Source organism: Ranitomeya imitator, chromosome 2, assembly GCF_032444005.1.
Source record: "Ranitomeya imitator isolate aRanImi1 chromosome 2, aRanImi1.pri, whole genome shotgun sequence".
In the NCBI taxonomy this organism is placed as follows: domain Eukaryota; kingdom Metazoa; phylum Chordata; class Amphibia; order Anura; family Dendrobatidae; genus Ranitomeya; species Ranitomeya imitator.
In genome coordinates this window covers 297,772,818-297,844,906 of record NC_091283.1, presented here as the reverse complement: position 1 = coordinate 297,844,906, position 72,089 = coordinate 297,772,818, and the positions used below count along the sequence as shown (strand labels likewise).

At 43.8% G+C, this 72,089-nt stretch overlaps 1 protein-coding gene and 2 long non-coding RNA genes across 3 annotated transcripts; 2 read left to right on the top strand and 1 right to left on the bottom strand.

The window, feature by feature from the left end:
* The first annotated feature begins 1,971 nt into the window (after positions 1-1,971).
* On the top strand, positions 1,972-2,715 carry LOC138663332 (uncharacterized). Its single transcript, XR_011318162.1, has 3 exons — positions 1,972-2,112; positions 2,304-2,423; positions 2,605-2,715. It is a non-coding gene; the product is annotated as an uncharacterized lncRNA (long non-coding RNA).
* A 23,657-nt stretch (positions 2,716-26,372) lies between these two features.
* On the bottom strand, positions 26,373-59,518 carry LOC138663326 (oocyte zinc finger protein XlCOF6-like). Its single transcript, XM_069749505.1, has 7 exons — positions 59,393-59,518; positions 57,686-57,835; positions 57,377-57,556; positions 57,171-57,294; positions 56,990-57,087; positions 56,700-56,790; positions 26,373-28,256 (listed from the first exon to the last, which is right to left on the bottom strand). Exons 2-7 carry the CDS (start codon positions 57,761-57,763, stop codon positions 26,809-26,811), a joined length of 2,019 nt encoding a protein of 672 aa, XP_069605606.1. The 5' UTR covers positions 57,764-57,835; positions 59,393-59,518; the 3' UTR covers positions 26,373-26,808.
* A 792-nt stretch (positions 59,519-60,310) lies between these two features.
* LOC138663334 (uncharacterized) lies at positions 60,311-62,010 on the top strand. Its single transcript, XR_011318164.1, has 3 exons — positions 60,311-60,426; positions 61,775-61,844; positions 61,916-62,010. It is a non-coding gene; the product is annotated as an uncharacterized lncRNA (long non-coding RNA).
* Positions 62,011-72,089: the final 10,079 nt, after the last annotated feature.

Sequence of the window (72,089 nt, the reverse complement as noted above, 5' to 3'; positions counted from 1 at the left end):
TTATTTTCCACCATAATATGCAAATAAAATGTTAAAAAAACAGACAATGTGATTTTCTGGATTTTTTTTTCTCAGTTTGCCTCGCATAGTTGAGGTCTACCTATGATGTAAATTACAGACGCCTCTCATCTTTTTAAGTGGTGGAACTTGCACTATTGCTGACTGACTAAATACTTTTTTGCCCCACTGTGTATATATATATATATATATATATATATATATATATATATATATATATTTAGCTTTCTTACATGTGATACATGAAAGATAAATATCTTTGTACCGTGTTACAATGACATTTTTCCCTATCTAAAAGCAAAAAGGTGCTCCTAATTACCCATGATGAGGTGAAGAGCAGGCCCATTATCGGCTAGCGGCTCCACGGCTTCAATGCGCTCATAATTCTGCGTTATGAAATTATTGCGCCAATCGGGCGACATACACGGCTCTTAAATAAGAAAGAATGCATGAATATATAATTAATATAATTTACTTATAATATAATGACACAATCAGAATGAGTCAATACTCTGTACATTATACGCGTATAATACCGAGTTAATACATGCATTAATTGCATGTATGACTGTGTTCTGGGTGTTAACAGAAGGCGTGTGATGTGGCGTAACTGGGTGTGTTTCTGGGTGTTAACAGCTGAGTTGCTTTCTGACACTCGGGATAAATACAGCTGACTGTCCCACTACAGTACAACAGACATCCACCAGAAGCGAGACTAGGCTAAAAGAAGGACTATTCTAAATGTAACTATATAAGACACTTGTCTTATTATTCGCAAATGCTTAATTATATTTAACTATGCATCTCTAAACCATAATTAAGGATGTTATTTGTTTAATAAGTTAGTGTTATACTGGAAGCTAACTGCATATTTAGTAGCGATGTATAATATAGTTTTTACTGTATAAGCCATATTTGTGGGACATAATTAATATAGAAAGGCTTATGGCTGGGGCATAACCACCATTGTTATCTGACATGTGCTAGCAATTAGTCACGGGTGCCGTATAATGCGGTTTTCCTGTAGGTGTGTTCACGGTGGGTGGTAATTTCTCTCTGAACAGTTGCGCTACTCTCTGAAAAGTAAGTGTTTACTGTATTATTTGCGGTCTAATATTATCAATGCCTGTAACGCATATTTTTGTAACGTAGTTTTAAACTGTATTTATTGGCGGAGCAGTTATAGATAAAACTTATCCCCTATTTATTTAAGATGGAAGCCCAATACCCTCGCGAGCAATGCAGCCCCCTTCTTGCAAGCACACAATTAGGTATTATACGCGTATAATGTACAGAGTATTGACTCATTCTGATTGTGTCATTATATTATAAGTAAATTATATTAATTATATATTCATGCATTCTTTCTTATTTAAGAGCCGTGTATGTCGCCCGATTGGCGCAATAATTTCATAACGCAGAATTATGAGCGCATTGAAGCCGTGGAGCCGCTAGCCGATAATGGGCCTGCTCTTCACCTCATCATGGGTAATTAGGAGCACCTTTTTGCTTTTAGATAGGGAAAAATGTCATTGTAACACGGTACAAAGATATTTATCTTTCATGTATCACATGTAAGAAAGCTAAATATATATATATATATATATATATATATATATATATATATATATATATATATTATCTATGTTAATATATACTGTTTATGGCGTAAAACTATAGCATCTATTAACTATTGTATTACACAAATTATGTCATAATAAATATATGATTAAATTAATAAAACAAATAATAGCGGTAGCCACCAATATAATACTGAATTATTAATATATAGCGGCATAAGTCTTGCTATATTAATTTACACCGCAAATATGTTTATACCGTAAAACTATATTATACTATATCAGTTGCTTTAATCCTTTGTATGTAAACACGAACTACGCGCAATTTCTCATACAGATACTGACACGGAGACATCTGACGCTATGCCTGAAAACTGGTGTGTTCCCGAACCACGCGATACGCTGGGTTCAGACGTGGAGATCATAGATGTCAAGAACCCTGCAACTTCAGCGAAACCCGATGCGCCTAAAAGACGCGGCAGCTCGTTACGCCGGTGTTTCAAGAATAGAAAAGGTATCTGTTCACTTGAAATACAGTCGATTCTCACTTTTGTGTAATACTCATATTTACTTACAGCTGCTAGCTAACTGTCAGAAAATTCATTTTTGAATATAATATATATATATATATCCGTCTCAACGCTGCAGTTTTGTGTAGAAAATCAATTCTGTGTTCGCTAATCGTTATATTTTTACTTACACCAGCTAATCTAGTTGCCCGGAAAATACAGCTTGAAAAAGAGAATATTCCCGCCTCTGCGAGTTTGAGCATTGCGCCGCCCGTTAAACCAGGAGCTGTTGTGGGACAATTCCCGCTTCATACTTGTAAGTATATATCTGGACTGCTCTATACAGGTTTATGTAAATATTGTTACAATGATTTCATGGGTACCTGTCCCCATTAACTTTCCAAATATTACGCATGATCATAGCTATGCGTCGCCGTTTAGCTTTTCCAATTTTGCGCCGTTTCGCGGCTAACCGCCACTTGTATCTTTTCTTTTAGATACGTCGCCTCTTCAGCAACGAGTTTTGCACCGGCGTAATTACGGCGCTGAAGAGAATCAACCACAAAGAGCTAATACGGCGGTGCGAACAACATCTTTCGCCCATCTGTGTTGTGGATCGTGATGAATGCTACGCGGCACCAAAACAACCCGGGAATCCAAGCCCCAAGATTTCACATCAGAAATATACGAACGTTTCAAGAGAGAAACGTGCAGCGCAGAACGCTAGGCCCCGCATAACTCGGCCCGCCAATAGCACAGACGCCATACCACAAGTTACTCCTGAAAACAGAGAAATTGAACAGCTCTCCGAGGGTATGTGGTCACCCATAGAGCCCTCAATATACCTGTGTGCCAGACTGTGCAATCTGCAGATACTGCTCTTGCAGGCTCTTCTAGCATTTTTGCCCCTGTATTACCTCTAAAGAAACGCGCCGTATCCCGGCGCCGTGTAGGTAGAAAGCAGAAAGTTGCTGTACATACACCTTACACAGGTCGTCCTTCGTGGGATGCTGACCATGTCAAAATGTTTACTGACATGTCTGCGCAGTACGCTCAAAGCAAACTCGCACAGATGGAACTAAAATCTTTCTGCGATACATATGAAAGACTGTTAAATGCATGTCCAACACCAGACATTACCGAGGAGCTGCGTGCTTTCAAACTAAATCACCCCTGATAAATCTAACTAAAGTCTTTTAAATCACATACAATGATTGTCATTTTTCATAATATGTGCGTGTTGTGTGTATTTGTGTGTGTGTGAGTTCTGTATGTGTTGCGTATTCTTTACAGAACCATAAACTTATAATAGCAAAATGTTGATGCCGACAGCCGCACACAGATGTATTTTTGCATTATTTCACAGTGCCTGATGAGTACCGGATGCATGGTTGGCTGAGAAGCGCCCGTGGGTGCAGAAGTGTTTGTGGCCCGCATATTAATAAAGTACAAAAAATCCCTGACCTATGTGGTCAGCATATTAATAAAGTGCAAAAACATGATAACATAAGTCCTAAATGACTAATAATCGCATATTAATCATAAATAAGTCCTAAATGTCTATTTCTTGTGTGTGTTGTATGTATTGTGTGTGTGGGTTCTGTGTGTTTGTTGTGTGTGGGTTCTGTGTTGTGTGTGGGTTGTGTGTGTGTGTGTGTGTTCGTGCCTGTCTGCCCGCGATTTTACACAAAAACATTAAAAGTCTGTATATGTTAGATGTCTTTGAATAAAAAGGAGTCAAATTATAGACAGCACAGGCCCCTGTAAAATTAATATGTGCTAAAATAATGTAGAATTAAAGAAAGCTGGAATAATATATGGGAATGTGTCACACCCTTTTGAGATATCAAAAATACTATATGTGTACAGCATATTAATAAAGTGCAAAAATCACTGACCTATGTGGCCCGCATATTAATAAAGTGCAAAAATCCCTGACCTATGTGGTCAGCATATTAATAAAGTGCAAAAACATGATAACATAAGTCCTAAATGACTAATAACCGCATATTAATAAAGTTTGAACAAAATTCCTGACCTATGAAGTGCAAAAATCACTGACCTATGTGGCCCGCATATTAATAAAGTGCAATAAAATCATGTGTATTTGTTGTGTGTGTGTTTGTGTGTGTGTGTCGCATGTGTTGTATGTGTTCTGTATGTTGTGTGTGTGTATGTTTGTCGTGTGTGTTTTGTATGTTATGTGTGTTGTGTGTGTGGGTTCTGTGTGTGGGTTCTGTGTTGTGTGTGTGTGTGTGTTCGTGCCTGTCTGCCCGCGATTTTACACAAAAACATTAAAAGTCTGTATATGTTAGATGTCTTTGAATAAAAAGGAGTCAAATTATAGACAGCACAGGCCCCTGTAAAATTAATATGTGCTAAAATAATGTAGAATTAAAGAAAGCTGGAATAATATATGGGAATGTGTCACACCCTTTTGAGATATCAAAAATACTATATGTGGTCAGCATATTAATAAAGTGCAAAAAACATGATAACATAAGTCCTAAATGACTAATAACCGCATATTAATAAAGTTCAAAAAATCCCTGACCTATGACAAAAAGCTAATATAATATAAACCAAAGATATAAAAAGAATGCTGAATTTTTACTAAACAGGTTGCTGCAGAATAAAAATGTCACAGCATGGAATAATAATGCTGAATTTATTTTCAAAGGATATTAGTAAGGTCGCGAACCAATAAATGATTTTACAATATTGTGTTATAAATCCCTTATAAATGAGAATGTGTTATAAATATCATATAAAAGTTGTGAAATTAATGTGTGATAAAATAATGTAGAATTAAAGAACGCTGGAATAATATGCTGCAGCGCTAAAAGTTGTACATTTGTTTCTTACGTGTTTTGGTGCAGCCAAGAAGATTTTTTTATGCAGATTTTATATAAAATGCGGGCGAAAATAGTTAATATTGGTGTATTTTCATACACTTATCAAAACTTTGGGTTTCTACATAATGGTCTATTTATATGGACTAATTAGCACTACTATTCAGCTGCATTCTGAGATATATATATTAATGTACACTCTGCACGCCATCATGCCTGAACAAAACAGAAATGTAGATTTTTTTTGCGAATTTATTAAAAAGAAAAACTGAAATATCACACGGACATAAGTATTCAGACCCTTTGCACAGTATTGAGTGCAATATTACACTCAGTCATGCCGGCGATCTGCAGTAATTCAATATAAAATTGCGAATTTATTAAAAAGAAAAACTGAAATATCACACGGACATAAGTTGTCGTTATCAGATACCGCAAAGATGCATTTGTCAGCATCATGCTGTTAGCTAACTTAAAATGTGCTTCCTGGAATTTTATAGTATTGAAATGTCTTTGAGCTGTTGTTTTATTGTGAGAAATAAAATTTATATTCGTATAAAACATACCGCTTCTTACTTGCTTGTGTTGTAACATTGATGCATAGTATATATATATATATATATATATATATATATATATATATATATATATAAAATAAGTTGTCCAGTAACTTTTCTGTTTGTGTATATAAGGCAGCCACAAGGAGAAAATCTGCTACACTGTGAATAAACACAGCTTACAATTTACTGTTAATGATCCGTCGAAACACAAATAAGTTTTCTAAGGAAGCGAATACAAAAAACAAATAGACAGCTACAGGACACAATAACTTTTCTGTTTGTGTAAATAAACATTTATTGGTAAAGCGATTACAACAGCAATTGACCTAGGCTTTATAAACCTCTGACCCGCAAATAACCCTACCATTTAGTTAATGTTCTGTAGGACCACAAATAAACAGCTTGGTGTGTTATAAGTTCTGCACTATATGAATACACTGAATAAAAACACAGCTTGCAGAATCAAACTCGGGCTACGTATAAAATCTAATATAAAACAAATGAGAAAGGTGTTATAAACCACGTGTAAAATAAATACACGACTAGGCTATAATTATAAACATGTGTTATATAAGTTCTCCACTATATCTGTACACTGTGAATAAAACACAGCTTACAGAATAAAACTCGAACTACGTATAAAAAACAAAATACGTGAATAATATCAAACTGCAACAAATTAAAGTATATCAAACGATATCAAAAGGGGAAATCAGCCAGCCTCAGGGACAGCTGGCTGACAGGAGGAGGGGAGGGGTTACACACTTTGATACCCTTTGATAGGGGCGGGGCACCTGTCAGATTGAGTTTGACGGATCATGGCTATTATACACTACTTATGACAAAGGAAAATACACCACCAGATACGATACTCCTTCTCCTAGACCACCACTCCAGACCGAGATAACCAAGCACAAGACAGAAGCTGTAATCAGCGACGCCCAATGTTCAGAAGAACTATTTAAAGGCAGTGGGTGTGACCCAGTTACCAATCCTAGTACCAGCAAGATTAACCCCAGACCAGCTAGATAAAATCTAGCCGACGCCACCGAGTGCATAGTGGTCAAAAGCGGAATTACCGCTGTCTGTCGGACGCCCTAGTGTGAACAGTGTCCGACATGACAGTACCCCGCCTTCTACGAGGGACCCCAGGGCCCTCACGACATGTAGGACCCGGCTTGTCCGGATGGCGGCAGTGAAACATACTGACCAGCTGATCCGCATGTAGGTCCGAGGCTGGTACCCAAAACCTCTCCTCAGGCCCATAACCAAGCCAATGTACCAGGTACTGTAAAGTGCGGCGCACTGCACGAGAGTCAACCACCTTGGAGACTTCAAATTCCAAATTACCATCCACCAATACTGGAGAAGGCATCAGCATCGCGTCCACAAGACCCACCGTCTTTTTTAGCAACGATCTGTGGAACACGTGAATCTTATACACCGTAGGAAGCGACAATCGGTAGGCTACTTGGTTAATGACGGCGGCGACCCTAAATGGACCAATATACCTTGGACCCAATTCAAGGGATGGTATTTTGAGTCTTATGTTTTTTGTGGACAACCACACCCAGTCACCCACACTCAGGTCCGGACCTGGCACACGTCTACTATCAGCCACACGTTTGTACCTAGCACCCACGCTCAACAGGCGCTGTTTCACTCTCCTCCAGACTGATGACAGTTGTGCTCCTAACTGGTCCTCCTCCGGAACGCCGGAAGAGCCCCCCTGACTCAAAGTACAAAATTGAGGATGGTGCCCGTAAACACAAAAAAACGGAGACTCCCCAGAAGATTCCTGGCGTTGATTATTTATGGCAAACGTAGCCAAAGGAAGGAACGTAGACCACTCCTCCTGGTTGTCAGAAACAAAGCAGCATAAGTACTGCTCCAAATTTTGGTTCATATGCTCGGTCTGACCATTTGACTGAGGATGAAATGCCGAAGAATGAGACAACTTGATCCCCAGCCGTGAGCAAAATGCTTTCCAAAATTTTGCCAGGAACTGAGACCCACTATCACAAACGATGTTAGATGGAACCCCGTGAAGTCTGACCACCTCCTGCACAAATACCTGAGCCAGAGTCTTAGCGCTAGGCAACGAAGGCAGACACAAAGTGCGACATTTTTGAGAACCGATCAACAATCACCAAGATGACCGTGTTCCCAGCTGAGGAGGGCAAGTCTGTGATAAAATCCATGGAGATCTCCGTCCATGGCTTACTAGGTACCTCGAGAGGAAGTAGAGTGCCAACAGGACGGGAGCGGGGCGTCTTTGCCCTAGCGCACGTGGTGCAAGCTGACACGTACGAGACCATGTCCTGTCGGATTTTGGGCCACTAAAACCGACGTGACACCAACTCCAAAGTACCCGTAACCCCTGGGTGGCCAGCCAGGACAGCATCATGATGCTCCGCTAAAACCTTTAAATGGAGATGAAGCGGTACAAACGATTTGTTGATGGGAAGCTCAGGTAGTACCTCCTCCTGGGCCTCGGCAATCTCAGCCTCAACCTCGGTTGTGAGAGCCGAGACCACAACACCTTTTTGATGGATGGGCACGGGATCTTCCCGAGGTTCTCCCCCCGGAAAACACCTGGACAAGGCATCCGCCTTAGTGTTTTTAGACCCAGGTCGGTAAGTAACAACAAAGTTGAACCGCGTGAAAAACAATGCCCAGCGAGCCTGCCTAGGGAACAGACGCTTGGCAGACTCCAAATAAAGCAAATTCTTATGGTCGGTAATAACAGTAACCTGATGAACCGACCCCTCCAAGAAGTGTTGCCATTCCTCAAAGGCCAACTTGATTGCCAACAACTCCCTGTTGCCGATATCATACTTACATTCGGCGGGCGACAGTTTCTTGGAGAAATAGGCGCAAGGACGCAACTCGCCCAAGGATGAGCCTTGTGACAGCACCGCCCCCACTCCAACCTCAGACGCATCGACTTCCACGACAAATGGTTTCGACACGTCCGGCTGCACCAGATTGGGGGCCGAAACAAAACTGTTTTTAAGAAATTCAAATGCGCGCAAAGCAGCCTCAGGCCAGACGGAGAAATCGGTACTCTTTTTTGTCATGTCAGTTAGCGGTTTAGTAGAGAAATCCTTGATAAACTTCCTATAATAGTTAGAAAACCCAAGGAACCGCTGAAGTGCTTTCAGGTTATCAGGACGTTCCCAACGCAACACCGCTTGCACCTTAGCGGCGTCCATTTTAAACCCAGAAGCAGACACAATATAACCCAAGAAAGGCAACTCCTGAACCTAAAAAAAAACACATTTCTCAAGTTTTGCATAGAGTTTATTCTCTCTGAGAAGCTGTAACACATGCGTGACATGCTCTAAATGAGTATCACGGTCGCAAGAATATATGAGAATGTCATCTAGGTACACAATAACGAATTTCCCCAAAACATGCGAGAACACATCATTTATGAAATGTTGAAACACTGCAGGCGAGTTTGTCAACCCAAATGGCATCACCAAATTTTCAAAATGACCTTCTGGAGTATTAAAAGCCGTCTACCACTCATCACCTTGACGGACTGTTATGAGGTTGTACGCCCCCCTGAGGTCAAGCTTGGTAAACCACCTAGCACCTGCCACCTGGTTGAACAAATCAGGTATCAGTGGCATAGGGTATGGATCACGAACCGTAATCTGGTTTAACTCCCTGAAATCCAGACACGGGCGTAGTCCGCCATCTTTCTTCTTTACGAAGAAGAACCCCGCTGCCACAGACGAGGACGAAGGCCTGATGTGCCCTTTGCTCAAACTTTCAGCAATGTAGTCCTTTAACGCTTGTCTCTCAGGACCGGAGATGTTAAACATCCTCGCTTTCGGCAATTTGGCCCCTGGTTTAAACCTGATAGTACAGTCATAGGAGCGATGTGGTGGTAACTCTGAACAACCCTTCTCAGAGAACACATCCGCAAAATCCAGCAGTGACTCAGGAATGCTTGGAGTCACAGCGGACACACATGTGGCCAGGCAATTCTCCTGGCAGAATTCGCTCCACCGAATTATGTCCTGAGTTTTCCAGTCAATCACCGGGTTGTGCATAGACAACCATGGAAAACCCAAAACCACCTGTGCAGGAAGATTCCTGAGCACCCTACATGTAACTTGCTCAGAATGTAGGACCCCAATGTGGAGTTTCACCTCAGCCACAAACTCAGTAATCTCCCCATGTGGGAGAGGAGCAGAATTGATAGTGACCACGCGGATAGGATGAGGCAGTTTTTTGATCCTAAAACCGGCTGTGCTCGCAAACTCCTCATCAATGAGATTTGTGGCAGAACCACTATCCACAAAAACAGTGATTGGCAGCTCTCTGCCAGCGATCATAACTTTGGCAAGGAGCATGCATTGATAAACCACCATGGAGGATATGCATAAGCTCAGATTGGCCTCCTCCACACCCTCTGAGCTTAGTAGTTTTCCGCCGTTGCATTTTTCTTAGACAGCAGCGGACAAATGTTAACAAAATGACCAGTTTTACCACAGTAAAAACAGGCTCCCTGCTTCCTGAGCAAAGGGGCTCGATGCTTAACATGTGACACCCCTGCGATTTGCATAGGCTCCGTGGGCTCACCTGCAGCAACCTCACGTGAACCTACGCTCTCTCCCATAGGCGGCGTCTCATGCTCACCCTGACGCAGACGGCGATCAATGCGGACAACAAGACTCATAGGGGAATCTAGAGAAGCAGGAGTCTCGTACATCAGGAGGGCTTTTTTAACCCTTCCAGAAACCCCATGAATAAACTGACTCCGCAGCGCGGGATCATTCGATTGTGTGTCGACCGCCCAGCGGCGAAATTCAGAACAGTAATCTTCCGCAACACGCTCCCCCTGGCGAATAGCGCGTACCTTAGATTCTGCTAGAGCCATTCTGTCAGGATCATCGTACAAGAGCAGAAAAAAAAAAACTCTCCACTGAGTTAAATGCAGCAGAATCAGATGGCAAAGAAAACGCCCATGCTGGGGGGTCCCTGTTCAGTAATGACAAAACCCGGCCCACACGCTGAGCCTCATTACCTGAGGAGATCGGGCACATACGAAAATAAAGTTTGCAAGCTTCACGAAAAGTAACAAATTTACTGCGTTCCCCAGTAAACCTTTCAGGTAAAGGAAACAGGCTCAACAACTCTACTTGCAGTGTCAGCTTGCACATTAGATACTACTAGTCCCTGTTGCTGCACTGCCCCCCCTCAACTCAGTGACCTGTAGGGACAGCGCCTCCAACTGGCGGGTTATGGAAGTCATGGGATCCATGGAATTCAAATAATGTTGGCCGATTATAATGTCACAGGGAGCCTAGATAGGCAAAAGCTAATAACCCGGGCCCCTGCGATATCCCTCAGACTAGGGAAACCCTGTCTGACCCTCTACCCAGAGTTTACACTGAGGCCGGCTTCACACTTGCGAGTTTTACGGACGTAAGAGCGCAGAAACTACGTCCGTAAAACTCGCAAAAAATACGGCACAATTATTCTCTATGCCCCTGCTCCTATCTGCCGTATTTTACTGATCAGTATTATACGGCTTTCTACGGCCGTACAAAATCGCAGCATGCTGCGTTTGTCACCGTACTGCGCAAGAAATACGCCAATGAAAGTCTATGGAAGCGTGAAAAATACGGATTTCACACGGACAAGCAGTGTGACTTGCGAGAAATACGCAGCGCTGTTAGAGAGAAAAGCCGGTAATTCAGTGCGGTGTACAGTAAAATCACACTGACAGCTTACAGTCCAATAGGTAGAATAAATGTGTACATATATATATATATATATATATATATATATATATATATATATATATATATACCTATTCTGTCAGTGAGACACATATATGTATATATATTAATATTTATTCCAGCGCTATACAGCTTGAAAGCCGGTAATTCAATTACCGGCTTTTTCTTTCTCCTTCTTAAAACCCGACATGATTTGAGACATGGTTTACATACAGTAAACCATGTCTTCTCTCCATTTTTTTTGCAGATTCCACACTACTAATGTCAGTAGTGTGTATCTGCAAAATTTGGCCGTTCTAGCTCTTAAAATAAAGGGTTAAATGGCGGAAAAAATTGGCGTGGGCTCCCGCGCAATTTTCTCCGCCAGAGTAGTAAAGCCAGTGACTGAGGGCAGATATTAATAGCCTGGAGAGGGTCCACGGTTATTGGCCCCCCCCTGGCTAAAAATATCTGCCCCCAGCCACCCCAGAAAAGGCACATCTGGAAGATGCGCCTATTCTGGCACTTGGCCACTCTCTTCCCATTCCCGTGTAGCGGTGGGATATGGGGTAATGAAGGGTTAATGCCACCTTGCTATTGTAAGGTGACATTAAGCCTAATTAATAATGGAGAGGCGTCAATTATGACACCTATCCATTATTAATCCAATTGAATGAAAGGGTTAAATAAAACACAAACACATTATTTAAAATTATTTTAATGAAATAAAAACAATGGTTGTTGGAGTATTTTATGCTACGCCCAATCCAATCACTGAAGACCCTCGTTCTGTGAAAGAAAAAACATAATAAACCAACAATATACTTACCCTCCGCAGATCTGTAACGTCCAACGATGTAAATCCTTCTGAAGGGGTTAAAACATTTTGCAGCAAGGAGCTTTGCTAATGCAGGCTGCTCCTCGCTGCAAAACCCCGGAGAATGAGTCTAAATATAGATCAATGAGCTATATTTAGCTTCATTTGCGGTGAGGCGCCCTCTGCTGGCTGTTTATAGATCGTGGGAACTTGCCTAGAAAGCCTGGGAGCTTTCTAGGAAATTTCCCACGATCTATGAACATCCAGCAGAGGGCGCCTCACCGCAAATGAAGCTAAATATAGCTCATTGATCTATATTTAGACTCATTCTCCGGGGTTTTGCAGCGAGGAGCAGCCTGCATTAGCAAAGCTCCTTGCTGCAAAATGTTTTAACCCCTTCAGAAGGATTTACATCGTTGGACGTTACAGATCTGCGGAGGGTAAGTATATTGTTGGTTTATTATGTTTTTTCTTTCACAGAACGAGGGTCTTCAGTGATTGGATTGGGCGTAGAATAAAATACTCCAACAACCATTGTTTTTATTTCATTAAAATAATTTTAAATAATGTGTTTGTGTTTTATTTAACCCTTTCATTCAATTGGATTAATAATGGATAGGTGTCATAATTGACGCCTCTCCATTATTAATTAGGCTTAATGTCACCTTACAATAGCAAGGTGGCATTAACCCTTCATTACCCCATATCCCACCGCTACACGGGAATGGGAAGAGAGTGGCCAAGTGCCAGAATAGGCGCATCTTCCAGATGTGCCTTTTCTGGGGTGGCTGGGGGCAGATATTTTTAGCCAGGGGGGGGCCAATAACCGTGGACCCTCTCCAGGCTATTAATATCTGCCCTCAGTCACTGGCTTTACTACTCTGGCGGAGAAAATTGCGCGGGAGCCCACGCCAATTTTTTCCGCCATTTAACCCTTTATTTTAAGAGCTAGAACGGCCAAATTTTGCAGATACACACTACTGACATTAGTAGTGTGGAATCTGCAAAAAAAATGGAGAGAAGACATGGTTTACTGTATGTAAACCATGTCTCAAATCATGTCGGGTTTTAAGAAGGAGAAAGAAAAAGCCGGTAATTGAATTACCGGCTTTCAAGCTGTATAGCGCTGGAATAAATATTAATATATATACATATATGTGTCTAATGACATATATATATATATATATATATATATATATATATATATATATATAGACAGTATATATATATATTTTTTTCTTTTTGGGACACATGGATCATTTCTATAGCGGTATGTTGGTTTTGCAAGCCTGCGAGAAAACCACGCAGTACGGATGCCATACGGATTACATACGGAGGATGCCATGCGCAAAAAACGCTGACACACCCTGCCTACGGAGGAGCTACGGACCACTATTTTCGGGACATTTCAGCGTATTACGGCCGTAATATACGGACCGTATTTTCATACGCTGAGTGTGAAGCCGGCCTGATGGTGTGCTTGTCTGGGTCTCCACCCTCACCCTGACTCCTGTTTCAACCCTAAGCTGAAACTACCTCCCTCCACCCAGTGAAGAGACCACACACCAATACCCACATATAGCACAGACAAGGATAACGGAAAATACGCACCACGCCGCAGTCACACAGGAATACACTATAATGTGCACAGGGCAAAACAAATACAAATATAGGAAGGAGAAATATGACAAAGGAAAATACACCACCAGATACGATACTCCTTCTCCTAGACCACCACTCCAGACCGAGATAACCAAGCACAAGACAGAAGCTATAATCGGCGACACCCAATGTTCAGAAGTACTATTTAAAGGCCACGGGCGTGACCCAGCTACCAATCCGAGTACCAGCAAGATTAACCCCGGACCAGCTAGATAAAATCTAGCCGACGCCACTGAGCGCATAGTGGTCAAAAGCGGAACTACTGCTGTCTGTCGAACGCCCTAGTGTGAACAGTGCCCGACATGACATGCATACACAAGCTTCCAGTAAATCCTCCTTCATCTGCTGCTCGTGTTTACTTCCATCTGCATTTGCTGGACATGTAAGCTGTTGCTGCTTTGCAATAACCTGAGACTATTAACCATGCCTCCCTGGTTGAGCTAAGATATTATTTGAACTGCCTTATAAGCATATCTATCTGTGTCTGGACTAGACAAAGATTTATTCGTGTCAAGTATCCTCTAGAATAACTGTCCTTCATAGACTTTCTGCATGATTGCATTTTCCTCTGAAGTTTCCTATAGACTGCTAAGCTGCGTTTATTATTTGCACCAAGTGTTGTGGACTTGAGTTTCTCTCTACACCTGTTTGAATCACCGTGTGATAATATAGACTTTACCACTTATAAAACTGTGTCCTGTAGTTGTCTTGTTCCACGCAAAGAGTCTCCTGAGTTATCCCCGTCAGACTCTTGTGTGTCACCTTGTGTGTCAGTATGACCAATGTCTTGTGTGATAGTACATGCTTTATGTGTTTGTGTTTCAGTTTTCTCAAAGACTAAATTATTGTACACTCGGACCATGTGCATTCCATTTTAAAGCTTGCTCTGTAACTTTTTTTTTACTGAAAAACCTCTTATCAATTTTAAGATTCTCTGCTTCACATTGGCTATACAAACTAGACCATAATTGTGAATCTGTATGGCTATGAACAAACTTAAACTCTAATACTTTTCTTAGAATAATCATGAATAAAATCCATTTTCTCACATATGGAATGTCTTTACCTCTAGTCGATTGATCCAATGGTCAATGGATGGTCCTCTGTGTCTTTACTGACTCCTCAGACCTCCGCCTGGATGGGACACATGCAGCTCTTTATGATTGGAGGCACAAATCCTCACTGTCTGTAGGCTCTGCCTGATGCTTGTGACGTGATATAGTGGAATTCCTGCGCCTTGAACAACAGGTGTTTAGCAGAGCTCTCCTCCTCCGTGTGCAAGGGAAAGGAATCCGCACAAAATAGCACAAAAATCAGAATTTGGTGACTCGACAAAATGTTAAAAATACATGATTGCAGCATTCCGGAGGCAGCACAGGGGCTGACAGCGCCTCTGCCTTAGGATCAGAGACCCCATGGCACGCCCCGGGGTCCCGATCACTGCCATGGCGAACCAATGTCATCATGACAACATCCGGGTCTCTGTTGCTGAAATACTTCCTGTCATGCCCAGTGCATGTCAGAAAATCTTAGTGTCAGTGCACAGAAGCTGCAGCGCTGACAGTTTCTTTAGCATGCAGATCTATGCATGCTATAGAAATGATCAGCCTGCCAAAAATGAGTGTCCCATAGTGGGACACAGTGTAAAAATAATACAAAATAAATATTTAATATCAATAAATATGTGAGTAAAAAAAAACAAAACAATAAAAAAGTACAAATATTTGGTATACTCGCTTCCATAACGACCCGCCCTATAAAATTGTCCCAGTAAAGGGATCACCTTTAGTAAACAACATAAAAAAAAACAAGGCAAAAATCAATGCTTTATCATCATCCAGCTGATCAAAAAGTGGAATAACACGCGATCAAAAAGACGGATAAAAATAATCACTGAAAACAATCTTGTCCCGCAAAAAAACAAGCTGCCATATAGCGTCATCAGCGAAAAAATAAACAAGCTATAGCTGTCGGAATAAAGCGATGCAAAAATAATTATTGTTTATATAAAATAGTTTTTATTGTATAAAAGCGCCAAAACATAAAAAAATATATAACTGAGGTATCGCTGTCATCGTACTGACCCAAAGAATAAAACTGCTTTATCAATTTTACCAGACGCGAAACAGTATAAACACCTCCCCCAAAAGAAATTCATGATTTGCTGTTGCTTGTTCATTCTGCCTCCCAAAATCGGAATAAAAAGAGATTAAAAAAAGTCATGTGCCCGAAAATGGTACCAATAAAAATGTCAACTCGTTCCTCAAAAAACAAGACCTCAGATGACTCTGTGCAGAATTGTAAAAATTGGTCTGGTCATTAACATTAACATCGGGCAGCACGGTGGCTCAGTGGTTAGCACTGCAGCCTTGCAGCGCTGGGGTCCTGGGTTCTAATCCCACCCAGGACAACATCTGCAAAGAGTTTGTATGTTCTCTCCGTGTTTGCGTGGGTTTCCTCCGGGCACTCCGGTTTCCTCCCACATTCTAAAGACATACTGATAGGAATTCTAGATTGTGAGCCCAACGGGGACAGTGATGATAATGTGTGCAAACTGTAAAGCGCTGCGGAATATGTTGGCGCTATATAAAAATAAAGATTATTATTTATTATAAAGATTATTAACATGCAAACCACCCTTGCGGATAAAGGGGTTAACCCCTTCCTGACCTATGACGCCACATAGGCGTCATGGCAGGATCGCGTTCCTGCGGGTCGGGTGACTGGGGTCACTGAAATGTCACCCGACCTGCAGGTATGCGAGGACCTGTAGTTAACCCCAGGGGGTGGCTATGGCCTCCCGTGGCTATGATTGCTCTGATTGGCTGTTGAAAGTGACTGTTTTACTTTCAATCAGAAGCTGGAGAGTGAGGTCCTTGCCTGCTGCCAGTGGCTGCCACTGACTGATGACCTCGACCTGCTGCCGCCGATCACCCTGCTGCTGCTGATCACTCCACTGCTATCTGGTATTTGCTCCCCTCTGTGCTGCCCTCCGCTCTCCCACCGTACGATTACTCCCCTCAGCCCCAGTGATCACCCATCGGCCGATGCCTTGCTTCTGCCAGCCAGCTGGTGTAAGGCCCCCTGCTGCTGCCAGTGATCGCCCCCTGCTTCTGCTAGTAATCGCCCCCTGCCCCAGTGATCACCCCCCTGCTGCTTGCACTTGCATTTCATCAGCCCCCTCCTGCCCCCCGCACCTGACAGCCCCCCTGCCCCCTCCATGCCTGACAGCCCCCTCCTGCCCCCTCATGCCTGACAGCCCCCTCCTGCAGTAGAAAGCTTCACCAAACTCTCACACATTGACACGCACACTATAATAAAGTTTAGCTTTTTTATTTATACACACACACACCACACATACAATATCCCGTTCGTCCACTCATCCCAGTCACAAAGGGTGTACTCAGCTGAGGCATATGCCATTATTGTCTCCGAAGCTGATAGTGAGGAAGAGAACCCCACTTTTCTCTATTCCTCACACTCTTCCTCCTCCAGCGACACAGACTTGCCACCACAAAGATGACGCAGAACAGGAAATCGTCCAGAGGATGGGGGAGAAGACCCACAGCCAAGTTTGAGTAACCACCAACCTAGTGCTAGAAACGACAAACCTAGCACTAGTGCCCCCTTCTGGACCCCCGTCCCTGAAAATTTTGCTCCACGGATTTGTGATTTCGTTCCTTGATCAGGAATCCAGTTCGGGACTGCCAACCTTAAGGAAATAGACTTTTTCAAAGTCTATTTCTCTGAGTCAATTGTCAGTCTTACGGTGGAGCAAACTAACTTGTATGCCCTGCAATTTTTTGCCGAAAACTCTAATTCAACATTTTCTACTTGGAGAACCATTGACTCAGTAGAAATGATGAAATATTGGAGACTGGTCCTTCACAAGGGGATTGTGAAGAAACCAGAAATTCACCAATACTGAAGTACTGATATTTTATATCAAACTCCAAAGGCATGGCATAGTTATGTTTCACAAACGTTTTGAGGCGATTCATAAGTTTCTCCATTTTAGGGACAATATGGACATCCTTCCCCGCAATGACCCAAATTTTGATAGACTGTTCAAAATTCGGCCAGTCATCGAACACTTCAGCAACAAGTTTGCTGAAGTGTACATCCCCCGAAGGAAATTTGTGCGGATGATTCTCTCATTTACTTCAAAGAGAGGCTTCAATTCCGTCAGTACCTGCCCAGTAAGAGGGCGAGGCACGGGATAAAATTCTATAAGCTGTGTGAGAGAACCTCAGGGTACACTCTCAGCTTTAGAGTTTACCAAGGAAAGGACAGCAGTATCCAGCCCCCAGAATGTCCACCTGCTCTGGGGGGTGAGTGGGAAAATAGTGTAGGACTTGGTCCACCCACTGCTTGATAAAGGTTACCATCTGTACTTTGATGGTAACCGAAACACACGTCAGGGTGGATGGGAGTGGTGTGCAAGAGTGGCCTGACATCTTGCTGCCTGGTATGTACTGTAGATTTGCTGCACTTGCCTCCAATATCATGCCACAAATAGCCATGCTGATGGTTGATGGTAGCCTTATGATTGTATAATGTATTTTGTGCTTACACCTTTGTACATTAACATGGATATTTGTTAAGTAGCATTGCCACGTGCCACTACCTGTCCCTTTTTTTTAGTGTGTGTGCTGGATTTTGGCACAGGGTATCTCACGCTTGCTGTTTTCCACCTGTTTAAATAAAATGTTGTATTTTTATATATTTTGGACTGTAAGACTGCTTTTTCTATATGATTTATTCTTAGTGAACACGCAGTTAGTCTGTTATGGTCCTATCCAGTTCTTGTCTCTAGTTTTTGATATTTATCTAAAACATGGGAATAAAATTGAGATCATTTTAGACTGGTTATGTATTCCATATATTTTGTGTGGTTAACTTTTATACAAGTATCCCACGTATTCTATCCCTCTCTGCCAGAGCTACCGCAGCTTGCGGTACTGTGCGCAGAAACAAAAGGGGTCTCCCTTTGTTGCTAATTGAGCAGCCTCTCCCAAAGGCTGAGAGCCGAGCCCATTGTAGCGGCAACATTGTTGTGGTCAAGTTCAACGACAAAAGGGATGTCTTTTTCTTGACAACAATCCATGGTCCCGGCACCATGGCCACCACCGTTAGAAGTACCCCAGCACAGGTCCACATTCCAGACTATATCCTGGGGTACAACAAACACATCGGGGGAGTAGATCTTACTGATCAAGTCCTCCAGCCCTATAGTGCCATGCGGAAGGTGAAGATGTGGTATACAAACTGGCCGTGCACATCGTACAAATGGCACTGTATAACACATACTGTACATGCTATCACGATGTGTAGGCCAGACCAACAACATCTTCCTTCAGTTCCATGAGGCGGTAATAAAGGCCCTGATGTTTGGAGACAAGGAAGGAGCGGGCCCCAGCACCCCTGGAACTCATGTTTCTGGCATGGTACCAGGGCAACATTTTCCCTTTGAGTGGAGAGCAAAAAAAAGGTGCCAGGTATGCTATAAAAGGGGATAAGAAAGGAAACTCGTTTCCAATTTGAAACGTGTCCTGTCAATCCTGGACTGTGTTTGAATGAATGCTTCAGAATTCATCATGCGTCTGTGGACTAAACACATACTGACATTCCCCTTCAGAACTCACCCACACCAGCCTGACATACACAACACCACACACACCATGTGTGTACGTCATGTACACTAAACCACACACATCAACCTGACATACACTACACCATACCAACCTGACATACACTACGTCAAGTTGGTCTGTGGTGTGGTATAGTGTAATTCAGGTTGGTGTGTGTGTTGTAGTGTACGTCAGGTTGTTGTGTGTGTGTGTGTGGTGTATACTACACCACACATATCAACCTAACGTACACTACACCACACCACACACCAACCTGACATACACTACACTACACACACCAACCTGACATAGTGTGTCATGTTGTTGTGTGTGGCGTACGTAGTGTACATCAGGTTGGTGTGTGGTATAGAGTACATGTGTTGTAGTACACATCAGGTTGGTGTAAGTGTGGTGTAGTGTACGTCAGGTTGGTGTGTGGTATAGAGTACGTGGTGTAGTACACATTAGATTGGTGAACATGTGGTGTAGTGTACGTCAGGTTGACGTGTGTTTTACAACCGTGTATGCCCGGCTAGAGCTCTATTCTCTGCAGGATCGGCTGCAGGAAAGGGGCCTTTATCAAGACACAGATTCAGTTACTGTATGTTTGTGCAGAGGGAAGGGGAGTTGACCTCAACTTTAGGCGATTACCTGGGAGAATGCTTTTAACATCCGAAAAGGTTGAATTCCACTGAAAGAGCGACAAAGTATACTAAAGAAGTACCATTAATCTATAAGAACCCTGAGTGATAGATCACAATCAAAAAAGAAAAAGCAGACCGCAGGGATTATACGGCCTCTTTTAGGTTTTGCAATACCGATAATAACAAAGTGTCCTCACAGGCAAATAATGGAGCATACAAAGAAAAATGTATCTAGTCCTCAAACAAGATCTAACCAAACTAAGACCTCCTATTACAGATAACATATGATGTGTTATTCACAGGCTTGATGAGATTAGTGAGATTTTACAACCCTGTGACATGCCTGATGAAGTGAAAATTAAGACGTATAATGCCGTCAAACAGAGATACTTGGTTCATGCTAAACACAATGCAAAAGAACCAGCAACATTACATCTCGTCAGCTACTGAATCTGATCAACAACAACTGCCAAATCCAGACCCTGATAAAAATCAAGAGGTCACTGGAATTGTCAGCCATGTAAACCAGCGATATAAAAAGAAGGATGAATTTTTACTAAACAGATTACTGCAGAATAAGACTTTTACAGCATGGAAGGATAAAAGCGAATTTATTTTCAAAGGATCTGTAATAGCAGGATCTAACATGCTGGAGTTGGTACACAGTACAACACAGAGCTGTGCCCTGTCCCGCAGGAATCTACCTCGGGGTTGGGATTCATTTATGGAGGAAATGGCCGAATTGAATATTCCATCCAGTTGTGGGTAATCCGCTACTAGACAGCTTTTAGATGGATTCAAAATCTCCATCAATGAAGCTACTGCTGTATCGACATCCCAAACACGATCCACACCGCACCGTGTGATCCAATCTTTACACTCTCCATCATTAGGTATCACACAAGGAACTCTGCTGCCTAAAAAAAAAAAAAAAGTCTCTTCCGATGCTCAAAATCCATGTGGCTCACAATGTAACTGATGTGTAGGATAAATGATTTAGCTGGATTGTAATGCTCTATATTATTCTGTAAGAATTGTAATGATATATATTATTAATTGCAGTCGTAATGCTTTTTTATATTATTGGATTGCCTTGTGTCTACATAAAATCTGTGACTGAATCATTCATGTAATTATTTTCAGAACTATAAAATCTTTTAAAACTTTTACAATACTGTGTCGCTCCTTTTTTTTTTACAAATGTAGAAAACACACACACTTGCCATATAAATAATATAACCAATCAGTGAGAAACACACTATCAAATAAGAATGACAAATAAACGGGGCAGAACACACAATTTTTGATACACTTTAATAAGGGTATGGCACCTCTCAGATTAAGTTTGACTAGTAATAGGTAAGCTACACTACTTTTTTTTTCAGCCGGGGCCATGGACCCCTTAACTTGCATCCTGCGGAATGACAAATCTGCGTCCCTCATGTTGGAGCCATGCTGTCTTATAGAGAGTCTCAAGGTTCTTTGGATGTAAATCTGTATATGGAGGTATATATTATAGAGGCGCATGATATCCTCTTTTTATAGTTTACAAATGTCCTTCAAGCCAGCATCCAGAAGTAAAGGGGAAGAATGTCAATTAGATCAACTCGCATTATTTGATTATTTAATCCATTTGCATAGTTTTTCATCCTCTGTTTTGTAAGCCAACAAGCTAGCTGGCCTGAACAATGTGTAATCAACATATCAGCAAACATCATTATTCAATTATTCTGTATTTCTAGTCATCGAAGATAACGGCACAATATGTTACATCAAATGTCAACTTACAAGTCAATATTACAGGTTTATACGAACAAAAATCTGTGTTTTCTTGACCAACCAGAAAAACACATTAATTCAAACGTCTATATATATATATATATATAACAGTCAATGCCTCTTGGTAAAATTTATGCAATGCTACACTCCTAAAGGCTTTGCACAAAGTGCAAAGTCACAAAAAAATTATAAGGAGGAACAATCATACACCCTTAAAGGCAACAAATGGAGGGCTTCATTCAAATATTGAACATTAAAAACACTTTATGTGCTGCTGTCATCTGGTAGTGTGTAAAAATGGGGGCTAAGCCAGGCTTTGTTAATTTTTGAGAGTGAGCCTGTCAGAATTCTCTGTTGACAAGCTAAAAACTCCTGTCTGTTTTGATCCTTCCAGGCAGCACTAAGACCCTCTCAGACAAGACCCAAGCGGCAGGGCTGCACAATACCTCCAAAGTATAGAGGGATAGCTCATGCCAGGTGTCCAGCTTTGAGACCCAATAGTTGAAGGTCACAGAGGAATTAGGGAGTACGCTGGTTTGGTCAGCCAGGTACTGCTAGACGATCTTTAAAAACGTTTCCCTCGTGAAAAATACCTGGTTATCAGGCCCTGGATGCTAGGATGGTGTAATGAAATTGGACCAGGCCTTTGATAGTTACCCCTGCCTCTGCTGTGTCTCGCTCGCCTCTCTTCCATGGTTGGGCAAGGAAGCTTGGCCCCTGCTGCTAGCGTTGTATGACGGGAATTTTTTCAACATTTTCCACAATGGTCTTCTGATATAACAGCATTTTAGAAGACCTCTCCACCTCAGGAAGGAGAGATGCAAAGTTTTACTTGAAACGTGGGTGTATCAGAGTGAACAACCAGTACTCTTATTTGGCCAAGGTAAATATAACGCTAGGGTCAAAGGAAAGGCAGCACTATATAAAAATCGGCAATATGTGTCAAACTCCCTACAGCCAACACTTCCCTGTCTCTACCATGATGACTACTCTCCATCTACTCCTCAGCCTATCCACATAGGAGAGTCAGGAAAAAAATCTTGTGTGGGTAACTAGCCTATGTTGTGCTAGCAACCAGATCCTGTTCCTCCTCTTCATTGTCATACAATCAGGGCTGAGCAGATGAAATGAGAGTCGGCTAGGTAGTATCTCCCTGTCTCATATCTTCCTCTATCTCCACCTGGTACACATGCATAGCTTCATGTTTAATTTTCAGCGACTGTTTAAGTAGGCACAGGAAGTAGGGTCCTGTGAGACCCGTGGAAGCGCTTGGTGTTAGCGCGAAACGGCCGTCGTCGTCTTGCCTGTCGCACTACTCCTCTCACTCCCTCCCTTGAGCCGTGAAGATTGCTCGCTGCAAGTTCTAATAAAGGACGTTTAAACTGCCACAGATCGGTGAGTGCTATTGCGTTTCTTTTACCTCCTTTGGATTACATGGACATTTTGTTTCACGCCAGCACCTCCTGTCTCTTGATTGGACTACCATTGTTTAGAAATTTCCCACATTAAGCTGATTATCTCTGATAAGTTGAGCGGTGCCACTTACTATTTCTCTCTTTTTGATCTGGACAGGATTAGGAATGTTGTATAGACAATGGCGTCATTGCCGCTCACCATCTTTGTGGACTCCTCAGTCTTGGAGAATCACACAAATGACAGACATCCATGCCCATGATTTAGGCACAGTACCCAAAGGCGTGTTGGAGCTGGTATTGCACAACTGGCCTCTACTTCTCACAAATACTTACGGGTATATGGTGCGTGGAGTTTTAGGCCATGTGCACACGTACAGTATTTTTCGCTTTTTTTTCGTGTTTTTTCGCTATAAAAACGTGAAAAAAATGCTTACATATGCCTCCTATTATTTACAATGTATTCCGCATTTTTTTGTGCAAATGTTGCATTTTTTTCCGCGAAAAAAATCGCATCGCGGAAAAAAAAGCAACATGTTCATTAAATTTGCGGAATTGCAGTGACTCCGCACACCTAGGAATGCATTGCTCTGCTTACTTTCCGCATGGGGCTGTGCACACCATGCGGGAAGTAAGCAGATTATGTTATATATGAAATTTCTGCAAGAAATCCTGACGTGCGCACATACCCTTAGTGTGCGGTCACATCGTATACCAGTCGGTGAGCTGATACTTGCACTGCTGCAGCACTGCCAGAGTGGAAGCAGCTGTAGCAGACTTGCAGAAATGGGCACTGACGCAGCGTACCTTGATCATAGGCTCTGGCAAATCTGGCTGAATGCTGTGCTGGGATGATTTGGAATTGCCTTATGATGGAGAATCATAATGTGCAAGGACAGGTGCAGGCCGGGAGGCATCTGCACCAGTGGACAGGGGATTGGGAAGCACCTAGCACAGGAGAAGAGGCAGTGGTGTCAACCGCTTGCACCACAGAGCCAGGCATCAGGTGCTTAGATCACATGTGCTTGATCATGCTAATGGTGGTTAGGCTCTTAGTGGTTAGGTCTCAGAACTTTCTTTAAAAAAATCCCAGATTGGGGAACTCCTAACTCTTTGATGGAGAAATTAACGAGGGTCAGTAGTCTACGAAACGGTTGTCTGCCTTCTTCCTCTGGTCACCCCACTGCCTCTTTCTGCCTGTTTCAGTGTAGTCGATCTATCACCCTCAGCGCATCTGGCCTCGCTCTGCATGCCATCTTGGGTCACTGACTTCATCATCCACTGCCTCGTCTTAAACCGCTGTATCTTGGTCCGCCTGACTTGGTGACTTAACAACAACCTGACTTGTAGACAGCTGTGCCTCATCATCGTTTTCCTCTTTAGACAAAGTGTGGGTGCTCTAAGTTTTATGCATCATTAAACAGAAAGTCCTCTTGTCCCTCTTGGAATATGCAGGTTGGGAGGTCACAATCAAGTGTGGGATCACTAATGTCCTGGGACTCAAAATGGAAGGAGGATCAGCATGCTAAAAGCATTATCTGCTATCCAACCGACCACCTGTTCGCACTGTTCTGTCTTCAGAGATGGTGTAGCTTATCTTCCTGCAAAGTGGGACAGGAAACTATGTGATGTGAATGGGCGCGGTTCTTGTATTTAAGCAACATGCGTAGTCACATCTGTCCCACGTCCTCGGCATCTACGTGCACCATCATTGGCACCTTCACTTCCCTGTCCGTTACCTTACACGCTACAAATTTTCTAATTGCTAGGTATCTGGAAACCAAGTTTATTTTTTATTTAAAAATAAAAAAAATTGGCCACCTGCAACTGCCACTTTTTTTTTTTAGGTAATAACTCCATAATGTAACACAAAGCAGATAAAAGTGTATGGATGACAAATTCAATCTAGAAAAATTTCTCAACGCTTATTTGGAGAGTTATATACCACTAAAATTCCCCACAAAGCACGTAATACTTTATGGATAACACTATAATCTATTTTTTCACCCCCTTAAAAAAGAATGTGGTCAGCCGTCCCTGCTATATATTTAGCAACGGACTGCAAAGCACTAAGTGCCTGTATTCAGCCAATCCCCCTGCTCATGCAACTGTCCCTCACTAGGCTAAATGCAGAATTTATCTGATACAAACAACAAAGCACAAGATTAGCCCTTACAAGGACTGTTAATATGATGGTTCAGCTTCAGCACCAGTATCAACACTACATGACTGATTCATTATACTGTGCACACACAGGCCTGTACAACCACTCTTTCTCCAATAAGAACTGTCCCTGAACTATGCACTGGCATCAGTGTCCTGAGCGTGGCGACACCTGTTCTTTTATAACCCCTGATTATATAATATGGCCAGCCGATCACCAGTCACAGTAATGCCACTGCTGAGATGGCTACGGCATTACAATGCCTGGCAGGCAATCCCATGCATGCTTATTGGCTGTGTACCAGACACCAAACATGCGGACTGGGGAATTTGACCTTCAGATCCGAGCAACGGCTAATGCTCATCAAGTATTTCAAAGGACCCAGATACTCAAGGGATATCCAAGTATCACTGAGCACATTCGCTCATCCCTAGTAATTATCCTTTCTCATTTAATTATACGACTTATGTTTTTGTGCAATTTGTCAATAACATATGTAGTGTCTCCCAGTCTGAGTTATTTTTGATGGTCAACAAAAATTCGATTTTCTAGTAATTTATTTTCCACACTCTACTGTAGGTATTATAATGGTTTCTCTTTGTGTGGGATTTTTATTGTTTAAAGGTGATGTCCACTACTTGGACAAACCCTTCTCATTGGAAAAGGAAAGATTGATCCAGCTTCTACTCTACAAATCCACGACATGTTTAAAATGATGAATTCTTTATTTTTTTTAAAGTTAAAATAGTCATATCAAAAACTTTTTTTTTTAATTTCTTCTTTGAAACCTGTAGGAAAATGTATTTAAAAAACATAGGGAAAAGACATACAGAAGAACACCAAATGTGTTTAGAAAGCAAGTGCGTTCTTAAACTTGGTTCACTGTCTCCACTTTTAGACACATCAAACAATAGGAGTAAGTCAGAGAGCAGTGGTGGCCCTAGCTTCCTGTTGATGTTCAATACATCCAAAGGCAAGAACAGTGAAGCCAGTGCTGGCACGGAAAGTGAGTGAGTATGAATATTTTTATTTGAACTAGACCAAACATGACAAGGGGTTGTCCTAGTAATGGACAACCCCTTTAAGAAATACATTTTTGTTACAACATTTCCAACATTCTGAACATGAAAAAGTTTCACCGCCTTTGTGACTTTTCTGATGTTAAAGAGTTATTTTAGTATAAAACATTTCCTACATTATGAACATGAAAAAGGCTTCTCCTCTGTGTGAATTTTTTGGTGACTAAGAAGATATGATTTCCTTACAAAACATTTCTCACATTACGAACATGAAAACGGCTTTTCCCCTGTGTGTTTTCTGGTGCTTAACCAAAAATGATTTCTCGTTAAAACATTTCCCACATTCTGAACATGAAAAAGGTTTCTCCCCTGAGTGAGTTCTCTGGTGCCTATCCAAATCCGATTTCTCCTTAAAACCTTTCCTTCATTCCAAACATGAAAAAGGTTTCTCCCTTGTGTGGGTTCTTTGGTGTATAACAAGATTGGATTTCTGTTTAAAACATTTCCCACATTCTGAACAGGAAAAAGGATTCTCTCCTGTGTGAGTTCTCTGGTGCCTAACCAAAGATGATTTCTCGTTAAAACATTTCCCACATTCTGAACAGGAAAAAGGCTTCTCCCCTGTGTGAGTTCTCTGGTGCTTAACCAAAGATGATTTCTCGTTAAAACATTTCCCACATTCTGAACATGAAAAAGGTTTCTTTCCTGTGTGAGTTCTTTGGTGAGTAACAAGATTGGATTTCCTGTTAAAACATTTCCCACATTCTGAACATGAAAAAGGTTTCTCCCCTGTGTGGGTTCTTTGGTGTATAACAAGATCGCATTTCAGTTTAAAACATTTCCCACATTCTGAACAGGAAAAAGGTTTCACTCCTGTGTGGGTTCTTCTTTGGTGTCTAACAAGACTGCATTTCTCGCTAAAATAATTCCCACATTCTGGACAGGAAAAAGGCTTCTCCCCTGAGTGAGTTCTCTGGTGCTGAACCAAAGATGATTTCTCCTTAAAACCTTTCCCACATTCTGAACATGAAAAAGGTTTCTCCCCTGTGTGGGTTCTTTGGTGTATAACAAGATTGGATTTCTGTTTAAAACATTTCCCACATTCTGAACAGGAAAAAGGCTTCTCCCCTGTGTGAGTTCTCTGGTGCTGAACCAAAGATGATTTCTCGTTAAAACATTTCCCACATTCTGAACATGAAAAAGGTTTCTCCCCTGTGTGGGTTCTTTGGTGAATAACAAGATTGCATTTCACTTTAAAACATTTCCCACATTCTGAACAGGAATAAGGCTTCTCCCCTGTGTGAGTTCTCTGGTGCCTATCCAAATCTGATTTCTCGATAAAACATTTCCCACATTCTGAACATGAAAAAGGTTTCTCCCCTGTGTGGGTTCTTTGGTGTATAACAAGATTGCATTTCTGGTTAAAACATTTCCCACATTCTGAACATGAAAAAGGTTTCTCCCCTGTGTGGGTTCTCTGGTGTATAACAAGATGTGATTTGTGTTTAAAACATTTTCCACACTTGGAACAAGAAAATCTTTTCTCCACTGTGTGAATTTTTGGATGTTTAAGAAAAGACTTTTTGATGAGAAAACTGTTTTCATATTCTGAACATGAAAATGGCTTCTTTGATTTAGGAGTATTTCTGTTTTTAATGCTTATTTTGTGACTCTGATTTTCCTTAGTTGTCACTAATGAATCAGAAGACACAACCTGTTTCAAAGGATCAGATGAGATATCTTTGCTGCGAAGGAGTGATGGAATATTTGGAGTCATGGTATTAACGTCAATTGTATCCAGTGGGATCTCAAAATCATCTGATTTAAAAATTGAAGATATTAGCTGTTCATTTGATCTCTGGGCACAGTTATCTGCAAGATATAAACCAATTATCATTTTTTAATATAATATCCTTGAATGCCATTTAACATTTCTACTTAAACTGTCTGCAAAAATTGCAAGTTATGTAAAAATATTGAATTCTTCACCAAGACAATGACAGTTCACAGTCTAATAGAGAATCTCATATGATGAACCTGTGGAGCATGGTATTTAACTGTTTGCTCATTCTGCCTACAAAATATGGAATAAAAAGCTACAAAGAAACATTAGGTTGACGAACATAATACCAATAAAAACTTCTATTCATCTAACAAAAAACAAGTCCCCACTCAGGTCCCCAAACAGACTTTTCGCCACAGTCGGACGATTTCACTCGACTCGACTTTTGACCCCTTCACTTGACGACTTTTTCACCCGACTCGACCCTAAAAAAGTCAAGGTCGCTCAACCCTAGTGGTGAAACCTCTCTGGAGTAGTTACAGCATGGGGCTTGGTGGTTCTTGGCAATCTAAATTTTCATAAGGGCCAATATTTTCTGTCAGATCAGTTTCAAAAAGTCAGTGATAAGAGTAGAGAATCTATTAGTGCTCCCCATTTCAGTAGAGATTGTCCAGTAATCTGAATTCCTTAGAATTGAAAACATAATGGAATTTATGACGTGGAGTGAATCCATGAAACCAGGGCTTGAGCCATGCCAACACTTTGTGCAGGCATAAATAAATGTATATTACAGCCATCAGCCATGCACAGCTTAGAGATATATCATGGGACAAGTGTAATGTCTTTTATGCAGTGTATTATAATCCTCCTTGAAGTTAGTCGGTTTTAAAAGAAGCCCATCGGATCGGACCTCATCGGGACCACCCCTGGGTGAGTATGATATAACCTGTTTTTCTTATCTTTCAGATGACATCGGGGGCTTATCTACGGCATTACAGAATTCTGTAGATAAGCCCCTGATGCCGGTGGCCTTAGCTTATAGGCGAATTTTGGGGTGACAGATTCCTTTTAACAATTTCACAAAGTATTTCACAACATTTCACAACATTTCCATATGGAGCAGAATGTTGTGGTCTTGAGACAAAATGGTGATCTCGCGATTGGGATACGACTGGAAAAGACGATCGATAAAGCAGCCACAGCCGATGACTAGGAAGAATCTTTGACTTCTCTGTATTTAGTGATCACTACTAGAGATGAGTGAATTTGTTCGGAAAACCATCGCCAAACATAAATTCGGCATGGATATGGCACATTATAATTCGTGATCGGAAATCCGAGCAAAATTTTATAAAATAGATAAAAATCGGTAAATTCGGTAAAAGTACAGGGAAATATTTGCGTTGCCACAAAAATATTTTCAGCACTTTAGCAATGATAATGGTGGTGCATCATGAGCATTTGGCACCTGTTTGATGAGGGGAGGTGGTGTGCAGAGCTCAGAGGCGCGGTGTTCTTGTAAGCACAGCAGTCTTTTTTTTTCTTCCTAACTTTATGTGTGCACATTGCAGCTAGCCAACAAGTGCGCAGGAAACACCCACAATGTAATGACACCACGACTTGTGTCATTGGCTGGTCAAATCACATGTCCCTCTCCATATAAATAGCAGTCATCTTTTTATTATTGCCATTTTGACCCTAACAGTGCAGAGAGGCTGCTCCTGACACTGCCACTGTTAACATCAAGATTTCAGCTAGTTAGTTAGGCGATTGTATATTAATCAGATAGTGTAGCTGGACAGTGTTCAGTTTGGCTGTAAAATTAACCTTCCAGAATTTTTTTGGGGGGGCATTACTGCGGTTCACAGACAAAGTCAGCAGGGCACATGTGTGTTGTGCATGGAGCACAATAGAAGCAGTGCACAAGTATAGCATTCTAAATAATATTTTTATAGCTAAATGAGAAAAAACCTGTTGTATCCACATTTTAGATGATTAGCTATGTGGTTGTATATTTGTCAGATACTTTAGGCTACGTTCACATTAGCGTTACGCTAATGTGCGTCGCTGTTGCGTCGGCGACGCAGCGGCGACGCGCCCCTATGTTTAACATAGGGGACGCGTGCGTCTTTTTGCACGCGTTTTCCGACACGTGCGTCGTTTTAGACGCTAGCGTCGGACGCAAGAAAACGCTACAAGTTGCATTTTTCTTGCGTCCGATTTCGGCAAAAAACGACGCACGTCATCTGAGGAGGAAGATGATGAGGTTACTTTACAATGTATGTGGCAAACACGTAGTGAGGCAGCCGTGACAAACGATGCATCTTCAGCCACAACTGTGCCTCTGACCAGCAGCGTCTGCGAGTCTGTAGCTCGCAGGGGTAGCAAGGGTTGCCTCGCCTGGACCTTTTTTTGACACTGCAAAGGATGAACCAACTCATGTAATGTAGTAGCAATAATTTAACTACTACATGTATGTACCTTCACATGCACAATCAGCATGCTTTACTTTGGGAATCCCAATGCGCAAATATGCGGACCAGCAGACATCAACCACCTTCAGCTGCCCCATCAATCGCAGCTGCTGCTTCTTCCTCCTCCTCTGCTACCTTGCCAACTATTGAGACGCAGGTCTTTGACCACAGAACCTTGAGTTCTTTACCCACTCGAGTCACGCTGACTGAGAGGCTGCCTTCAGCTGTAACAGAAGCGGACATGCCTACTGTTTTTAACCGACCTCAGAGAACGATCACACCACAAGTTTCTCAATCCACAGTAACCTCTCCAGAAGTTTGTCCGGCTCACTATACTTCGCCCTCCCACAGCACTGTAGTTAGCCTATGGTTCCGCAGTTGTGGTGCCATAAAAGATTGTTTCCAGGCCGAGTTTGATCAATGGCTGTCTCCTCTGAACCTGCATCCAGGGAATGCCGTGTCCGATAACGGTGCGACCCTGGTGGTGGCACTGCGGCGAGGCAAGCTCACACATGTGCCTTGCATAGCAGCGTTTTCTCACCCACTATCCTAGCTTGGATGAGAAAAGAAAGTACGTAATCTGTGTGCTCATTTCCGCCGTTCAGACCCCCTCTGGTCATCGATTTGCATCGATACAAAGGTCTTTGTCCATGCCAGTTAACAGGTTGATATGCAATGTGCCGACATGGTGGAATTCCACTCAGAGAGTGTTGCAGCGACTGTGGCAGCAGCAACAAGCCCTGACGCAGTATGTTATGTTGTATAGCCTGGGCAAACGCAGTACAGATGTGGTGCATATCACATTTAAAGAGTGGGCACAGATTAAGGACCTCTGCACCCTACTGCACAGTTTTGAACTGGCTACTAAGATGGTTAGCGCTGACGATGCCATCATCAGCAGCACTATTCTGGTCATCTACAGTACAGACCAAAAGTTTGGACACCCTTCTCATTTAAAGAGTTTTCTGTATTTTCATGACTGAAAATTGTACATTCACACTGAAGGCATCAAAACTATGAATTAATACATGTGGAATTATATACTTAACAAAAAAGTGTGAAACAACTGAAATTATGTCTTATATTCTAGGTTCTTCAAAGTAGCCACCTTTTGCTTTGAGGACTGCTTTGCACACTCTTGGCATCCTCTTGATGAGCTTCAAGAGGTAGTCAGAATGGTCTTCCAACAATCTTGAAGGAGTTCCCAGAAATGCTTAGCACTTGTTGGCCCTTTTGCCTTCACTCTGCAGTCCAGCTCACCCCAAACCATCTCGATTGGGTTCAGGTCTGGTGACTGTAGAGGCCAGGTCATCTGGTGTAGCACCCCATTACTCTCCTTCTTTTGAAAATAGCCCTTACACAGCCTGGTGGTGTGTTTGGGGTCATTGTCCTGCTGAAAAATAAATGATGGTCCAACTAAACGCAAACCGGATGGAATAGCATGCCGCTGCAAGGTGCTGTGGTAGCCATGCTGGTTCAGTATGCCTTCAATTTTGAATAAATCCCCAATAGTGTCACCAGCAAAGCACCCCCACACCATCACACCTCCTCCTCCATGCTTCATGGTGGGAACCAGGCATGTAGAGTCCATCCGTTCACCTTTTCTGCATCTCACAAAGACACAGTGGTTGGAACCAAAGATCTCAAATTTGGACTCATCAGACCAAAGCACAGATTTCCACTGGTCTAATGTCCATTCCTTGTGTTCTTTAGGCCAAACAAGTCTCTTCTGCTTGTTGCCTGTCCTTAGCAGTGGTTTCCCAGCAGCTATTTTACCATGAAGGCCTGCTGCACAAAGTCTCCTCTTAACAGTTGTTGTAGAGATGTGTCTGCTGGTAGAACTCTGTGTGGCATTGACCTGGTCTCTAATCTGAGCTGCTGTTAACCTGCGATTTCTGAGGCTGGTGACTCGGACAAACTTATCCTCAGAAGCAGAGGTGACTCTTGGTCTTCGTTTCCTGGGGCAGTCTGTTATGATAAGGTAATTCAGTACCACAATGGACATAGAAGTCAGAGCACATACAGTGACCTGACAATAACCCAAAAACATAGAACGAGCTCTGAGACGTGGGAACTCTGCTGACCGCAATCCCTAATCCTCTCCAACCACACTAGAGGCAGCCGTGGATTGCGCCTAACGCTCCCTATGCAACTCTGCACAGCCTGAGAAACTAGCTAGCCTGAAGATAGAAAATAAGCCTACCTTGCCTCAGAGAAATACCCCAAAGGAAAAGGCAGCCCCCCACATATAATGACTGTGAGTTAAGATGAAAAGACAAACGTAGAGATGAAATAGATTTAGCAAAGTGAGGCCCGACTTTCTGAACAGAGCGAGGATAGGAAAGGTAACTTTGCGGTCAACACAAAACCCTACAAACCACGCAAAGGGGGCAAAAAGACCCTCCGTACCGACTAACGGCACGGAGGTACACCCTCTGCGTCCCAGAGCTTCCAGCAAGCAAGAAAAAACAAATAAACAAGCTGGACAGAAAAAACAGCAAACAAAAATAGCACAAGAGCAACTTAGCTATGCAGAGCAGCAGGCCACAGGAACGATCCAGGAGGAAGCAAGTCCTATACTAGAACATTGACTGGAGGCCAGGATCAAAGCACTAGGTGGAGTTAAATAGAGCAGCACCTAACGACTTCACCACATCACCTGAGGAAGGAAACCCAGAAGCCGCAGTACCACTTTTCTCCACCAACGGAAGCTCATAGAGAGAATCAGCCGAAGTACCACTTGTGACCACAAGAGGGAGCTCTGCCACAGAATTCACAACAGCAGTCCTCACGTGAGCCAGTTTCTTTGTAGCGCTTGATGGTTTTTGCCACTGCACTTGGGGATACTTTCAAAGTTTGCCCAATTTTTCGGACTGACTGACCTTCATTTCTTAAAGTAACGATGGCCACTCATTTTTCTTTACTTAGCTGCTTTTTTCTTGCCATAATACAAATTCTAACAGTCTATTCAGTAGGACTATCAGCTGTGTATCCACCAGACTTGTGCTCAACACAACTGATGGTCCCTACCCCATTTATAAGGCAAGAAATCCCACTTATTAAAGCTGACAGGGCACACCTGTGAATTGAAAACCATTCCCGGTGACTACCTATTGAAGCACATCAAGAGCATGCCAAGAGTGTGCAAAGCAGTCATCAAAGCAAAAGGTGGCTACTTTGAAGAACCTAAAATATAAGACATAATTTCAGTTGTTTCACACTTTTTTGTTAAGTATATAATTCCTCATGTGTTAATTCATAGTTTTGATGCCTTCAGTGTGAATGTACAATTTTCAGTCATGAAAATACAGAAAAATCTTTAAATGAGAAGGTGTGTCCAAACTTTTGGTCTGTACTGTATATGCTAGAGCAGACTTTGAATAGAATGCGGAAGGTCACAGAAGAAGAGGAGGAGGCAGAGAAGGATGCAGAAGGGATAACATTGTCTCTAAGCTTAAAGACTGTCATCACACAGGTGGGTGCCAAGGGAGGGTGGGTTACTGTGATTGAAGGGAGCTGGTGATAACAGACAAACTGTTATCAAAGGTGCATGATCCGAGGAACAAATGGAGGAGGAAGAGGTGATGGGCGAGCAACTGTCAGAAAAAGAGGATAATCCTCTCCTCTCTGTTGTTCGTGGTTGGCGGGAGGGGATGGAGGAAACGAGCCTCATTGTTCCCCAGCCACCAACACAGCATGGGCTTGGACCTCATGGAGACAGTCATACAAGTGCCTTCTTGCTGTACTATCTGCAACATGATCCCTGTACAGTTATGACTAAGGGTACCGTCACACAGTGCCATTTCGATCGCTACGACGGTACGATTCGTGACGTTCCAGCGATATCCATACGATATCGCTGTGTCTGACACGAAGCAGCGATCAGGGATCCTGCTGCGAATCGTATGTCGTAGCAGATCGTTTGGAACTTTCGTCGCTGGATCTCCCGCTGTCATCGCTAGATCAGTGTGTGTGACACCGATCTAGCGATGCGTTCGCTTGTAACCAGGGTAATCATCGGGTTACTAAGCGCAGGACCGCGCTTAGTAACCCGATGTTTACCCTGGTTACCAGCGTAAATGTAAAAAAAAAACAAACAGCACATACTTACATTCCGGTGTCCGTCAGGTCCCTTGCCGTCTGCTTCCCGCACTCAGTGACTGCCGGCCGTAAAGTGAAAGCAGAGCACAGCGGTGACGTCACCGCTGTGCTGTGCTTTCACTTTACGGCCGGCAGTCACTGAGTGCGGGAAGCAGACGGCAAGGGACAGACACCGGAATGTAAGTATGTGCTGTTTGTTTTTTTTTACGCTGGTAACCAGGGTAAACATCGGGTTACTAAGCGCGGTCCTGCGCTTAGTAACCCGATGTTTACCCTGGTTACCCGGGGACCTCGGCATGGTTGGTCGCTGGAGAGCTGTCTGTGTGACAGCTCCCCAGCAACCACACTACGACTTACCTACGATCACGGCCAGGTCGTATCGCTGGTCGTGATCGTAGGTAAATCGTATAGTGTGACGGTACCCTAAGAATAATGCTGACTACTGGGTTGTCACTTTATTAGATCCACGTTATAAAATCAAATTTTGAAAGATGATTCCCACCATAGAAAGGGACCAGCGAATGCTGGAGTATTAAAACACGCTTTTACACAACCTTAAGAGAGGTTTTCCCCAAGAAAGCAATGAAGCACCCAGTTTGCATCGCAATTGTATTCATCCAGCCTCTGGCACGTCAATTAGTAAATGCCAAAACATTAGCAGCAGCGGTGGAAGTGGAGGAAGCAATTTCTGTGAGTCCTTTGAGACTTTTTTTTTTAGACCAACTCATGCACTAGCTCAACAGAGTCCAACTTTTACATGTGGTGAACGAATCGAGAGGATGGTGCAGGAGCATCTAGAACTAAATATCAATACCATCAGGGAGGGTTTGGACCCTTTCACATTTTGGTCTTCTAAAATTGATGAGTGGCCTGAGCTCGCCTCACACGCCTTGGAGGTTTTACCATGCCTGGCAGCCAGCGTTCTCTCAGAACGTGACGGATAAACACAGCCGGCAGTCCCCTGAAAGTGTAGACCACCTAACATTCATCAAGATGAACAAGTCATGGATCTCCAAGGACTTTTGCACCCCAACTGTAAACTGTACAGGCTAGGTGATATTGCATTTTTTAGCATGATGTCAGGTAACTGCACTCTAAGTCAGTCCCTATTATATTACTTCTACTGTGGTGAAATTGATGCCACTTGTGTTGTGTCTGCCAATAATTTTTGGAAATGTGAACACTCCTGGTTGGGTCTCCTTCATGCGTATTGCCTGTAGCAGTAGGCCTCCGAGACCATCAGGCCTCCACTTCCTTGGACTCAACTACCCATGTTACTATCCTTAAATTTTTTCCGACAATGGTAGTCTAGAAAGCTGAAGCTTGAGGAGGACAATTTCCATGTTCCAATTGCCTTCTGGGAAAAGCTAAGATTCTCCCTCAGGCAAGAAGGGTACAGCCGGGACCAGCTGCATGGAAAGTATCGCCAAACCAGGGATTGAAGCTTGAGGAATTTTTGCCTCTAGGACATTATTGCAAAAAGCTTGGCTGAACGAGATTACACAAAAATTAAAAAACACAGCAGATTACACCAGAAAGAAAACACATAGCAAGTCAGCAGGATCCTGGAGCAACATGGCAGATGTGACAACCTACATGGTGAGCTGCAGTATGTGCTACAGGTTCACAGATCGACCAGAAGAAGAATCCAACTTCACTGCCAGAAGTGTAGACTACTGGCCCTTTCAGAAGAAAAGGTGCGGGGTCAACAAGAAAGAATTGCAACATTGAAACTCAAAGAAAATGAAGACTTCCTAGACAGAACAGAAGCATCTCTACTGGTCACAGAAGGTGAAGAAAGTGTCAGAGAACCTCCAAAAGCGGAAGAGTGGAACCATGTGACCAAAAGAAGAAAGACCATGGAGACATCACCAACCACACAACTGAGAAACCGATACCAAGGCCTTGTGGAGGACGAAAATGGCACACCTAAGGATGAGGCACTACCAGCAAGCAAAGAAGAAAAGGGCACACAACAACACCCGTAAGTGACAACAAAAAGTACAGCCAAGAAGAGTGGTAGTAGTGGAAGACTCACTACTGAGAGGCACAAAAACAGCCATCTGCAGACCGGACATAACAGCAAGTGAAATATGCTGCCTCCCAGGTGCAAAGATCAAGGATTTGATTGATAGGATACCAAACCTCATTAGTTCCAAGGACATCCACCCATTTCTTCTGATACATAATGGCACCAATGACATAGCAAGGAAGGACCTACCCACAATCTGCAAGGACTTTGAAGAGCTGGGGAAGAAAGAAAAGGAACTGGATGCACAGGTAGAATTTCTTCTATCCTTCCAGTAGACTGGCATGGCACCAGGAGATGGAACAGGATCCTTGATGCGGACAATTGGCTAAGACGATGGTGCAGACAACAAGGATTAGGATTCCTTGACCACGGAGTGAATTACCTGTACAACGGACTCTTCGCCAGAGACGGACTACACCTCAACCAACCTGGGAAACACACATTCGCCAGAAGACTCGCTACACTCATCAGGAGGGAGTTAAACTAGAATCAGAGGGGATGGGAAGAAAAACGATAGACACGAACATGAAGCCAGAAAATATACTGACAAAGCATAGGAGGTGCGGCAAAGAAGACCCAAGACAACATACTCAAAAGGGAGGCAAGAAAATTTCTAAAACAATCGACAGGAGATTGGAACAAAACAAATTCCTCTAAACTGCATGCTCGCAAATGCCAGAAGCCTGACAAACAAGATGGAAGAACTAGAAGCAGAAATATCCCTAAGCTCAACACAACACTAGAAGTAGCCGTGGAAAGCTCCTAACTCTCCCTAGGCATCTCATCACAGCCTAAGAGCTAACTACCCCTAAAGAAAGAAGCAGGAAAGCTATCTTGCCTCAGAGAAAATCCCCAAAGGATAGATTAGCCCCCCACAAATAATGACTGTGAGTGGAGAGGGAAAAGACATACACAGAATGAAACCAGGATGAGCACAGGAGGCCAGTCTAGCTAAATAGATAGGACAGGATGGAATACTGTGCGGTCAGTATAAAACACTACAAAAATCCACGCAGAGTTTACAAAAAATCTCCACACCTGACTAAAGGTGTGGAGGGCAAATCTGCCTCCCAGAGCTTCCAGCAAGACAGAATTAATTCACACTGATAAGCTGGACAAACATAGAACGCACAGAATGGATAAGTCCACAATCTATGGACAGAAAAGAGCAAGCAAAAACTTAGCTTTGCTGAACTGGTCAGGATAACAGGGAACTCCAAAGAGATGTGAATCCAACCAGGATCCATTTACAAGTGGCATTGGCTGAAGAAAGAGCCAGGCCTAAATAGCAGAGCAGAAGAGACGATAAGTGGAGGCAGCTGATGACAGCTAACTCCAAGGAGCAGCCATACCACTAGAAACCACAAGAGGGAGCCCAAGAGCAGAACTCAAAAAAGTGCCACTTACAACCACCGGAGGGAGCCCAAGAGCGGAACTCACAACAATTAGCTGGGAAACAGGGACCTCTTTGTATACTGCCCCTATTGGACAAACAATCAGTAGATTTGGTTTCCAGTACCATCTCTAAGCTGATGACACCCAACTATACACTTCTCCTGTTATCACGCCGACCTTTTTAGTAAACACCAGTGATTGTCTTACCGCTGTCTCTAACATCGTGTCCTCCCTCTATCTGAAACTGAACCTGTCAAAAACTGAACTCCTCGTGTTTTCTCCCTCTATTAACCTACCTTTGCCTGACATTGCCATTTCCGTGTGCGGTTCCACCATTACTCCAACAGTACACACTGTCCGTCGGTATGTTGGGCCGACGGTTTGCGACGGCCCCGTACCGAAACAAGTGTGAAAGTAGCCTTAGAGATGACCTTTGTCATGATCCAGTTCTGAGATTATGTTCAGCCCTCTTGTCTCTGGACTGGTCATGTGGGAGTTAATCCTCTCTGCCTCACCCTGGAGCTGGCTGAGCTATTTAAGTCCTCTGCAGCCATCGGGCCAGTGTCAGCTATAGTTCATGCTGCACGGTTTGAGCTCCTGACCTGATCCCTGTTATTGTGTTCCTGTTTGCCTCTGACTGCCTACACCCGTTTTAAGACTTGTTCTGACCTCTGGCCTGTACCCCGACTCCGTCTCCGTCTCACGTTTTGGTTACCACGTTCCCGGTAGGTTCTGACGTCTTGCTTGTCCCCGACGATTCTCTGCTCGTCCCTTCTGTACCGCGCTGCTATCTCCGTGTATGACCTTGGCTTGTTTCATGTCCCTTTCATTACCTGTGACACCTGTGTTGTTGCCCAGTGTTGCTGTGCTGTGTGTGCAGCCTCCTTTCCTTATCCAGCACCCCCTGGTGGAGATTGCTCTATACTGCACTGCAGCAGCACATTACATTATAGCTGACCTGACATTTAAAGGGGATTTTGTCATTTTTTTTTTCTGGTCATGGATCCGCTTTGCAACCTGGTGGATCAAGTGTCCAGTTTGACACAGATGGTGCGGGATTTTTTGGTTGGACATCGGGCCCTTGTCACGTCTCATGCTCTCTTACAAAAAGAACTGACATAGACTGTTCTGACCATGCAGGGAACCACTCCCCTTGCTGTTAGTCAACCTGGTGAGTCTGTAGATGTTGCTTTGCATTCTGCCGAACCCTTGGTTCAGCTTCCTGACACTTTTTCTGGCGAAAAAGATAAATTTCACCTGTTCAGGGAAAGCTGTAAGTTATTGTTTTCCCTTAGACCTCCATCGTCTGGGAATGAGACTCAGCGGGTAGGGGTTATTATTTCCTTACTTAGGCAGGGTCCTCAGTCTTGGGCTCTCACTGCCCCTCACTGCTCCTAAACGCATGTCAGTAGATAAGTCCTAGGGCCTCAAAGAACCTATCTATGACGAACCGGACCGTGTCAGGTTGGCAGAGGACACTATTATGGGTATGGTTCAGGGGGAGCGCTCAGCCGAGTGGTACAGCTCTGAGTTCCGCCGATGGTCACTGAGGTGTCCTGGGATGACTCTGCGCTTAGATGTCTGTTCAGGAGTGGACTGGCGGATTACCTGAAGGACGCTCTGGCCTTTCATCCACCTCCCAGCTCATTGGAGGAGACCATGACTCAGGCTATCCGCATGGATCGGAGGCTGAGGGAGAGAGGTATTGCACAGCGTAAAGGTCCGTTTTTTCCTGCTGGTCCTGTTTCATCCCCATCTGAACCTATGGAGGTGGGAGTCGCCAATCTCAAGGAGAAGGAGAGGAGACGACGGTTTGAAGCAAAGTTGTGTTTCTACTGTGGAGATCCTGGACATTGGAAAAAAGACTGCTCCTCCTGTCCACCAACCTACAAGCAGCTGAGTCTGGGTGATTGTCGTGGTAGTCACCCCGACTCTCAGGTACCTTTTTTGGCATTTTCAAAAATTTTGTTGGAAGTGGAACTTTGTTGTGGGAGTGGCTCCGTGTCCACTTCTGCCTTCGTGGATAGCGGGTCGTCCATGAACTTTATTAACTCTGACTTGGTGTCCAGGTGTAAGTTAGGGACAGTTAGGCTGGAGACTCCTATTCATGTTGTTGCCATTGACAAAACACCACTGGCTAAGAATGTCATCAAAATGATTTCTGAAGAGTTTCTCCTTAACCCCTTCAAGACCCAGCCTATTTTGACCTTAAAGACCTTGCCGTTTTTTGCAATTCTGACCAGTGTCCCTTTATGAGGTAATAACTCAGGAACGCTTCAACGGATCCTAGCGGTTCTGAGATTGTTTTTTCGTGACATATTGGGCTTCATGTTAGTGGTAAATTTAGGTCAATAAATTCTGCATTTATTTGTGATAAACACGGAAATTTGGCGAAAATTTTGAAAATTTCGCAATTTTCACATTTTGAATTTTTATTCTGTTAAACCAGAGAGATATGTGACACAAAATAGTTAATAAATAACATTTCCCACATGTTTACTTTACATCAGCACAATTTTGGAACCAAAATTTTTTTTTGTTAGGAAGTTATAAGGGTTAAAATTCGACCAGCGATTTGTCATTTTTACAACGAAATTTACAAAACCATTTTTTTTAGGGACCACCTCACATTTGAAGTCAGTTTGAGGGGTCTATTTGGCTGAAAATACCCAAAAGTGACACCATTATAAAAACTGCACCCCTCAAGGTACTCAAAACCACATTCAAGAAGTTTATTAACCCTTCAGGTGCTTCACAGCAGCAGAAGCAACATGGAAGGAAAAAATGAACATTTAACTTTTTAGTCACAAAAATTATCTTTTAGCAACAATTTTTTTATTTTCCCAATGGTAAAAGGAGAAACTGAACCACGAAAGTTGTTGTCCAATTTGTCCTGAGTACGCTGATACCTCATATGTGGGGGTAAACCACTGTTTTGGCGCACGGCAGGGCTTGGAAGGGAAGGAGCGCCATTTGACTTTTTGAATCAAAAATTGGCTCCACTCTTTAGCGGACACCATGTCACGTTTGGAGAGCCCCCGTGTGCCTAAAAATTGGAGCTCCCCCACAAGTGACCCCATTTTGGAAACTAGACGCCCCAAGGAACTTATCTAGATGCATAGTGAGCACTTTGAACCCCCAGGTGCTTCACAAATTGATCCGTAAAAATGAAAAAGTACTTTTTTTTTCACAAAAAAATTCTTTTAGCCTCAATTTTTTCATTTTCTCATGGGCAACAGGATAAAATGGATCCTAAAATGTGTTGGGCAATTTCTCCTGAGTACACCAATACCTCACATGTGGAGGTAAACCACTGTTTGGGCACATGGTAAGGCTCGGAAGGGAAGGAGCGCCATTTGACTTTTTGAATGAAAAATTATTTCCATCGTTAGCGGACACCATGTCGCGTTTGGATAGCTCCTGTGTGCCTAAACATTGGCGCTCCCCCACAAGTGACCCCATTTTGGAAACTAGACCCCCCAAGGAACTAATTTAGATGCCTAGTGAGCACTTTAAACCCTCAGGTGCTTCACAAATTGATCTGTAAAAATGAAAAAGTAATTTTTTTTCACAAAAAAATTCTTTTCGCCTCAATTTTTTCATTTTCACATGGGCAGTAGGATAAAATGGATCATAAAATTTGTTGGGCAATTTCTCCCGAGTACGCCGATACCTCATATGTGGGGGTAAACCACTGTTTGGGCACTCGGCAGGGCTCGGAAGAGAAGGCGCGCCATTTGACTTTTTGAATGGAAAATTAGCTCCAATTGTTAGCGGACACCATGTCGCGTTTCGAGAGCCCCTGTGTGCCTAAACATTGGAGCTCCCGCACAAGTGACCCCATTTTGGAAACTAGACCCCCCAGGGAACTTATCTAGATGCATATTGAGCACTTTAAACCCCCAGGTGCTTCACAGAAGTTTATAACGCAGAGCCATGAAAATAAAAAATAATTTTTCTTTCCTCAAAAATGATTTTTTAGCCTGGAATTTCCTATTTTGCCAAGGATAATAGGAGAAATTGGACCCCAAATATTGTTGTCCAGTTTGTCCTGAGTACGCTGATACCCCATATGTGGGGGTAAACCACTGTTTGGGCGCACGGCAGGGCTCGGAAGGGATGGCACGCCATTTGGCTTTTTAAATGGAAAATTAGCTCCAATCATTAGCGGACACCATGTCACGTTTGGAGAGCCCCTGTGTGCCTAAACATTGGAGATCCCCCAGAAATGACACCATTTTAGAAACTAGACCCCCAAAGGAACTAATCTAGATGTGTGGTGAGGACTTTGAACCCCCAAGTGCTTCACAGAAGTTTATAACGCAGAGCCATGAAAATAAAAAAAAAAATTATTTTCTCAAAAATGATCTTTTAGCCTGCAATTTTTTATTTTCCCAAGGGTAACAGGAGAAATTTGACCCCAAAAGTTGTTGTCCAGTTTCTCCTGAGTACGCTGATACCCCATATGTGGGGGTAAATCACTGTTTGGGCACATGCCGGGGCTCGGAAGTGAAGTAGTGACGTTTTGAAATGCAGACTTTGATGGAATGCTCTGTGGGCGTCACGTTGCGTTTGCAGAGCCCCTGATGTGGCTTAACAGTAGAAACCCCCCACAAGTGACCCCATTTTGGAAACTAGACCCCCAAAGGAACTTATCTAGATGTGTGGTGAGCACTTTGAACCCCCAAGTGCTTCATAGAAGTTTATAATGCAGAGCCGTGAAAATAATAAATACGTTTTCTTTCCTCAAAAATAATTATTTAGCCCAGAATTTTTTAATTTTCCCAAGGGTAACAGGAGAAATTTGACCCCAATATTTGTTGTCCAGTTTCTCCTGAGTACGGTGATACCCCATATGTGGGGGTAAACTACTGTTTGGGCCCATGCCGGGGCTTGGAATTGAAGTAGTGACGTTTTGAAATGCAGACTTTGATGGAATGCTCTGCGGGCGTCACGTTGCGTTTGCAGAGCCCCTGATGTGCCTAAACAGTAGAAACCCCCCACAAGTGACCCCATTTTGGAAACTAGACCCTGAAAGGAACTTATCTAGATGTGTGGTGAGCACTTTGAACCCCCAAGTGCTTCATAGAAGTTTATAATGCAGAGCCGTGAAAATAATAAATACGTTTTCTTTCCTCAAAAATAATTATTTAGCCCAGAATTTTTTATTTTCCCAAGGGTTACAGGAGAAATTGGACCCCAAAAGTTGTTGTCCAGTTTCTCCTGAGTACGCTGATACCCCATATGTGGGGGTAAACCACTGTTTGGGCACACGTCGGGGTTCAGAAGGGAAGTAGTGACTTTTGAAATGCAGACTTTGATGGAATGGTCTGCGGGTGTCACGTTGCGTTTGCAGAGCCCCTGGTGTGCCTAAACAGTAGAAACCCCCCACAAGTGACCCCATTTTAGAAACTAGACCCCCCAAGGAACTTATCTAGATATGTGGTGAGCACTTTGAACCCCCAAGTGCTTCACAGACGTTTACAACGCAGAGCCGTGAAAATAAAAAATCATTTTTCTTTCCTCAAAAATTATGTTTTAGCAAGCATTTTTTTAGATTCACAAGGGTAACAGGAGAAATTGGACCCCAGTAATTGTTGCGCAGTTTGTCCTGAGTATGCTGGTACCCCATATGTGGGGGTAAACCACTGTTTGGGCACACGTCAGGGCTCGGAAGTGAGGGAGCACCATTTGACTTTTTGAATACGAGATTGGCTGGAATCAATGGTGGCGCCATGTTGCGTTTGGAGACCCCTGATGTGCCTAAACAGTGGTAACCCCTCAATTCTAACTCCAACACTAACCCCAACACACCCCTAACCCTAATCCCAACTGTAGCCATAATCCTAATCACAACCCTAACCCCAACACACCCCTAACCACAACACTAACCCCAACACACCCCTAACCCTAACCACAACCCTAATTCCAACCCTAACCCTAACCCTAAGGCTATGTGCCCACGTTGCGGATTCGTGTGAGATATTTCCGCACCATTTTTGAAAAATCCACGGGTAAAAGGCACTGTGTTTTACCTGCGGATTTTCCGCGGATTTCCAGTGTTTTTTGTGCGGATTTCACCTGCGGATTCCTATTGAGGAACAGGTGTAAAACGCTGCGGAATCCGCACAAAGAATTGACATGCTGCGGAAAATACAACGCAGCGTTCCCGCGCGGTATTTTCCGCACCATGGGCACAGCGGATTTGGTTTTTCATATGTTTACATGGTACTGTAAACCTGATGGAACACTGCTGCGAATCCGCAGCCAAATCCGCACCGTGTGCACATGGCCTAATTCTAAAGGTATGTGCACACGCTGCGGAAAACGCTGCGGATCCGCAGCAGTTTCCCATGAGTGTACAGTTCAATGTAAACCTATGGGAAACAAAAATCGCTGTACACATGCTGCGGAAAAACTGCACGGAAACGCAGCGGTTTACATTCCGCAGCATGTCACTTCTTTGTGCGGATTCCGCAGCGGTTTTACAACTGCTCCAATAGAAAATCGCAATTGTAAAACCGCAGTGAAATGCGCAGAAAAAAACGCGGTAAATCCGCCATAAATCCGCAGCGGTTTAGCACTGCGGATTTATCAAATCCGCAGCGGAAAAATCCGCAGAGGACCAGAATACGTGTGCACATTCCTAACCCTAACCCTAACCCTAGCCCTAACCCTAGCCCTAACCCTACCCCTAACCCTAACCCTACCCCTAACCCTACCCCTAACCCTAGCCCTACCCCTAACCCTACCCCTAACCCTACCCCTAACCCTAACCCTACCCCTAACCCTAACCCTATTCTAACATTAGTGGAAAAAAAAAATATTTCTTTATTTTTTTATTGTCCCTACCTATGGGGGTGACAAAGAGGGGGGGTCATTTATTATTTTTTTTATTTTGATCACTGAGACAGATTATATCTCAGTGATCAAAATGCACTTTGGAACGAATCTGCCGGCCGGCAGATTCGGCGGGCGCACTGCGCATGCGCCCGCCATTTTGGAAGATGGCGGCGCCCGGGAGAAGACGGACGGGACCACGGCTGGATCGGTAAGTATGATAGGGTGGGGGGGGACCACGGGGGGGGGGGGATCGGAGCACGGGGGGGGGAATCGGAGCGCGGGAGGGGTGGAACGGAGCGCGGGGGGCGTGGAACGGAGCACGGGGGGGCTGGAATGGAGCACGGGGGGTGGAACGGAGCACGGGGGGGGTGGATCGGAGTGCAGGGGGGGTGATTGGAGCACGGGGGGGTGATTGGAGCACGGGGGGAGCGGACACGAGCACGGGGGGGAGCGGAGCACTGGACGGAGGGGAGCCGGAGCAGTGTACCGGCCAGATCGGGGGGGTGGGGGGGCGATCGGAGGGGTGGGGTGGGGGCACACTAGTATTTCCAGCCATGGCCGATGATATTGCAGCATCGGCCATGGCTGGATTGTAATATTTCACCCGTTATAATGGGTGAAATATTACAAATCGCTCTGATTGGCAGTTTCACTTTCAACAGCCAATCAGAGCGATCGTAGCCACGAGGGGGTGAAGCCACCCCCCCTGGGCTAAACTACCACTCCCCCTGTCCCTGCAGATCGGGTGAAATGGGAGTTAACCCTTTCACCCGGCCTGCAGGGACGCGATCTTTCTATGACGCCGCATAGGCGTCATGGGTCGGATTGGCACCGACTTTCATGACGCCTACGTGGCGTCAAAGGTCGGGAAGGGGTTAAAGTGAGTGCTTTACGCCAAGAACGTATTTCATGTTTTGTTATGGACAATCTGCCTGCGGGACTGGTGTTGGGGCTTCCCTGGTTGCAATCACATAATCCTGTTATAAACTGGGAATCCCGGGACATTGTTAAATGGGGTCCCAATTGTTCTAAGAAATGTCTTGCTTCTGTATCTGTTAATAGAAATAGTGCGTGCACTATTAGAAATGGTGCAAAAGGTAGGTTCCCACACCTTTATAGTACATAAAATGATAAACCTTTGCACTCAACTTAATGCTCAGGTGAACTTTATTGTAGTACTTAAACGTTTCGGTCCAAACATACAGGACCTTCATCAGTAACTACAAGGTGAAACCAATATATACATAAATACAGTGCAGTGAAAAAAATAAGATAAAATAAAATATACAAAATATATACAAAATCCTGCCAGTATATAATAAAGCTGAGCCAAACTGAAAAAGGGTCACATGAAGAAAATATGTGCATAGACATAACGTCATGCAGACCGAGAGGTACTTAGAGAAAGATGTGTACTTAGAGAAAGATGAAAGAAATGAAAGATGGAAAAATGAGAAAAATTACAACATACCGTACTAGTAGGTAAATGAAAGGATAAGGTATGTAACAAGCCAGTCCCAGGACACGAGAAAGGCAGCGCCTATATGGAAAATTGTGAGGGGTGTTATGTAAAAGGAACCACTACCAAATGCCCGAGTTAAAACAAAGGGAAGCCGTACCTGAAATAACCCTGAGAATAGCGCCCAAAAAGGCTAAGGGAAGGGAAAAAGATGTAAATGTAAACATCTAAAGCCCCCTCAGATAGATATTTCTCCCTCCATCATGTCGGCTCGCAGTTTGGGGTTACATAAGAAGAGCCGTTTTAGGCCTCCCCATGGGTCCCATGCCATGGAGACCTTCATTGGGTTTGTTCAAACTTCTTTTCATCAATTAAAAAATAATATTAATAGAGGTAAACTTTTTTACCCCCCCAATCTAACCCCTCTTGAGCGCCAGGCTCTACGAGGGCTTCAGGAGGATAGGAATATAGTCATCAAACCTGCCGACAAAGGTGGGGCCCTAGTGGTCATGAATAAGACGGACTATTTACGTGAGATCTCCCGACAACTGAATGATACATCCATTTACCGTATACTCCCGGGGGACCCCACGGCATCCATTCGTCAGAGTATTTCTGATATATTTATGAAATACACTTCATTGGGTATTTTAGACTCCAAAACTTGTGACTTTCTAACCAATTCGGATCCGGTTATCCCGGTCTTTTATACTATTCCTAAAATACACAAAAACCTGGAAAAACCCCCAGGGAGGCCCATTGTGGCTTCCACTGATTCTATTCTATCTCCTCTAGCAGTATATCTTGAAAAAATCCTGACACCCCTGATACAAAAATCCAGATCTTACATTCTTGACACAGGAGCTTTTCTTAAAGTCTTACAAGGTCTTAATGATATTCCACCTACAGCCTTACTAGTAACTATGGACGTCAAAGATCTCTATACTTCGATTCCACACATAGAGGGGATAAACTCGGTACATAAGCTACTAACACAGTCAGGTCTCCACAATGACCAGGTCAACCTATGCATTAAACTTTTAACTGTTATTCTGACGTCTAACCACTTCATGTTTCAGGATGATTTCTACCTGCAGGTCCGTGGCACCGCGATGGGCTCCAATGTAGCACCCCCCTATGCTAATTGCTATATGGCCGACTTCGAGGAGAGCAAGATTTATCCTAACCTGGTGTTTCAATCCAGCGTTCTCCTATGGAAACGCTATATAGACGACGTGTTCTGCATATGGGGGGGTACATTGGAAGCCCTCGCCTCCTTTTTCGAGTGGCTCAATACAGCCTGGCCCGGGATTTCCTTCACGATGTCACATGATTCCAGTAAGATCAATTACCTGGATACTATGGTTATACGCAAACCAGATGGGGCCATCTCGACTGATCTATACACCAAAAGTACCGACCGCAATAGCCTACTACACTTTACCAGCTTTCATCCTCCCTCTACAAAACAGTCTATACCTCGGTCCCAATTCCATCGAGTCTCCAGAATAGTTTCAGACCCAGAACTTCGCTCTACCAGGTTGCGTGAAATGGCATCCAAATTTTCACAACGTGGCTACCCAGCTTCCACACTTCAGACAGCACTGGCTCCTTCTCAACCGAGACCTCATAAATCAGCCACACGTATCCCCTTCGTACATTCGTTTCACCCTTTCGCATTTGTCCTACACAAGTCTATCCGTAGACATTGGCATCTCCCATCAAGTGCTCACCCGGAGGTTCCTGAATTTCATGAACCTTTCCTTCCCTGTTTTAGACGGGCACCCAACCTTAAAGATTCACTGGTGAAAGCGGATATTGGCACCAATAAATTGATACCACGCCAATGGTTCCTACAAACTCCACGTATTGGAACCTTCCCTTGCCTCCACTGTTCCCAGTGCAACAACGTACTCAAGGGCTCTGCGTTTCACCATCCTCATTCGGGTAAAACCTTCCCTATACCAAATTTTTTTACCTGCGATACATCATGGGCCATCTACATAATTAAATGTCCGTGCGGTTTACTATATGTGGGCGAAACAACGCAGGCCATCCGCAACCGAATTTCAAAACATAAATCTACTATACGCTGCCAAAATTTCTTATTACCCATCCCCGCACACTTCATTGAGAAGGGCCACACAGTCTCACAGCTCAAATTTCAGGTCATAGAGCATGTCCCCATACTCAGACGGGGAGGGAATAGAATATCTCACCTAAAACGCAGAGAGGCCTTTTGGATCCACACTCTGGACACTCTACACCCCAAGGGCCTTAATAGGGACTATGACCTGGCAGCCTTCTTATAGTCGGGAACCCCATTTTCTTGGGCCCTGTCTCATTTGTCCACATATGAGTATGTGATCCATCTGATCCACAGATTCCGTCCTTATACCTCATGTAGATGTATTCATTTTTGTCCAGGTATCATGTGGGTGTCTATGTATAAGTACACATATATATATTTATATCTCTATAGATATGTTTGTTCAGCTCATCAATGTCACCAGTTGGTATATCAGACATATTTTTCTATGTGTAGCCGTTCGGGATTGTTCCAGGTGTCATTAGTTCTCCATTTAGGCTTGTTACCATTGTTGAAGGATACAGAGTATGCTATATAGATGTGCCTTGTTTTCTGGTCCTAATTCTCTTTTTTCTATCATAGAGTCGTCTTTATTGAAGTATATCTCTGCTATACTGCCATTGCTGTCACATCACCGCCCGGATTCCGTACCACTGGACTATACCCACTGCACATCTGATATGCCACATACCTCGGAGGCATTATATGTTTCACCATTCAGCATGTATTCTTTCTTTTTTTGTGTACACCCACTTTTGCCACATCATTCTATCATAGGTCCTTCCCCCCTTTTTATCTATCTGTTTAGCGCTACATCCCCATTAGGAACCACCTATGCCGCTCCTCGTTCCGTGGGGAAGGCTCCTGTTGTCGTACTCCCTCATACCTGCGGTGTTACACCGCGTTTCCTAGGAGACGCGCTTGTTTCTCTTCCTACGGCGTCACTTCCGCCCACGTGTAACGCTCTCTGATTCGTGCGCCCTCTTCCTATTTGTATGCGTACTTGCCGGCCACAGCACAGACAAGCGGGGGAGACCGCGTCTATCCGGGGCACACATAGCTATCATCCCGCAGGTAATATAATATAAAATATATATGTTTCTCTTGGCGCATGGTATTCTCCCGTTGGAACGCTTTAGATGTTTACATTTACATCTTTTTCCCTTCCCTTAGCCTTTTTGGGCGCTATTCTCAGGGTTATTTCAGGTACGGCTTCCCTTTATTTTAACTCGGGCATTTGGTAGTGGTTCCTTTTACATAACACCCCTCACAATTTTCCATATAGGCGCTGCCTTTCTCGTGTCCTGGGACTGGCTTGTTACATACCTTATCCTTTCATTTACCTACTAGTACGGTATGTTGTAATTTTTCTCATTTTTCCATCTTTCATTTCTTTCATCTTTCTCTAAGTACACATTGGTGCCAGATGTTATACCTCTCGGTCTGCATGACGTTATGTCTATGCACATATTTTCTTCATGTGACCCTTTTTCAGTTTGGCTCAGCTTTATTATATACTGGCAGGATTTTGTATATATTTTGTATATTTTATTTTATCTTATTTTTTTCACTGCACTGTATTTATGTATATATTGGTTTCACCTTGTAGTTACTGATGAAGGTCCTGTATGTTTGGACCGAAACGTTTAAGTACTACAATAAAGTTCACCTGAGCATTAAGTTGAGTGCAAAGGTTTATCATTTTATGTTGCTTCTGTATCTGTGTCATCCGTCAGTCTGGAGGGTATTCCGGAGTACCTGAAGGACTTTGAGGATGTGTTCTCCGAAAAGGAGGCTGAGGTTCTGCCACCACACCGCGCATTCGATTGTGCTGTTGATCTTGTTCCTGGTGCCAAATTGCCCAAAGCCCGTCTGTACAATCTCTCTGCCCCTGAGCGGGCTGCCATGGAGTATATCTCCGATAGTCTCCGCAAAGGGCACATTCGGCCATCTGTCTCCTGTGGCAGCGGGGTTCTTTTTCGTGAAGAAAAAGGATGGTGGTTTACGCCCATGCCTCGATTTTCGAGAACTTAATAAAATCACCATAAGAAATACTTATCCTCTCCCACTTATCCCCGATTTGTATAACCAATTGTCGGGGGCCAGGTGGTTCTCTAAGTTGGACCTCAGGGGGGCATACAATCTCATCCGTATGCGGGAGGGGGATGAATGGAAAACTGCTTTTCTCACCTCTGAAGGTTTGTTTGAGAATTTGGTTATGCCCTTTGGCCTGACTAACGCACCAGCTGTGTTTCAGAAATTCATGAATCATGTTTTCTCAGATTTTATTGGGCGTTTTATGGTAATTTATTTGGATGACATTCTCATATATTCTTCCGACAAACAGAGTCACATGGACCACCTTCGTGCAGTTCTTCTGAGGCTTAGGGAGAACTCACTATTTGCTAAACCAGAGAAATGTTCATTTTTTGCTCAGGAATTAGCCTTTCTAGGGGTCATTTTGTCTGCTAAGGGGTTTCATATGGACCCTAGGAAGGTACAGGCTATTGTGGATTGGGTGCAACCCAGAGATCTCAAGGGTCTTCAGCGTTTTCTGGGTTTCGCTAATTATTATAGAAAATTCATTAAGGGGTTTTCTCAGGTGGTCAAACCCCTCACAGATTTAACTCGTAAGGGGGCAGATCTCAAAAACTGGTCAACTGCAGCTTTGGGGGCATTTTCTTCTTTGAAGAATTGTTTCATGACTGCTCCTGTACTGGTTCAACCAGATTTGTCTAAACCATTTATCGTAGAGGTGGACGCCTCGGAGGTGGGAGTAGGGGCTGTGTTATCCCAAGGGCCCACCACGTTGACTAACTAAAGACCTTGTGCCTTCTTTTCGAGAAAGTTTTCCTCTGCTGAGAGGAATTATGATGTGGGTAATCGGGAGCTGTTGGCCATTAAATTAGCATTTGAAGAATGGAGGCATTTTTTGGAGGGAGCTGCCCATCATATTACTGTCATTACTGATCACAAGAATCTGTCTTACATCGAATCTGCCAAACGGTTGACCCAGAGACAAGCTAGGTGGTCACTTTTCTTTTCCCGATTTCAGTTTTCTATTACTTTCAGACCAGGGTCCAAGAATGTGAAGGCTGATGCCTTATCTCGTAGTTTGGACCCAGTTTCACCACCTGAACCTCCTTCCTCCATTCTCCAGCGCGGAGTGGTGGTGGCTGCGGTGTCATCAGTATTGGAGCGAGAGATTCGTGAAGCCCAATCTCTTGCTCCCTCGTTCGTACCTAATGATAAGCTCTTTGTACCTGTCCAGTATCGGTTAAGGGTGCTTCGGGAGTTCCATGACTCGGCTCTTAGTGGGCATCCTGGAATCTCGGCCACACGTAAAGCCATCACTAGGCTGTTTTGGTGGCCTTCGTTGGCTTCTGACGTCATTGGGTTTGTGTCTTCCTGTGAAACTTGTGCTCGCGCTAAAACCTCCCGTAACCGGCCGGCCGGGGAATTAGTACCACTGCCAATTCCAGATAGACCGTGGACTCGCCTGTCCATGGATTTTATCACTGATCTTCCCCACTCTCATGGCAAAACCGTTATCTGGGTAGTTGTTGATAGGTTCAGTAAGCAGGCACATTTTGTACCTTTAGCGGGTCTCCCTAATGCTGAGACACTATCAAAACTATTCATGGAGCATGTGGTCCGATTGCATGGTGTGCCTGTCAGTGTGGTGTCTGATAGAGGAGTGCAATTTGTGGCAAAATTTTGGAGGGCTTTTTGTAAAAGGCTGGGTATCAGTCTGTCCTTTTCTTCGGCCTACCATCCCAAGACCAACGGTCAGACTGAGAGGACCAATCAGTCTTTGGAGCAGATATTGCGATGTCTTGCCATGTCCATACAGGATGATTGGTGCTCTGCGTTACCCATGGCGGAATTTGCTTTTAATAATCGTGTCAATCAGTCCACTGGTACGTCCCCGTTCTTTTGCAACTATGGGTTTCACCCTCACTTTGGTGAGTTTTCCCGGCTGGATTCGGCGTGTCCAGGGGCTGATTCAGCCTTTCTGCGGTTAGGAGAGATCTGGAGGGAGGTTCAGAGAAACATTGGGGAGGCTCAGGGCAAGTATAAATTTTTTGCTGATAAACGACGTTCTGTGGGGCAGACTTACCAGCTGGGGGATAAGGTATGGTTATCCACTAAGAATATTAGATTGAGGATTCCCTCTGCCAAGCTGGGTCCCAAGTTTATTGGCCCTTATCAAATTTTGGAGGGGGTTAATCCTGTGTCCTTCCGTCTATGCTTGCCTCCGTCGTTGCGGATCCCCAATGTGTTCCATAAGGTGCTTCTGAAGCCATCAGTGCCTTCCTCAGGTAGTCTCCCGCGCACCCTCCGCCTGTTGTGGTTGATGGCCAGATCGAGTATGAGGTGGAACGGGTGGTGGATTCTCGTATGCTCCGCCGTTCACTGCAGTACTTGGTCCATTGGAGGGGTTACCGTCCTGAGGACCGGTCGTGGGTGCCAGCGCGTTTGGTCCATGCAGATCGGCTAGTCCGGGCCTTTCATGCTCGTTATCCAGAGAAGCCTGGGGGTCCAGTGGCCCCCCATTGAGAGGGGGGTACTGTCATGATCCAGTTCTGAGATTATGTTCAGCCCTCTTGTCTCTGGACTGGTCATGTGGGAGTTAATCCTCTCTGCCTCACCCTAGAGCTGGCTGAGCTATTTAAGTCCTCTGCAGCCATTGGGCCAGTGTCAGCTATAGTTCATGCTGCACGGTTTGAGCTCCTGACCTGATCCCTGTTATTGTGTTCCTGTTTGCCTCTGACTGCCTACACCCGTTTTAAGACTTGTTCTGACCTCTGGCCTGTACCCCGACTCCGTCTCACGTTTTGGTTACCACGTTCCCGGTAGGTTCTGACGTCTTGCTTGTCCCCGACGATTCTCTGCTCGTCCCTTCTGTACCGCGCTGCTATCTCCGTGTATGACCTTGGCTTGTTTCATGTCCCTTTCATTACCTGTGACACCTGTGTTGTTGCTCAGTGTTGCTGTGCTGTGTGTGCAGCCTCCTTTCCTTATCCAGCACCCCCTGGTGGAGATTGCTCTATACTGCACTGCAGCAGCACATTACAACCTTAATCTGGTTGACTGGGACAATGTCCTCAGAAATAAGAATACAGATGGGAAATGTTTAAGAACATCCTAAATAGGCACTGTAAGCAGTTTATACCTTGTCGGAATAAAAGGACAAGAAATTGGGTTTTTCCTATGTGGCTAAACAAAAAAGTAAGACGGGCAATTAACAGTAAAAAGTAAGCATTTAAACTACTAAAGGATGGCACCATTGAAGCACTAAAAAACTATAGGGAGAAAAATACTTTATCTAAAAAACTAACTAAAGCTGCCAAAAAGGAGCGCAAGGGTATGTGTCCATTGTTCGGAGTGCCAGCGCTTTGGAAGGAGCGGAAAACTCGCTTCGCCCAAAGCGCCACCACCTTCTGTACGCGCGGTGATTCCAGATGTGTTCAATGCACACATCTGGAATCGCCGCACCCAATACATAGGACCCTGTTATTTACCTTGCGGTGACGGAGCGTTGCCTCAAGGTAAACAGACATGCTTCATTCTCAAAAAAAAAATGTGCCGCATGTCCGTAAACGCAGGGTCACCGGATGCGTGTTCACACGCATAGTGGAGATGGGATTTCATAAAATCCACTCCACTATGCTGTAACATCTGGATGCTGAGGGTGGAAGGCTGCGGTTGTACACAGCTAATCTGGATATAATCCGGCACGTGGATACACACCCTAAAACTAATCCCAAACTGTTCAACTATATCAATAGTAAAAGAATCATAAGTGAAAGTGTAGGCCCCTTAAAAAATTGTGAAGAAAGAATGGTTGTAGATGATGAGGAAAAAGCTAATATATTAAATACCTTCTTCTGCACGGTATTAACAGTGGAAAATAAAAAGCTAGGTGAAATGCCGAGAGACAAGGAAGCCCTATATTAAGGGTCACCAATGTAACCCAAGAAGAGGTGCAAAATTGGCTAAATAAGATTAAAATAGATAAATCTCCGGGTCCGGATGGCATACACCCATGAGCACTAAGAGAACTAAGTAATGTAATAGACAAGCCATTATTTCTCATATTTAGGGACTATAGTGACCGGGTCTGTTCCACAGGACTGGCGTATAGCAAATGTGGTACCAATATTCAAAAACGGCTCTAAAGGTGAACCTGGAAATTATAGGCCAGTAAGTCTAACCTCTATTGTTGGTAAAATATTTGAAGGGTTACTGAGGGATGTAATTCTGGATTATCTCAATGAGAATAACTGTTTAACTCCATATCAGTATGGGTTTATGAGGAATCGCTCCTGTCAAACCAATGTAATCAGTTTTTATGAAGAGGTAAGCTATAGACTGGACCAAGGTGAGTAATTGGACGCGGTATATCTTGATTTTTCCAAAGCGTTTGATACCGTGCCACACAAGAGGTTGGTACACAAAATGAGAATGCTTGGTCTGGGGGAAAATGTGTGTAAATGGGTATGTAACTGGCTTAGTGATAGAAAGCAAAGGGTGGTTACAAATAGTATATTCTCTAACTGGGTCGCTGTGACCAGTGGGGTACCACAGAGGTCCGTGTTGGGACCTATTCTCCAACATATTTATTAATGACCTGGTAGAAGGCTTACACAGTAAAATATGGATTTTTGCAGATGATACAAAACTATGTAAAGCAGTCAATACAAGAGAAGATAGTATTCTACTACAGATGGATCTGGATAAGTTGGAAACTTGGGCCGAAAAGGTGGCAGATGCGGTTTAACAATGATAAATGTAAGGTTATACAAATGGGAAGAAGGAATCAATATCACCATTACACACTGAACAGGAAACTACTGGATAAATCTGCCATGGAGGAGGACTTGGGGATCCTAGTTAATGATAAACTTACCTGGAGCAGCCAGTGCCAGGCAGCAGCTGCCAAGGCAAACAGGATCATGGGGTTCATTAAAAGAGGTCTGGATACACATGATGAGACCATTATACTGTCTCTGTACAAATCCCTGGTTAGACCGCACATGGAGTACTGTGTACAGTTTTGGGCACCGGTGCTCAGGAAGGATATAATTGAACTAGAGCGAGTACAAAGGAGGGCAACAAAATTAATAAAGGGGGTGGGGAAACTACAATACCCAGAGAGATTAGCAAAATTAGGATTATTTAGTCTAGAAAAAAGAAGACTGAGGGGCGATCTAATAACCATGTGTAAGTATAAAAGGGGACAATACAAATATATGTCCGAGGATCTGTTTATACCAATGAAGGTGACGGTCACAAGGGGGCATTCTCTGCGTCTGGAGGAGAGAAGGTTTTTCCACCAACATAGAAGATGATTCTTTACTGTTAGGGCAGTGAGAATCTGGAATTCCTTGCCTGAGGAGGTGGTGATGGTGAACTCAGTCGAGGGGTTCAAGCGAGGCCTGGATGTCTTCCTGGAGCATAATAATATTGTATCTTACAGTTATTAAATTCTTTAGAAGGACATAGATCTGGGGATTTATTCTGACGGAATATAGGCTGAACTGGATGGACAAATGCCTTTTTTCTGCCTTGCTAACTATGTCACCATGTTACTATGATGTTTGTGCCACCAGGGTGTGCGTCAGCATGAAAGCAGGAAGAGGTGTTGCATGTGGCATCAGGGCTCCCAGCAAAGGGGTTCTACACCGATCCCTAACCCACCTTGTCTTACTTGTTTAATTGCAAAGACATGCTGGAAGGGAATTTAGATTGTGAGCCCCAATAGGGACAGCGATGATAACGTGTGCAAATTGTAAAGCACTGCGCAATATGTTAGCGTTATATACAATTAAGATAATGATTATTATTATTATTAATTGAAAGCTGTAAATGCTGTCCCAGACCCGGACACCTCATGCCTGGCTGATAGCTGCAGTTTGTACTGTGGTTGAATTGAGGCCACTTTCCGGGTTTCTGTCACTCATTTGATGTGTTTTGGCAGCATTTCGGGGCCAGTCTAAGGTGTTGCGCATGCGTTTGTTATTGCCTCCCATTGATGTGAATGACGTTCGGTAATGTTCGGCGAATATTGCAAATTCGGCGAATGTAATCCGAACCGAACATTGAAATACTCGTTCATCTCTAGGCACTACTCACCTGGGTAGTCATATGTAGGAGTCTCCTCTTTACACCACTCATCACCCCTCACATATGTCTCTGTAGTATTAACATGGGTCAGATCTTCACCCTGAAACAAATATTGTAAAAGTCACAGAGAGATGGAGAAAGTCACATCTATGATCAGCTCTAATCCTGCCATCTCCACCGTTACCATTACACAAGTATAAAACATATAATATTGGTGGATAAAACAAGACTGAGCACAAGATCTTCACAGCCATCTACACATCATAGGGGAGATCTCATGACACCTTCTCTCCATCTACCTGATGATCCTGAGGAACATTGGGATCTTCTTGTTTACAGTCCTGTGGAAGAAGAGGACGGGGACATCTCTCTGGTGTTGTCCTCTTACTGGATAGATCTGGAGGAAACACATACAGGGACTGAATTCATTCTTTACATACAGATAATTATAGGCCGTGTGTATTTAGTCCTGTCTATTACCTGGTGATGCGAGAGGCTGGGGAACCTCCATTATGACGTCCTTGTACAGATCTTTGTGTCCTTCTAAATACTCCCACTCCTCCATGGAGAAAAAGACGGCGACATCCTGACACCTTATAGGAACCTGACACATACAATGATGCCGTCATCCCCCGATCCCTTCATAGTGTTACTGTATAATATCCCAGCATTCCCAGCAGTGTCACCTCTCCAGTCAGCAGCTCAATCATCTTGTAGGTGAGTTCAAGGATCATCTGCTGATTGATGTCCTCATGTATCAGGGGGCGAGGTGGAGGCCCCGTGATTGGGCTCAGGGGTCTTCCCCATCCCGCAGACACAGGGTCCTGACAGCGCTCACTAGAGGTCTTCTTCACTACTGTGTAATCCTGGTTAAAGAGAGACACAATAATAAATCTCACTACAGACATTTCCAGAGTCCTCACCTCTCCAGTTCTGTCCATCTGTTATTCCCATAGATGAGAATGATGTAATGTGACATCATCAGAATCTCTCACCTCCCCAGTAAGCCGGAAGAGGATCTCTAGGGTGAGGTGTAATATCCTCTCCGCCATCTTGTCTCTACCCATATCCATCTTTGATGGGTAAATCAGAAAAATTCTCTTATATAGAAGATCTTCACTGAGATTATCCGATATTGTAGAGACCTGAATGATAAGATGAGCCGATGTAACATCATAAAAATCCTGTGTAATAATACAATTACTGGAGATAATAAGGGAAACAAATGAGGAAATAGAACGTGTAGATGTTGTATTCTCTTGTATGGACTGGAACATAAGTTGAATTGTTGACTAAGACATCTCCTCCATGCCCCAATCTCTGGCTATGTTACTCACTGCTTCAGCAACTGAGTTACTATAGGAATTACAAGTTCGTTGCGAATGACCAAGAAATACAGGGACCCAAGCAGTAATGGTATTTTTATTATTTTACTACATACCGCTTTCTTCTTTACATCTAGTAATAAAACCTATATATTTAGGCCACAGACAACAAGCAGTTTCTTCCTCAGAGTCGGCAGCTGAATACATTCCTCATAGACTCATCTTCCATAACGCTAATTCTCGTCTCATTTACCGACACTGGAGTCGGCATTAGCAATACTGCAGGAGATATTCATTACACGTGACAGGAGAAATAACTACTTCATGATGAGGACGACATCTTCATCTTCTACTACGGCTCTAGAAACAGATTTGGCCAGAATCCGTCACTGACTCCATCCCCACCGACCGTCTATATCAGAGGTCCCCAACGTTTCTGGGCTTGAGAGCCACAGTCAGCTCTGAGAGAAGGTCGCGAGCCACATCCAGCCTTGAGAGAGGGTCACGAGCCACATTCAGCTCCCGCCCCCCTCACAATAGTGGCAACCAAAGCCCCCATTACAGGCATAATGGTAACCAACGGTTTTCCACAAAAATCAATCACCTCAAAGCAGTATACAAAGATCCAAGGGTTCCTACAATACCCCCATTCACTATTCTCCTATAAAGCACTCCCAAGACACTGTCACATCCAGCTTCAAACATCTCCTCTGACAGGTGGTGTCATCTTGTCTCCAGCGTACCATACTTAAATCATCTCAAAACCCTAAGACCAGTTCATGTGCATCCAGATCTGCTCTTCTGTGCAGGGCTGCTCACAAAATTCAGATGTGCTCTTCATACCTGTTTGCTAGAACTAGAGCTAATGCACCAAGCTGAAAGACAGCCGCGAGCCACAATTAATGGGGCCGCGAGCCACACGTGGCTCCCGAGCTACAGGTTGGGGACCCCTGGTCTATATGAAGGTTTCCCAACAATACTGTGCGGGGGAATGGAGGAACTGGGGGAACATTACACTGTGTGAGGCCCCGTACTATGGGAGTAATGCAGGTTTCCTTGGTTCCCATTTTCATAGTTGGGTCGTTTGTATCTATCAGCGGAAAAGGAACAAAATCATTCTGATTCTTATAAGGAGACAACACAAACCCCCTAAATATAACATTTTATAACAACCCCACAATCTGTGACTCTTCAGGGTAAATCGCTCTCTCCCCATTGGATTAGAGCTGATACTATGAAGCTAAAGGGACTAAACAGACTTTCTGTCACCTCCATAAAGGGGCACTTTACTGTGTTTGTCAGAACTGTCCGAGGATTATTAGAGGGGATAGTTTCCCCCCAATTAGAAGGGGCACCTGTGGATATTGGGGCCTTTACCTGCTACAGTTCTGGTATGGAACTTCCACCTGGAGAGCCACAGTCCACATAGAGAATAATGGAGCCTCCAGCACCGACCTCCACCTGGAGAGCCGCACACCACCTATATGGCAGCTCTGTGCGCACAGGACCTGTGATGAGGTCATTTGGGGGAGGAGTCAGGGGTCACATGATCAGGGCCCTCAGTTAGTGATGGGCAGTCCAGCTCTTTTTGGTGATTCGGCTCTTTCGGCTCCGAATCGGCTCTTTTTTTTAAATAAAAATGCGTTTTACACTGTCATCATTCCCGGTCTTTGCCTGCACAGTGACAGCCTCGTTATTCACCTGTACAAGTATCTAGTGACGCAGTACAGACTGTTTTTAGCATTGCTGTTTCTTCAGATTGTCGGCTCTTGTGAACAGGGCCCTGCTACTTCCTTGTAGTCTTAACGTGTTAGGCTACTTTCACACTAGCGTTTTTCTCCAGACGTCGAAATCCGTTGTTTTGTGCAAAAAAACGCATCCTGCAAAATCTCCCGACGGATGCGTTTTTTGCCCATAGACTTGTATTGGCAACGCATTGCGACGGATTGCCATACGTCATGTACGTCGTACGACGGATGCGTCGAAATTTGGCGACACGTCGTCTGGAAAAAATGTAGATTGTAACGTTTTTTGTCTCCGCCTAAAAAACGTGTCGCGACACATCCTGCGGCATGCGTCGTTGGCTACAATGGAAGCGTATGAGCGACGGATCCGTCGAGACACGTCGTAGGACGCAATGCAGCGCTGCAATACGTTTTTTTGCACTGAGCATGCTCAGATTCAGGATTTTGTAGCTAATCACCAGACGACCCCCAAATCTATATAAACCAGGCCTGGGCCTTCAACCCCACATATGCCAGCAATAAGCCTACATACAAGAAGCCTCCAGCAAGACTCCAGCCTGCCCAGCAAGACCCAGCCAGCCTGCCTGCAAGACCCAGCCAGCGAGACCCCGGCCTGCCAGCGAGACCCCAGCCTGCCAGTGAGACTACAGCCACCATAGAGCCAGTGTGAGTATTGCCCTTTTTGTGTGCGTCTGTGTGCATGTCCATGTGTGCATATGACGTCCTGACTTAAACAAGAGCTAATAACCAAAATACAGCCAGAGGCCTGCCATCGTCCTGCAACAGCCAGCGTCTTGCCAGCGTCCAGATCAACCCTGAGGCCTGCCAGTGAAGAGATCCATCTCCAGCCGTAGGCCTGCCAGCATCCCAAACAGTGTGATGTGCCTTTTGTATGTGTGCGTGTCTATGTGTGTCTTCACTTTGGGTCTGCCTATGTGCCTGTGTGTTTGCATGAATGTACGTTTGTGTATGTGCAACCTGTGTGCTGTTATGCATGTGTGTGTGTGTGCGCGTCTCTGAATGCATGTGCATGCGTCCGTGCAGCATGTGGTTTCATTGTGTGAGCGTTTTTTTTTTTTTTTTTTTTTTTAAATTTACAATTGTTGTTTTTTTAAATGTTAAATCTGATGCATTTAAAAGTGGTCTGTGCTGCTGCATGTGGTTTCCATGTGTGAGCGTGTGTTGTGTGTGTGTTTTTTTTTTTTTTAAGTTAAAAATGGTTATTTTATTGTCAGATTTATTTTAGTGGTCTGTGCAGCATGTTTTCATTGTGATTTTTTTTTTTTCAGTTTTAAATTGTTGGTTTTGTTGCATTGTAGTGGTCTGTGCTGAATGTGAGCGTGTGTTTTTTTTTTAAAGTTTAAAATTGTTTTTTTATTGTCAATCAGATGTATTTTAGTGGTCTGTGCAGCATGTGTTTTCATTGTGTGAAATTTTTTTTTGTTTTAAATTGTTGGGTTTTGTTGCATTGTAGTGGTCTGTGCTGCATGTGAGCGTCTGTTTGTGTTATTTTTAAGTTTAAAATTGTTTTTTTATTGTTGAAACCATTCACTGATGTACTTGTATTTAAAATAAAGAGCATTTGAGCTCCTAATTGTGATGTTAAAAAAGTGTGTTTTTAAAAAAAAAAAAATGTCCGCTGTATCATTTCAGGTAAAGGTAAATTTAAAACTGGTGTATGTACAAATTACCACACAAACAATACAGAGTTAGTTGCTGTTTTAAAAAAAAAATAATTATTTTAGAAAAGGTTTTTTTTGGGGGTAGGGGGAATTTTTAAAGGTATCTTTGAAAAATCAAATCTGTGGATAATACCTTTCTTAAATGGTGGGGTGACACTTCAATAACATTTTTATATTTTATTTGGGGTGGGTGTAAATGTTTAGGTGCATGTGGTATTTGTTTTGGGTGTTGGCCTGTATGAACAAAGCTCACAAAATTTGAGCAGGGTGGTTATTGTTCACATTACCTAGTTCGGGTGGTGGATCTAACTAAAAATTCCTTATACCTACAGATCCACCAGGTACCCTAATCATCCTACAGGGACCACCTAGACGTCCACACATATTCATCTTGTACCTTAAGTAAGTATTAAAGACCCTAAATCTGCCAAATCAATGTGTATAGCAGATTCCAAGTGTCTTTTTACTTACAGAGCCAAGAGAAGCACAGGACCAGGGACCACAGCCATCTCGGCAATCTGACGGGACCACCCACACGCACCTCGGCCATCTGACGGGACCACCCACACGCCCACATCTTGTTCCTTAAGTAAGTATTAAAGGGACACTGTCACCTGAATTTGGAGGGAACAATCTTCAGCCATGGAGGCGGGGTTTTGGGGTTTTTGATTCACCCTTTCCTTACCCGCTGGCTGCATGCTGGCTGCAATATTGGATTGAAGTTCATTCTCTGTCCTTCATAGTACACGCCTGCGCAAGGCAATCTTGCCTTGTGCAGGCATGTACTACGGAGGACAGAGAATGAACTTCAATCCAATATTGCAGCCAGCATGCAGCCAGAGGGTAAGGAAAGGGTGAATCAAAAACCCCAAAACCCCGCCTCCATGGCTGAAGATTGTTCCCTCCAAATTCAGGTGACAGTGTCCCTTTAAAGACCCTAAATCTGCCAAATCAATGTGTATAGCAGATTACAAGTGTCTTTTTACTTACAGAACCAAGAGTACCACAGGACCAGGGACCACAGCCACAATGTCCTCTTCTGGCAGCTCCCTACCAGAGCAACTGCATGTATCGGTAAGTTACAAAAAATTCAAAAATGTATTTTTACACTTTAAACTTCTGTTACAGCACTACATGCATTATGTTTAAACCGGAAACTGAAGGGGCAGAGGAGCTGTCAGAAGGGGACGAGACGGGTGGGGGTGGTGAGATGCAGATAGCGGAGGAACAGAGTGTAAGTAGTGGTGAAAGTTGCTTCACACATCACAGTGCACCCAGCACAAAAAATGATCTTCAGACATCACTGTACACATAAACATGTGCCTACATTAAAGATTATTTTCCTTTTTTTTTTTTTTGCAGTCTGCTGCTGCCGAACCAGAACAGCGTGAAGGTCCTCACAGCCGCTCCCAGAGTCGACGTAATCGCCGCCACGGTCGGCCATTGGTGAGTTTTTTTTTTTTCTTCTATTGGAAGTTTTTTTTTGTTTCAGTGTACTAAATTTTTTTTGTTTAATTTTCAGTCTTCACAGCGTGCTCCCGAAACAGATGAGGAGGAGGGGATCGATGTGGACAGCCTCATTGAGGAGGTGCGGGAGCCGCTGTGGAACATGGCTGACCGCAGGCATGCTGATAACCATGTCACCCGTCGGCTCTGGGAAGAAGTGTGTCAAAACCTGTTTCCAAGGTGGGAGGACCTTTCTCCAAGGCAGCAGAGCAAAGAATGTAAGTTTTCACTTGTCAGTGATGTTTTGAGCTGAATGTAATGTATTGTAATTAACAATTTTTTTTTATTTTTTTATTCATTCTTGTCTTCACAGGTGAATAGGTAAAGAAGCGGTGGCGGTCATTCAGAGATCGCTACAAGAGGGAGTTTAATGAGGATATGCAGGCCGCGAGTGGCTCATCAGGGAGGAAAAGGGCTCGTTATAAATATGGCCCTGCCCTTTTCTTCCTCAGGCAAACCATGCTGGAACGAGCGTAAGTATTCAACAGCCCATTAAATAACCATGTTAACCTGTCTAACTTTGTTTGGTTTCAGCCAGGGCTTTTTCCTATCAATATATTAATTGATTTTGTTTTTTTCTTTCACAGCACCTTCAGCAGCCATCGGGCGCCTGCATTGACCTTGGCACCCTCTGGAGCGATCTCTGACTCCGCCACCGAGGGCCACGTCGGTAGGCCCCACACCTCTGACCCCTCTGTCCCATCCACTTCCACCGCCACAAACACTGGAGCATCGTTGCAGCATTCCTTACTTGCATCTGATGGTCAACAGTTAGCGTTCCCTTTACCCCACCCCTCTGATCCTGCCACCTCTAGACCACCATTAGGTTCATGGCGGCAGCGACAGAGGGGTCAGGAAAGGAGCAATGTCCTGAGTTCTTACATCTAAATGCATCCTTCCAAAGTTCTTTCAAGATTTTGGGAGAGCACATGACTGCTGGTTTCAACATGGTGCAATCACGCATCAGTGAAACCCACCGTGAAACCAGCAGTCGCTTGGATAGGCTGCATTTAGATGTAAGTCAATCTCCAGCCAATTTTTTTTTTTTTTTTTTTCAATCCATGCTCAGGAGCATGGAAAAGCTAGCTTTTGAGCAGCAGATGCAGGTAATGAATAGCTGCCACAATGCTCTTCTTAAGGCCCTAAATGAACCCCAAACTACCCACGCACCTCCCCACAGCCACTAGTACATTGCTACCCCGACCCATCTCCACACCACGCTCCATCCAAGGCCCGATTTCCACCCCAGTCCCCCCCCATTACCAAACCCAGTCGCAATATCCACCCCAGTCGCAATATCCACCCCAGTCGCAATACCCATCCCGTTCCACAAACCAAATGCATTCCCCACTGTTTTCTTCCTTGCCCAGCTTTTATTCCCCAGTAAGTATACCAACAACACCATCCCCCTCTGGTCAGTTTACTACTTTTCCCCCCTCCTTCCACTGCACCCCAAACAAGCAGGATTTCCTCACCTATCGATGTGGTCCAAACTTCTGACACCTCCGCTACTATCTCCACCCCCCACTATCAAGACCTTTAATTTTTTGTGGGTTAAAAAGGTCTATACTTTTTTTTTTTTTTTTTTGCTATGGTTTAATAAAAGTTTATTTTTTCCATAAAAAAAATTAAAGTGAAAATTTAATCACTAATTATGCAAAAAAAAATCAAATAATTGTTTTTTGATTTCTCAACTCTGTGTCTGTGCATTCATTTAGGTAAGCTACTTTAACGAAGGTAAAAAAACAACACCACACGGTATAAACATATTGGTTTTATTACCAAGAAAACCACACTTTGTAGAAACTGTTTTTTTTGGGGGGGGTATGTCAACACAATTGTTGCAGAAACATCCATGAAACATTACAAAAAGTCACACAATTTAGTCTTGCCATGGAATCTGACCAACAGGCGACACGAAATACTCCGCAAACTGGTCTCTCATTCTTGTAACAGAACCAGCGGAGCGAACGGAGCTGCTGCGGTAATCCCACAAGGTTGTCTCCAATTCTTCGTCATCAACAGACACAGGCTCCTTGGAAAGGACAAAGTTATGGAGCACCACACAGGCCTTCACCACCTCGTCTCTTTTGGTTTGCAGCTTTATTGCAGTCAGCAGAACTCTCCACTTTGCCGTCAATATGCCAAAAGCACAATCGATGACTCTTCTGGCTCGAGTAAGGTGGTAATTGAATACCTGTTTTGTACGGTTTAAATCACGGCTACCATATGGTTTCAATAGGTGCGGTGATAGCTGAAAAGCCTCATCACCTACACATACATATTGCATTGGTGGTCCACTTGTTCCTGGGAGTGGTCTGGCTGGCGGGAAATCGTATGTATCTCCATACAAGCATCGGCCCATTGGAGAGTTTTTAAAAACTTGAGTCGTTGGACCGGCCATAGGCTCCTATGTCCACAGCAAGGAATCGGCAGTTGGCGTCTGCTACAGCCATAAGTACAATAGAAAAGTATTTCTTATAGTTGTAGTACTCAGAGCCTGTTCCTGCCGGTTTAGCAATCCTGATGTGTTTCCCGTCGACGGCACCAACACAATTTGGGAAATGACAGATTTGCTCAAAAAGTTCGGCACTTGTCAGCCAGATATCCATTGATGGTTGTGGGATATACTCCGGCTGTAAAGTATCCCAGATAGCCCGACAGGTGTCTTTCACTATCCCGGAAATTGTCGAAAAACCAAGCTGGAATTGATAGTGGAGCGGAGTCAGAGATTCACCCGTAGCAAGGAAGCTGTTGAAAAAAAAAAAGATGTTAGAAAAAATTGCACAGACCAACAACATTTAAAATTTTTTATTTCATGGTAAAGTTGCAATAAATGGCACTGTGGGAATTTTTCTTCTGACGGGACACACAATAAAACCTGCATGAAACAGGTGTAAAAGGCAATGGAATCGCCACAAACAATAAAAAAAAAATTACATGCTGCAGAAAATGGTGCGCAATGTGTCAGCGCAGTATTGTCTGCAGCATGTAATAACATTCAATATGAGCAATGACATAAAAAAAGATGCTTACCGCAGTGTCACCAGGAGCCGCTCCGCCGGTGTGATGGCAAGCCTCATCCTTGTGTCCTGCCTTTGGATGACATCCCCTAGTTTTCCAACCAAATAATCAAAATGTTCCATCCTCATCCGTACGTAATTGAAGAATTTTTGTGGGTTGTGCCGCAACTCCAGATAGAGAGTGGACTGGACACCCCTGGTCATCCGCAGCTCATTGATTGGATGTATCCAGAATTGTCTCACTCTCTGTTGCTGCAGAAGCATCCTCCGTCTTTCTGCTGCCGCCTTCTTCTCCCGCACTATAATATCCAGGCGATTCGTCTCAAATATAACGTCAGTTACCAAACTCGCAATCCTACCAAGTACACCATCCATCCTTGCCACTAAACTAAAACCCTCAAAGATGGGCTGTAAATACAGTCAGTATATAGTTTAGTTACCAAACTCGCAATCCTACCAAGTACACCATCCATCCTTGCCACTAAACTAAAACCCTCAAAGATGGGCTGTAAATACAGTCAGTATATAGTTTTCCTTATTTTCCAGTAGCCAATCACATTTGGGAGACTCCCATTTTAAAAAAACGGATCCGTTATTTTGTGACGGACTTCGAACGCTGTCTGCAGCGTTTTTGGGTCCGTTCTCGCTAGCGCAGATCGGGCAGCTGTGCTAGTGCGATCGCTAAACGCGATCCCTTTTTGGACATTGCGTTAACACAGTCCGTTAGTGTATGCGCTAAACGGACTGCACTAACGCAATGTGAAGCTGAACACTAATGCTTCCAGTCTGGGGGCACTTAAGGGTTAACAATAGGAAGCCCTTGTTTTTCTTTTACCATGCACCCTGTCCTGTGCTTGTCTGCACAGAAGTTTCACCAATACTCACATACATTTGCTACAGTCCACAGCTGCTTCTCTCCTCACTGCTCCTCCCACAGGAGTCACAGGCTGATGAGTTGCAGGCTCCAGAGGGCTCACTCACACTGCAGAGCCGACTCCTTTCTTTCACAGCAGGGAGCCGGCTCTTTGTGTGGGCTCATTCACAAAGGACACATCACTAGCCTCAGTGTATGCAGGACTCTGCTGTGCTGGTTGTCATGGTGCTGGATGAGGGGAAGTTTATGTGTGGGGTCAGGAGGGGTTTACAGTGTGGATGTAGCAGAGCCGTGTGTGTACGAGGTGTATGGAGTGGACCCGATTGTGTGCAGTTGTACGGAGTGGAGCCATGTGTGTACGAGGTGTATGGAGCGGAGCCGTGTGTGTACGAGGTGTACGGAGCAGAGTTGTGTGTGTACGAGGTGTACGGAGCGGAGTTGTGTGTGTGTATGAGGTGTACAAAATGGAGCGGCATGTGTGAGGTGTATGGAGCGGAGCCGCGCATGTATGAGGTGTATGGAGCAGAGCCGTGTGTGTACGAGGTGTAAGGAGCGGAGCCGCATGTGTACGAGGTGTACGGAGCGGAGCCATGATTATAATCAGCCTTTGGGGGCTAAATGGAAATGGTTTTCTATCCTTGACCTTAGAGGGGCTTATAATTTGATACGCATCAAGACGGTTGATGTGTGGTGATGAGAGAACGTGCTCAGTACTTGATCGAGTATCCGGGTATTTGGGTTTCATACTCACGTGTTTAGCGGCTATTAGACAGCCAATAAACACTCGGGGATTGCCCACCATACACAGTAATGACATTGACATGTTGGCTACTGGCCTTGCTGTGTCTGCCCGCCGCATAGTACCATCAAGTCTGTATAAGACCTGGTGACGCCATGTTTGGAGCATTGTACACGGACATAGTGTAGGGAGAGTTTCTGCTGGTGTCACATTAAACCAACAGCCCTTTTCACGACTAATTCAAATGTAAGTGCCTCTCACAAAATTAGAATATCATCAAAAAGTTAACTTTTTTCTGTTCTTCAATTCAAAAAGTGAAACTTATATATTCTATAGAGCAGGGGTGGGCAATTAATTTTCCCAAGGGGCCACATCAGAAACTGGCACTGAGGTGGAGGGCCGAACCAATCGGCTGAACTTAAAGGGGCGGTCCAAAACCAAAGGTGAATTTCATATTAAATGTATATCTATTCAGTGTAATAATCTAATCTTGTTTTCTAATATACTTCAATGAAAATTTCCCTGATGTACCCTTTACATTCTGACTTCCTGTCTTTTTTCTTTTTTTTTTAATGTCCCATGACATGGTAACACAAGCCCCATAACAACATCCCCAATAAAAACGCTTGACACAAGAAATTTGTTTGGAAATAAAATGGCCGTGGCGTTTATTTTTGGGTTACATATAATTTTCATTAATCCAAGAAATAATCATAACCATTGAGATTTTATTAAAATTGGCTTAAATCCACACACATAACCCAATCCACCCGAAATCAACGGGCGACTTTCCCACAAATAAACGACACGACGAATAAAGATAACAAAACATAACTTCAGGGAGGGAGGGAGGGATCTTTGATCTTCTTAGGTGACTGACAAGGAGCCGTTAAAACAGCTGATTTTTATATATAAAATCCCTCCCGCACTTTTTGCTTCAGCCAATCAAAATGCGCAAAAAGTGCGGGAAACACAACCAGAAAAAACCGGATTAAACCTGCTGGTGCCTGGCACAGCTTACCAAAGGAACATAACTTAACCCCTTGAATACCATCCTTTATTTCCCACACCTATCCACACTAGTGAAAAAGGAAGGGGGGGGGAAGGAGAGGCTGTGTTATCATGCGACCCCCCCCTGCATTCAGCAAGGGGGGGGGGCGTCCATTTTGTTTGAGATTCACCAGAGCATTCTGGGATACTCAAATTAGCCGTCATCAGGGGGCAGAAGCTGCAGTCACTGAATTAAGTTTAGTATGAAAGGCAGCTTTGGTTTCGGACCACCCTTCAATTCTGCTTAATATTAATTTTATCACTTTTTAAAAAGCAGTTGCTTATGTGATAATTTACATGAGCATATAAAAAAAAATCTGGATTTTCGTCCAGAAAAAGACCATTTTCCATCTGTATTGTCATCTGTATGGCATCCATTTTTATAGAGCAGAAGTGAATAAAATTTAAAAGAAGAAATACAGTGTCCTGTGTTAGTAATGGAAATGTATTCATAAAAATCGGATGCTATATGGATGATTCATATGGGATCCAATTTTTTTTATTTTTGCACACCCATGGACTTCAACAGGGGGAACAGTTTGGGGTGGATGTGATAAGCCACAGATCACAGGGGGAGCACTATGGGGGACTTAACCCTTACCTCTCCTGCACAGGACATACAACAGTACAAGCTGGGAGCAAAGAGGGAGGTAAGGATTAACATACATGGTGGGGGCACATAGAATATGTATGTAGTGGGGGTGAGGGGGCACTTCACTGCTGGACCCCATATTCAGTGGGAATACTCAGCCCAAGTGTTTTATCCCCCTTCAGCTGCCAGGAAGATCCAGGGAGATGCAGCTCCTACTAATAAGTTGCTCTCCCTGAACCTAAACTACAGCCCCACAACTTTCATTCCACAGTGTGAAAGGAGGCAATGCAGGTGCTGTGACCTCCTCAGCACAGCGGACACAGGATGCGGCCTCCCAGGTGGTATCTGGGCTCCTCTTCGAAGCTACCTGCCCATTATCTGCAGCAGATGGGTGTTGTAGTCCATGCTTCCCTCCTCCAGTCCTGACTGCTCTGCCTCCTGACCTGCATAGGTTTCAGCAGCTCTGCAAGCCAGGAACTGAGCAGCCCCGCATCCACCAATGAGACGACAGGGGCGGGGCAACAATCGCTTCTGAGAAAGATCAGACTCATAGATCAGTCCCTCTCCGGCCTGCTGGTTGTGAGTGTCAGCGGGCCGGAGTGGCCCACGGGCCGCAGTTTGCTCAGGTCTGCTATAGAGTAATTTCAAACAGAATGATTTATTTCAAGTGTTTATTTTTATGTTGATAATTATTATGGCTTACAGCAAATGAAAACCCAAAAGTCATTATCTCAGTAAAATAGAATACTTTATAACACCAGCTTGAAAAAAGATTTTAAAATCTGAAATGTTGGCCTACTGAAATATATGATCAGTAACTCAATACTTGGTGTGGGTTCCTTTGGCATCAATTACTGCATCAATGCGGTGTGGCATGGAGGCAGGCTCGGACTGGTCTATAGGGGAACAGGGGAATCCCCCGGTGGGCTCCTCTGCGGATCTGGTCCCTCAACCTTACTGTATAGGCAGTACTTGTCATAATTCACTCCGTTCAGAAAAAAAGCAGCATCTCATTCATTAACCAAACTACCCAGTTTATTATTACATAGAGATATAGGTAAATTTGTGAACCAGGGTCATTTAATATTTGTGTGCAGGTGAAAAGTGGGCCTTTCCCAAAGTCAATGATACTGGTGGGCTCTTGGCACCCGAGTCCAACACTGCATGAAGGTGATCAGCCTGTGTCACTGCTGAGGTGCTATGGAAGCCCAGGTTGCTTTGATAGCAGCCTTCAGCTCGTCTGCATTGTTGGGTCTGGTGTCTCTCATCTTCCTCTTTACAGTACCATATAGATTCTCTATGGGGTTAAGGTCAGGCAGGCGAGTTTACTGGCCAATCAAGCACAGTGATACTGTTGTTTGTAAACCAGGTATTAGTACTTTTGGCAGTGTGGACAGGTGCCAAGTCCTGCTGGAAAATGAAATCTCCATCTCCAAAAAGCTTGTTAATAGAAGGAAGCATGAAGTGCTCTAAAATTTCCTGGGAGACGGCTGCGCTGACTTTGGTCTTGGTAAAACACAGTGGGCCTACACCAGCAGAGGACATGGCTCCCCAAACCATCACTGATTGTGGAAACTTCACACTAGACCTCAAGCACCTTGGATTGTGTGCCTCTCCACTCCAGACTCCGATTTCCAAATCCTAAATTTACTTTCATCTGAAAACAATGTGTTGTGAATTCCACTCTTGGGCTCCCTCCGGTGGTTGTAAGTGGCACTTTTGTGAGTTCTGCTCTTGGGCTCCCTCTTGTGGTTTCAAGTGGTATGGCTGCTCCTTGGATTTAGCTGTCAGCAGCTGCTTCCACTGATCTTCTTTTCTGCTTGGCTATTTATGCCTGGCTCTTTCTTCAGCCAGTGCCACTTGTAAATGGTTCCTGGTTGGATTCACATCTCTTTGGATTTCCCTGTTATCTTGACCAGTTCAGCAAAGCTAAGTTTTTGCTTGCTCTTTTCTGTCCACAGATTGTGGACTTATCCGTTCTGTGTTTTCTATGTTTGTCCAGCTTATCAGTATGAATTAATTCTGTCTTGCTGGAAGCTCTGGGAAGCAGATTTACCCTCCACACCTTTAGTCAGGTGTGGAGATTTTTTTGTAAACTCTGCGTGGATTTTTGTAGTGTTTTATACTGACCGCACAGTATTCCATCCTGTCCTATCTATTTAGCTAGACTGGCCTCCTGTGCTCATCCTGGTTTCATTCTGTGTATGTCTTTTCCCTCTCCACTCACAGTCATTATTTGTAGGGGGCTAATCTATCCTTTGGGGATTTTCTCTGAGGCAAGATAGTTTTCCTGCTTCTCTCTTTAGGGGTAGTTAGCTCTTAGGCTGTGACGAGGTGCCTAGGGAGAGTTAGGAGCATCCCACGGCTACTTCTAGTGTTGTGATGAGCTTAGGGACTGCAGTCAGTATAGATACCATTTCCTTCAGAGCTCGTTCCATGTTGCTGCTAAACCACCGCATCATAACAGTACAAGTGGCCGAAAATAAATTAAATGCATCTCAAAAGAAGGAAAAGAAAGTTCTGAACCATTTTTTTTTCTGTGCTCTGGTTTGTCTCTTTTTTCCTCTTGATTTCTGGGTGGTTCAGGATATATGCTCTGGCATGGATGTTCAGGGTTTGTTTTCTCATGTGGATCAACTTGCTGCAAGAGTACAGAGTATCCAAGATTATATTGTCCAAACTCCGGCTTTAGAGCCTAGAATTCCTACTCCTGATTTGTTTTTTGGGGACAGATCCAAGTTTTTGAACTTTAAAAATAACTGCAAATTGTTTTTTGCTTTGAAACCCCGTTCTTCTGGTGATCCCATTCAGCAAGTAAAAATCATCATATCCTTGCTGCGTGGTGACCCTCAAGACTGGGCTT

Excerpts from the sequence above, each read along its gene's own strand:
- LOC138663326 (XM_069749505.1), bottom strand. The coding sequence starts at position 57,763 with ATGGATATGGGTAGAGACAAGATGGCGGAGAGGATATTACACCTCACC. Across the intron at positions 57,295-57,376 it reads TTGAGCTGCTGACTGGAGAG|GTTCCTATAAGGTGTCAGGA; the intron begins GTGACACTGCTG and ends TGTATGTGTCAG. Across the intron at positions 56,791-56,989 it reads ATGTTCCTCAGGATCATCAG|GGTGAAGATCTGACCCATGT; the intron begins GTAGATGGAGAG and ends TATTTGTTTCAG.